This window comes from Amblyraja radiata, chromosome 15 (genome assembly GCF_010909765.2).
Source record: "Amblyraja radiata isolate CabotCenter1 chromosome 15, sAmbRad1.1.pri, whole genome shotgun sequence".
Lineage (NCBI taxonomy): Eukaryota > Metazoa > Chordata > Chondrichthyes > Rajiformes > Rajidae > Amblyraja > Amblyraja radiata.
Window position 1 is genome coordinate 2,949,674 of NC_045970.1, and position 72,089 is coordinate 3,021,762.

Consider the following 72,089-nt stretch of genomic DNA (forward strand, 5'->3'; position numbering starts at 1 on the left):
CGCCAGGTCCAGACAGGATATTCCCTAGGACATTGAGGGAAGTTAGTGTAGAAATAGCCGGGGCTATGACAGAAATATTTCAAATGTCATTAGAAATGGGAATAGTCCCCGAGGATTGGCGGACTGCGCATGTTGTTCCATTGTTTAAAAAGGGTTCTAAGAGTAAACCTAGCAATTATAGACCTGTTAGTTTGACCAGTGATGGACAAATTAATGGAAAAGGTACTTAGAGATAATATATATAAGCATCTGGATAAACAGGGTCTGATTAGGAACAGTCAACATGGATTTGTGCCTGGAAGGTCATGTTCATGAATTTCTTGAAGAGGTTACTAGGGAAATTCACGAGGGTAAAGCAGTGGATGTTGTCTATATGGACTTTAGTAAGGCCTTTGACAAGGTTCCTCATGGAAGGTTGGTTAAGAAGGTTCAACTGTTGGGTATAAATGCAGGAATAGAAAGATGGATTCAACAGTGGCTGAATGGGAGAAGCCAGAGGGTAATGGTGGGTGGCTGTTTATCGGGTTGGAGGCAGGTGACTAGTGGGGTGCCTCGGGGATCTGTGTTGGGTCCTTTGTTGTTTGTCATGTACATCAATGATCTGGATGAAGGGGTGGTAAATTGGATTAGTAAGTATGCAGATGATACCAAGATAGGGGGTGTTGTGGATAATGAAGAGGATTTCCAAAGTCTACAGAGTGATTTAGGCCATTTGGAAAAATGGGCTGAAAGATGGCAGATGGAGTTTAATGTTGATAAATGTGAGGTGCTACACCTTGGCAGGACAAATCAAAATAGAACGTACATGGTAAATGGTAGGGAATTGAAGAATACAGTTGAACAGAGGGATCTGGGAATAACCGTGCATAGTTCCTTGAAGGTGGAATCTCATATAGATAGGGTGGTAAAGAAAGCTTTTGGCATGCTAGCCTTTATAAATCAGAGCATTGAGTATAGAAGCTGGGATGTAATGTTAAATTTGTACAAGGCATTGGTGAGACCCAATCTGGAGTATGGTGTACAATTTTGGTCGCCCAATTATAGGAAGGATGTCAACAAAATAGAGAGAGTACAGAGGAAATTTACTAGAATGTTGCCTGGGTTTCAACAACTAAGTTACAGAGATAGGTTGAATAAGTTAGGTCTTTATTCTCTGGAGCGCAGAAGGTTAAGGGGGGACTTGACAGAGGTCTTTAAAATGATGAGAGGGATAGACAGAGTTGACGTGATCAAGCTTTTCCCTTTGAGAATAGGGAAGATTCAAACAAGAGGACATGGCTTCAGAATTAAGGGACAGAAGTTTAGGGGTAACATGAGGGGGAACTTCTTTACTCATAGAGTGGTAGCGGTGTGGAATGAGCTTCCAGTGGATGTGGTTCCGGCAGGTTCGTTGGTATCATTTAAAAATAAATTGGATAGGCATATGGATGAGAAGGGAATGGAGGGTTATGGTATGAGTGCAGGCAGGTGGGACTAAGGGAAAAAAAGTTGTTCGGCATGGACTTGTAGGGCCGAGATGGCCTGTTTCCGTGCTGTAATTGTTATATGGTTATATGGTTATAATTTGGTCGCATGGACACAGAGAGTTGCTGGGTCTGTTTCTTTGCCATGTTACTAAGACTTGGTCCAGTCTCTGCATGTTTCTCCACATGTGGCATCACCGTCAGTAGATATAGCAGGACTGTACTGCCATTTCATTGTGTGTCCCAGCTGTAGGGAAAGGCGAGGACTTTGTTCACTGGAGCGGAGGAAGCTGCAGGGTGATGATATAAAGTGTGGAAAATCATGAGACGAATAATTAGGATGAATGCAGTCTTTTATCCAGGATGGAGAATCAAAAATCAGATATCATAGGTTTAAGGTGAGAGGGGCAAGATTTACAAGGAACCTGAAGGGAAGACTTGACACAAAGATGGTGCTGGGTATAAGGGACAAACATAGGTAAGATAATTTACTTCTGACATTACATATGAGTTTTCTGAGTCTGCTGAGTATATTATGTTTTATGTTGTATTTCAAATGTCTGGCAATTAATACGGTCCACGATATGGTATCGGGTGTTTGACTGTGTTCTTCCAGCCGCGCCCACTCGTCACCTTGTCTTCAAATTTGTCCAACAGTTCATTTGTGGTTAACCGCCATTCAACACCTTCGCTAGTTTAATCAAAACTGTTTCCGTTACATGGACATTCTTAAAGCCATCGTAGTACGAACATCCCGCTCTGTTCATGGTTGTAACTTATATCAGATTATTAGATCAGGTACGGTGAGGATGGTCTATTATTGCCACATGTTCCTAGATGCAGTGGAAAGCGTGGCTTTGCACGCTATCTATTCAGTCCAGATATGCCACACATCGATACAATCAATTAAAATTCTGTAGTTGGAGCGTGGAGTAAGATACAGAATGCAGAGTATAGTGTATTATATAGCATATCGTGCTGAATATTGTTGGTTATTCCCGCCAAACCCTGAATTATCCGTGTATTAATGAGAATCAATAACCTTAGATCAAGTCACATTGTGTCATTCAGTTCTCCGTCCAACTGGACAAGTGCAGTTGGACAATTCGAGTTCTGGAAAAAAACACAAAACAAAGAATGTGTGTAAAAATATTATTTAATTGTGCATGTTTATATCTGGAACAATGGAACAATAAGCCGTGAAAGATCCCTATGGGGACGCGATGTTGTAGACAATTAAAATGAGAGGCGTTTTAGGTTTGAGTTTCAGGTTTAAGTTTGATATTGTTACACGAGTATCTGTGAAAGGCGATATGTTGCATACTATCCAAACACATCAGCTATCTCATATATAGACAGTACCAGTTCAAACTCGAGGACAACGAGTGGTGGGCTAATGAATTCACATGGAGAATGAGCTACCAGAGGAGGTCGTTGAGGGAGTCATTGTTACAACCTTGCAATGGGAGTTAGACTGCTTGGTGGATAGGAACTATTTGGGGTTATGTGGGCGAAAGATGGGTTGAAGTGATTCGTGCAGATGGGGCACATCGGTCGGCAGCTGGGCCGAAAGGTCTATTACCGCGTTCTCTGACAATATATAGAGCCATGTGGAAGATACAGAGTGCAGCATATAGTTCGCATCATTGAGCGTGTTGTAGTGCATCCGTTACTTGGAGGAACATGCACTATAGGACATCCACTATAAACCCACTGACTCCCATGGCTATCTAGTCTATTCTTCTTCCCACCCTGTTTCCTGTAAGGACTCCATCCCCTACTCCCAATACCTCCGTCTACACCACATCTGCTCCCAGTGTGCATGGGCTGCAAGAACAAGAAAACCTCCTGGAAATGGTGTCCACATTTGTACAACCAGAGCAGACTGGACTGCAATTAGAACTCAAATTAGCATCCAGTATTGACTATCTCTGATTTAAACAACTACAGGAACCGGCTGTAATGGACACTACTGCCAAATATTTGGCACCGGTAAATTGTGTATCTCTCAACGTTCCCGTGGTGATCAGTTGCATCTGGAAACATATTGGAGCGGGAGTCAGAAGCCAGGATGTTAAGCTTCAAAACATCCTAAAACTATTGACTGCAGGGATCACAGCATTTGCCCGGACAGTGGATGGAAAAGAGATGTCAGAACCACAGCAAGACGCTCTGGCATTATTCTGCAATACGCGGTACGAGATTAATAGTCTCATGAAGAACGCCATCCGCCCAGCCTTAAACCCTAAGTTTGCAGAGCTGTGCAGACCTGGAGATACTAAACCACCAATATTACTATTTGGGGGCAACCTGTCAAAACAGGTAAAAGAGCTCGATGAGGAGGCTAAAACCTTGGGACTCATAAAGGCGGCAACGGGTAGGCCCTCCTACACACGACGACAGCACCCCTACGCACCCACCAGCAGAGCAAGACACACAGAAGCTGGTGAAAGCTCAAAGGCCGGGCAAACAGGACAGAGGTATTTTTTAGGCCATGGCCCAGACCGGCCTTCGTGGAAGATGCGCAAACCCCACACTCCGGCGCCTCAACCTCTACGGCGACTACACAGGAAGAAATAAACTTTCCACTGGTAACCATGGAGGTAGGTGGGTCTGGTCCCTTCCAAAAAACAGAAAGTGCAAATAATACACTAATTGGTGGTCGATTACACTTTTTTTTGGGAGGCATGGAGTGCAATAACTACTGACACTTATATCCTACATAGTATTCAGGGATATACAATTGAATTTGTGCACAAAAACTATCCTCCGGTTCAGCATGTACCGAACCGAACGTTCGTGCTTTCACGACAAGAAAAACTGGAAGCGCATGCTGTACTGGAGATGCTATATGCTAAGGGGGTCATTTGAAAAACCCAACACGACTCTCTGGAATTCGTGTCAAATCTCTTTACAAAAAACAAAAAAGATGGTGGTTGCCGCATCATTATAGATTTGACCAAACTGAATACATTTGTGCAGTATATTCATTTCAAAATGGAAACCTTTGTTACTGCCAAACAATTGATTTCCAAAGGCTACTTCATGGCTTGCATCGATTTAAAAGATGCTTACTATTCGGTACCTATACGGAAGGATCACAGACGTTATTTAAAATGTAACTGGATGGGGCAGCCGTGGCAGTATAGAGCACTGCCTAATGGTTTAACATTCGCCCCCAGACTATTTACCTACATTTTGAAACCAGCCCTAGCGTTTCTTCGGAAACAAAAACATATGGTCATGGCTTACCTAGATGACATATTAATTGTGGGGAAAACTTTGGAATTAGCCAAAATAGCTGTATCAGCCACCAAACAATTGTTTGAGAAACTGGGGTTTATCATCCATCCAGTTAAATCTAAGCTAACGCCTTCCACCACTATGAATTACTTGGGGTTCATCATTGACTCAGTTCACATGTCGGTGCCTTTACCTAAGGACAAGGCAACAGACTTAACTGAGGCCTGCAACAACCTCATTGACATCAGTGAACCATCTATTCGACTGGTAGCAAGGGTAATTGGCAAAATTGTGGCTGCTTTTCCAGCACACAATTTGGACCTTTGTATTACCAAAATTTACAAAGGGCAAAGGTACAAGCACTCAAAATCAATACTGGTCATTTCGATAGGCCAATGCAGCTACCAATCAAAGCAATTACGGAAATACAATGGTGGAGGGAAAACATTCGGCATTGTTCCAGCCCTATCATTGTCAGCAACCCTTCAGTGGTGCTACAAACTGATGCCAGTGCTCATGGTTGGGGTGCTACTAATTCCATCTCTAGTTGTGGAGGTAGATGGGATGCACAAGAGGCATCATTACTTCAGACACATGGCATAAACTACTTGGAAATGTTGGGTGCGTTCTATGGTCTAAAATCATACTGTTCAGAAATGCATCACCTGCATGTTAGACTACAGATTGATAACACCACCGTGGTGGCATATATTAACTATATGGGTGGAATCAAATCGGTATCATGTGATAATCTGGCTAACACAATTTGGCAATGGTGTATTGAGAAAAATATTTGGATATCAGCTAGTAACCTACCAGGTAACCTCAATTCAGTGGCAGACACCAGGTCACGAAAATTCAATGACAACATCGAATGGATGTTGGACCGCAAAGTGTTTGCTGATATTGTAGCACGATATGGAACACCAGATATCGATCTATTTGCATCTCGGCTTAATCACCAGTTGCCAAACTATGTTTCTTGGGAACCAGACCCTGGGGCATCAGCGATGGATGCCTTCTCGCTGCATTGGGTGAAATTGCTTTTCTATGCACCCCCCCCCCCCCCTTTCTGCCTCATCAGTCGGGTATTACGCAAAATACAACAAGACTCGGCGTCTGGTATTTTGGTAGTGCCCGATTGGTCAACTCAACCATGGCTCCCCGTGATTCTTGATATGGTTTTAGAACCATGCATCTCCGTTCCGAAACGACCAGATTTGTTGGTTCATCCCGTAACGGGGGAAAGCCATCCATGCCATAATAGGACAAATTTGTTGATTTGTAGAATCTAAATAAATCACTTCTGGACCTGGGGCTGACGGACCGAACAATGAACATAATCACAGCGGCTCACAGGCAATCCACCAAGAAACATCTGGTCTACATCAGGACGTGAGAGATGGTCTGGTCTACATCAGGACGTGAGAGATATATTGTTCTAGGAACAACATCAATTACTGTACGACGAACATAACTTCTGTTCTGGAATTCCTGGCTAGCCTCCACTATGATGAGGGGCTCTGTTACAGTGCCAGAAACTGCGCCAGACGTCCCCTTTCAGCGTATCTATGGCAAGGATCAGAGCGTCATTCTGTCGGGACTCACCCCCTGGTAACTAAACTTATGAGGGGAATTTTTAATATTAATCCCCCAAGGACAAGGTGTTCCCAAATATGGGATGTGAGTGTAGTCCTTACGTTACTGAGGAATTGGTCACCAGTAACAGCTCTGTCCCTGCAAAGACTAACACATAAAATATTCATGCAGATGGCATTGGTCTCAGCACAAAGAGTTCAGTCATTACATAAATTAAGGCTGGATAGTATGACCACTTCAACGAGTAAAATAACCTTTTACATCCACGAATTAGTTAAACAGAACCGACCGGGATCGTCAGGCCACAAAATAGAATTCAGAGCATACCCAATAGATGATCGTCTATGCATTATGAGGCATTTATTATTATACATAGAGAACACTAAACAGCTCAGAGGCAAAGAGATGGCATTACTGATCAGCCACAAAGAGCCCCATAATAGGGTATCTGTACAAACAATTTCCAGTTGGCTGAAACAGGTTTTAACGGCTGCTGGGGTGGATACTAACATATTCAAATCACATTCTACCAGCTACATCGGCAGCAATGGAATTGGACGTACCTATGGACCAAATCCTGGGGACAGCAGGATGGTCAAAAGAGAAAACTTCTCAACTATATTACAATAAACCAGTGGTTAAACATGTGACATTTGCAGAATCAATTTTAAGTTCAGTATCACGATTTACCCAATAAGATAAGGGCTATAATTTTGTTTGTTAATAAATTCATCATGGGTTTTCAATGTCTGATTCATGTTTGAATACGTTAACACAATTCCTCCCTTAGTCAATTAAGGCAGACGTGAGGCATGGACTCGTTCCACGGCATGAAATCACAGAGCTTTAAAATCTTCACGTAGTCACTCACGTGACTCCGAAGTAAAATAGTAAGATTAAACGAGAATTTACCAATTTGAAGTTTGATCTTTATTTTATGAGGAGTAACGTTGAGGGATTACGTGCCCTCCGCTCCCACCCTCGATCATAAAGTTAAACTGGTATCCTATTTCTCTAATCTTACTATGTTCAGTTCATTACTGTTATCTGTGATTTCACACCGCTGCTTTGAAGTTTAACACGCATGCGTCCTGGCGGGTTCTTCACGTAATCCCTCAACGTTACTGCTCATAAAATAAAGATCAAACTTCAAACTGGTAAATTCTCGTTTAATCTTACTATTTAAAACTGCAATTTCTCGCGGTCTTGGCAGACCAGTTACCACACCAATCTGTGGTGCAACCCGACAATATGCTTTCCACGATATATCCCGAGAAGCTTGTCAGAGTCACTGGAGGCAAGCCACATTTCCTCAGACTCCTGCTGAAGTAGAGGCGTTGATGTGCCTTCTTGGAAGTCGCATGAATTGATTACCCCGCGACAGATCGTTGGTAATCTAACACCATGCAACATAAGCTCTCGACCATTTTCAATTCCATACCATTGATGCAGCTGTGGGCTGTACTCCACCATGCTTCATGAAGTCAATAACTACCTCCTTCAACTTGCTGACATTGAAAGAGGGGTTATTGTCCTGACATCGTGTCACTAAGTTCACTATCTTCGTCTTCTATTCTATCTCCACGTAGCACATTATTTGACCCATCCCATTTGTATCATCGGCAAACTCGTAAATACAATAAGAGCCGTATTTAGCCGCACTGTGGCGAGTGTAAATGAGGTATAGTAGCGGGCTGAAAACCAATATTTGCAGGCTCTGATGTTATTCTGGAGGAAGTGTAATCTGTAATCACTGACTGAGGACTGTTGGTGCTAAAATCGAGCATTCATTGGCAGAGTGGGAAAAGATACCCCGGTCCCGGAGTTTGGAACAGCTAACCATCCCTTCCTTTTGCCCATACATGTACACATTGCTAAACGCATACAGTAAAGTTCGAGACTGTTATTACTTTCAATATTATCCGCGAACTGACCTCGGTACCAGTAGTGGCTACCTCGCCAACAGGCTGTCGGTCCTTTCTTATTTTTTCTTATTTTTTCTGTATTAAAAAGTATGTTTATAGTGTTCCTTGGTTTGTTTTATGTGGGGGTGTGTGTGTGTGTGTGGGGGGGGGGGGGTGAACTTTTATTCAATCTCTTTCTTCGACGGAGATGCGATTTTCTTCCGCATCGTATCTCCGTCCGCACTGTGCCCTAACACCGTGGAGTTGGGGGCCTTTCCTGGAGACCGATCAAGGCGCTCCAAGCCGCGGGAGTCGGCTGGTCTTTAACATCGCGGAGCTTGCGATGCCTTTGCCGGGGATCGAAGCTCCAACCGCGGGACCTGTGAACTTTAACATCGTGGATCCCGCTGTCTCTGGTAAGAAGAGGCCGAGTTGGGAGCTCCATGCCGCGGAGGGAGTTTCAACCGCCCCGACGCGGGGGTTATGATCACCCCGACGGAGGCTTCGATCGTCGGCTGCGGGGCTTTGATCGCTCCGACAGCGGGTGGTTTGATAGACCCGACCGCGGGAATATAAAGAGGAAGAAGCTTGGACTTTTTGCCTTCTTCCACAGTGAGGAATGTGGGGAATCCGCTGTGGTGGATGTTAACTTTTATGTAATTGTGTGTCTTGTTGCTTTTGTTTCGTATGGCTGTGTGGTAATTCGCATATCACTGCACCTTAATTGGTACATGGGGCAATAAAGTTCTGTTCTTGGCAACTCAAACAATGAAGCTCAGATCCAATATTTATCGGGTGTTGAGCAATTTCCAGCTTTTCAATGATGTGGACATCAGGTGGACGGCAAGAGAACTGCATGCGAACGGGCACGGATCCATCAATGTCATTTGTGGAAAACTTGCAGGTTCCGCGTGTATGTTGGGTAATTCGCTGCGTAAGATCACCAATAATCCGCTTCCCAGATCTGAAGAAATAAGTGCTACTTTTTGTCTCCTTTCTTCAGTAGACGATGGGGCAAATCAGCTGCCTCCCAACATGTCGGCCGCAATTCGATTCCCGGTCTCCTCAGTCGACCCGATCAACGCGAACCCCGCCTCCCGAGAGCTTTGGAGATTTCGTTCAGATTCCAATTAATAACCAAATGAATAAGAATAATCAGGTATGATGAATTGCGGTAAAATGGATTCCATGACAAATTATTATTGACTGACCCACAATAGTCGCTGGGTCAGGGATGGAACTCCCGCCCCTCTCATTTTCCCGGTAAACCTCCGAGTGCACCTTCCTGGCCCCTTTATTGCCGAATCCTACAGAAATCGAGGGAAGATCCCGACATGTCTCGACGATAAATTCACACGGAGTGACGCCTGCTTCTTCAACATATAATTTTCTCGCCGCTGCAGTTATTCGTTTGTACCCGCTCTGTGATGATTAGATTAGATTAGATTTGATTTGATTAGATTATATTAGATTAGATTAGATTAGATTCCTTTAATTTTCTGAACGAAATTTCGTTGCCTGCGGTCATACATATAATAATAAACAACAAAACACACAATAAACACAAATTTACATCCACCACAGGTGTTCACCAGGCACCTCCTCACTGTGATGGAGGCAAAAGTCTTAAAGTCACTGTCTCTTCCCTCCTTATTCTCCCTCTGCAATGAGGCGATCCAGGCCTCCGATGTTGTTACCCCACCGGGCGATGGTAGTCAGTCGAGCGGCTCAACCGAGCTCCGCGAACGGGCCGGTTCAAGCTCCGCGGACCGGGGTGGTCAAAGCTGCGGGAGCTGCGCCCTCCAGTCCAGCGGACGCAGCTGTTGCCGCGGGTGCTACCGAAAAACAGGCACCAGCCTGTGATCTGCAAGCTCCCGACAATGTCGTCCACTGGCCCGCGGATGAGCCCCGGATTCAGGTCGCTGCCGCCGGAACGCCGCCTCAGCCACCGGAGCACCGTCTCATCCCGAGTCGGGCCGCTGCCACCGGAGCACCGTCTCAGCCCCGAGTCGGGCCGCTGCCACCGGAGCACCGTCTCAGCCCCGAGTCGGGCCGCTGCCACCGGCGCACCGACTCAGCCCCGAGTCGGGCCGCCCTCACCGGAGCACCGTCTCAGTCCCGAGCCGGGCCGCTGCCACCGGAGCACCGTCTCAGCCCCGAGTCGGGCCGCTGCCACCGGAGCACCGTCTCAGCCCCGAGTAGGGCCGCTGCCACCGGAGCACCGTCTCAGTCCCGAGCCGGGCCGCTGCCACCGGAGCACCGTCTCAGCCCCGAGTCGTGCCGCCCTCACCGGAGCACCGTCTCATTCCCGAGTCGGACCGCTGCCACCGGAGCACCGTCTCAGCCCCGAGTCGGACCGCCCTCACCGGAGCACCGTCTCAGCCCCGAGTCGGGCCGCCCTCACCGGAGCACCGTCTCAGTCCCGAGTCGGGCCGCCCTCACCGGAGCACCGTCTCAGTCCCGAGCCGGGCCGCTGCCACCGGAGCACCGTCTCAGCCCCGAGTCGGACCGCCCTCACCGGAGCACCGTCTCAGCCCCGAGTCGGGCCGTCCTCACCGGAGCACCGTCTGAGTCCCGAGCCGGGCCGCTGCCACCGGAACGCCGGAACGCCGCCACAGCCCCGAGCTCGGCCAGCCTTGTGTTGTAAGTCCTGGCTGGCTCTGCATGCGGAACCTCGAGGTCGGTCGCAGTTGGAGGCCGCCAGCTCCGCCATTAGGCCTCAGCGCAGGCGGAGGCAGAGAAGGGGGGATACGACAGAAAGAGTCGCATTCCCCGGAAGGGAGAGACAGAAAACCATATTTCACCGCCCCCTCCACCTCTACACACAATACAACCTAATAACTACAACTTGACTAAAAAAAGAAAAAAAAACAACATTTTACATGCTGAAATGTGGCGCCCCGTTTGAACACAATACTCCAACATATACAGAAAATAATGGAGACAAGTCAGGCAGCGCCAAGAGTCATAACGTCATAGAGTAATGAAACGCCCTATGGCCCAACTTGACCACACCATCTAAAATAGTAAGATTAAACGAGAACCTACCAGTTTGAAGTTTGATCTGTATTTTATGAGGAGTTACGATGAGGGATTACGTGAAGAACCCCGCCAGGACGCATGCGTCCCATTCTTCAAAGCAGCGGTGTGAAATCACAGATAACTGTAATGACTAAACATAGTAAGATTAGAGAAGAGATACCAGTTAAGTATATGATCAGGGTGGAAGCGGAGGGCACGTAATCCCTCATCGTAACTCCTCATAAAATACAGATCAAACTTCAAACTGGTAAATTCTCGTTTAATCTTACTATTTTACTTCGGAGTCACGTGAGTGACTACGTGAAGATTTTAAAGCTCTGTGATTTCATGCCGTGGAAACGAGTCCATGCATCACGTCTGCCTTGAATGTGGGAGGAATTGTGTTAACATAATTTGGACATGAATTCGACATTGAAATCATAAAATTTGTTAACACAAATTTATAACCCCTTTTTATGGGTTTAAATTAATTTACAGAACTTAAAATTGTTTCTGCAAACGTTCCAGGTTTCATTACTGGTTTATTATAAAATAATTGGAATGTTTTCCCCTCCAGACCATCCTGCTGACTTGAGGATTTGGTCCATTGGTACATCCAACTACATTGCTGCCGATGTAGCTACAGCCCTGGTGGAAAGAGATTTTAAAATATTAGTATCCTCCCCAGCCTGTGTTAGCACCTGTTTCAGCCATCTTGAGATGGTCTGCACCGTCACTCTTGGTGTGGTTGCTAGTGGCTGACCAAAATGTGCCTTTTCATTGCCTCTTAGGATATTCGTTTTCTCCATGTATAACGACAGATGTCTTACTATACACAGACGGTCATCTTTGGGTATGACCTAATTGTATATTGAGGCCTGCTGATCCCTTTCTGTTCTGCTTACTAACTCATAAAATATGAAACGTAATATTTTCTGTTGCGGAAGTCATGTTGTCCAGTCTAGTTTTTGCAGTGACTGTATCCTCTGTGCCGTGACCAATACCATTAGCATGACTGTTTTAATGTCAGTCTGTGTAGGGACAGAACTGTTGCTGGAGACCAATTCCTGAGCATCTTCAGGATTATTCTTACATCCCATATTTGGGAGTATCTGGTTCTTGGGGATAGTATTAAAAATTCCCCTCATATGTTTTGTACCAGTGGGTGAGTCCCAACAGTGTAATGCTCTGTCCCCTGCCATAGGTAAGTCGATAGGGCACTTCTGGCGCAGTTGATGGCACGATAACTGAGCCCCTCATCATAGTGGAGGCCTGCCAGATATTCCAGAACAGACGGGATGTTCATGTCTCTGATACCATGTTTGATACCACTGGGAACCATGGTTGTGTAGGCCAATCGGGTACTACCAATACCAGATGCAGAGTCGTGTTGTATTTCCTTAATACCCGACTGACGAGGCAGGAAAAGGAGGGAATGCGTAAATAAACAACCCCCCCCCCCCCCCCCCCCCAATGCAGCGAAAATGCATCTGTCGCCGCTGCCCCAGGGTCTGGTTCCCTGGAAACATAATTTGATAACTGGTGGTTAAGTCTGGATGCGAATAAATCGATATCTGGTGTTCCATATTTGCTGTGATATCAGCAAATACTATTTTATTCAACATCCATTTGGTGTTTTCAATAAATGTGCGTGACCTGGTGTCTGCCACTGAATTTAGTCTTCCTGGTAGGTAAGTGGCTGATATCCAAATATCTCTCTGGATACACCATTGCCAAATTGTATAGCCAGATTGTCACATGATGTCGATTTGTTTCCTCCCTGTGGTCAATGTATGCTACCATTAGATTTAATTTGTTGCTCTGGTGCTCCAACGTCTATTTTAAGTATATTCTAACTCGCCTAAATTCCCACTGTACATATTCTGTTTTATACTAAACCTAGTTCATCTTATTCTATTTCTGACAGGATAAAATATAGCAGAACAGAATGGCTTCAAAATAGTTTTAGCTGTTTGTATAGTCGATTCTGATTTATTTGTAAGATCAGTATAGATCTTACAAAGGGACGACAGATGGCGCAATGGGCTAAGTGTTCGGCTGGCGACCGGAAGGTAGCCGGTTCGAATCCCGCTTGGAGTGCATACTGTCGGCGTGTCCTTGGGCAAGACACTTCACCCACCTTTGCCTGTGTGTGAATGTGTGTGAGTGATTGGTGGTGGTCGGAGGGGCCGTAGGCGCAGATTAGCAGCCACGCTTCCGTCAGTCTGCCCCAGGGCAGCTGTGGCTACAAGAGTAGCTCACCACCACCGAGTGTGACTGAGGAGTGTATGAATAATGCGATGTAAAGCGCCTTGAGTATTCTAGAAAGGCGCTATATAAATCCCATCCATTATTATTATTATTATTATTACCACAGTGGTATTGGTATTGGTGGCACCCCAACCAAGTGCACTGGCATCAGTTTGCAGTACCATGGAAGGGTTACTGACAATGATTGGATTGGAACAAAGCCAGATGTTATCTATCCACCATTTTAGTTCCATTGTAGATTGTTGGTAGTTTCACAGATCTGTCAAAGTGACCTGCATAATTTAGAGTGCTTGTATTTTGCTCTCTGTAAGTTTTGGTAATGTAGAGGTCTAAATTGTGTGGCTGGAAAGGCAGCCATCATTATGCCAATTACTTTTTCTACCAATCTGATGGATGGTTTGCTGATGTCAGTGAGGTTATTGCAAGCCTCTATTAAATCTCTAGCCTTTCCCTTAGGCAGAGTCACCGACATGTGAACTGAATCAATGGTGAAACCCCATATAGTCCATAGTAGTGGAAGGCGTTAGTTTAGATTTAACTGGATGAAAAATGAATCCCAGTTTTCCAAATAACTTTTTTGTGGCTGTTACTGTTTGTTTGGCAATTCCAAAGTTTTGCCCACAATGAGTATGTCATCTAAATATGCCATGACCATGTGTGTACGTTTCCGTAGAAACGCTAGGGCTGGTTTCAATTTTTTTGTGAAACAGCCTGGGGCTGATGATAATCCATTTGGCAGTGCTTTATACTGTCAGTTGTCCCATCCAGTTGAATTTTAAGTAACATCTGTGGTCACCTCGTATAGGCACTGAATAGTAAGCATCTTTTAAATCGATGCTGGCCATTGAAGTAACCGTTGGAAATTAATTGTTAAGCAGTAACAAAGATATCTATTTTGTCAGGTCTATGATGATGCGATAACCATCATCTTTTTTGTTTTTGATAAATATATTGGACACGAATTCTAATGGTTCGTGTTGAGTTTTCTCAATTACACCTTTTATGTAAAGCCGCTTCAGTTCAGCTTGCGCTTTTGATTTTCCTTTATCAGAAGGCACGAACATTCGGTTCAGTATATGTTGAACTGGAGGGCTGTACTTGTGTATAAACTCTATTGTATATCACTGGATACTACTTTAGATGTAAGTATCGGTTGTTATCATGCTCCATGCATTCAGAAAAGAGTGTAATCTCCACCCAATCTCCGTGCTCCCTGTATATTGTAGGGAACCAGACCCACCTACCTCCATAGTTACCAGTGGCAGGTTTACTTTTTGTAGGTTCTTCGCTGCTGTTGTCGCGCTGGGTCTGGATTTTCGGTTTGGTTGGCGTTGGAGGTCCCCGCATCTTCCAAGAAGGCCAGCCTGGGCCATGGCCTAAAAAGACTCATGTTTTGGGTACCGGACCTTCGAGCTTTCACCAGTTCTGCTGGTGGGTGCGTGGGGGTGCTGTCTTTGGCCGTAGTGGGTTCCAGTAGGTTCTCTTGTTCCTGCACCCCCTGCACACTTGTCTTTCCTTCTGCGGACCCCTCTTCCAGGTCAGCCCAGAACTGACCCGCAGTGCTCCCCTCTGATGAGGTAGAAGCACTGTGCAGCCCTTCAAGAGGTACTGCTGTGGGTTTATCATAGGGCCGACAGTGACCCGCTCCGTCCGGCTACAGCGCTCTCGGGCGCTGGCCGCCCGCGGTTGTTCAAAGTCGGACTCCTCTGAGTCCACAACCTTGTTTGTTTTGTGTCTAGCCTTTCCGCCCGGCCGCGTGGATCTGGCCGGTGCGGAGCCGACATCGGGCACAGCTGATCCCACTATCGGTGATCCGAGTGCCGCTGGCTGCTGCTAGCTGCCCGCTGCTCCGCGGTCCTCCTTCTCCAGCTTTGTCCTTACTGCCCTTCCGTGGAGTGGATATGGCCGGTGTGGAGGCGACATCGGCCACAGCTGATCCCATCTAGCCCACCAGCTTTGTCGCTGCCCGTTGGTTTCTCCACCTGCAATCAGCATGGTAAAAACACAAAAAGACCGCAGCACTTACCTGCAGGTCCAGGTTTAAATTGTCGCTACGGGTGAACGTCGTTCCACCCCGTCTGCTGCCGTTATTGACTTGTCCTAAAGTCAACGGTCCCATTTAAATAGTCTCCCGCCCGGCCGTGGTGTTCTGGCCGGCGCGGGACCAAACGTCGGCACAGCTGATCCCTTACGGGGCTTGTGCCTTCAGCTGCTGGTGGTTCCCGCAACTTCGCGGTCTTCCCCAGCCAGCTTCCTAGCAGCACTTGTGGACACTCTTTTGTCCAGCTTCCCCCCCTGTGAAACCAGCGCGGGGAACATTAGTTTTGCTTCCCTCTCCCGCCCGGCCCGGTGCGGGAGTGAGTCGGGAGCGAAAGTCGGGCACAGCTGTTCCCATTACGGGAGGACAGCGTACCTTTGGCTGCTGCTGCCGGCTGCCCGCAACTCCGCGGTCCTCCCCAGCCAGCTTCACTAGCAGCACTTGTGGACACTACTTTGTCCAGCTTCCCCTCCTGTGAAAAAACCAGCGCGGGGAACATTAGTTTTTGCTTCCCTCTCTCGCCCGGCCGGGCCCGGTGCGGGAGTGAGTCGGGAGCGAAAGTCGGGCACAGCTGTTCCAATTACCGGAGATTAGCGTGCCTTTGGCTGCTGCTGCCGGCTGCCCGCAACTCCGCGGTTCTCCCCCGCCAGCTCTCCCGCAGCCTTCATGGATCCGGTCCATGTCTCCACCTAAAAGGTAAGTGGAAGGAACGCAGAGTCTTCTTACCTGCTGTTCCCGACTTTCAAATTCTGGAACGCAGAGTCTACTTACCTGCTGTTCCTGGCTTTCAAATTTTGCCGCTAGGGGAACGTTGTGACTTCTTACTCTAAGCCTCCCCTATCTACGTCCAAAGGTTTATTTGAAATTGTGTTTTTGTTCTTCCTCAACTACCTCATTTGGCACTCGTTCAGTATATACAACATCCACAGTGTTAAAAAAAAACGTTGATTTTAAACTAGACTAAGTGGGGCCCGTTGGGTCCCAGCTTCACACGGGAGGGCTGGTCCCCCAACGCTGGTCTCTCCAGCAATTCGAAAATTGCTGGCCAGGGGGGGGGGGGGGGGGGGTTCTGGGAAGCTAGCTTGGGTTTTGTAGGCCGAAGGGATTGGTTTACAGAGGGCTAGTATGGACATTGTGGGCCGAATGGATTCTTGGGTTGGCAGCTCAGTCACTGAGGCCTGCGGCTTTTGCAACTGTCCTTTCGCAACTGTGGCTTTGGCAACTGTGGCTGAGAGGAATAACCGCTTTATTAGATCCGACCGTTTACTGCAAAAGTCCAGCTCATTTCGTGATTTCCGCTTAGTGGACAGGTCACGCTGATTGCGTCTCCTCCGGTGAGTGCTGAATGCGGAAGTGTTGCTGACTGCGGAATGCCTAAAGTGTAGACACTGCGTTCTTCCGTTTGAGTATTCAGAAAGGTTTACAGCCATATTTATGGTGTGTGATTATTTGTATCTTTCTGTTTGTCTGTATGTATGTGTGAGTGTGTCTTTGGGTGTGTGTGAGTGTATGTGCGTGTGTCTGTGTCTGTATGTGTGTCTCTCTGTGAGTGTGTCTGTCTGTGTGTGTTCTGTCTGCGTGTGTGTCTGTCTGTCTGTTTGTGATTGCCTGTCTATGTGTCAGTGTCTGTGTGTGAGTGTGTTAATGCGAGTGTGTGTGTGTGTGAGTGTGTGTTTTTGAGTGTCTGCCTGTATGTCTGTCTGTGTGTCTGACTGTGACCGCGTTTGTGTAAGTGTGCGTGTGTTTGTCTGTGTGAGTGTGTGAGTGTGTGTGTGCGAGTGTGTGAGTGTGTGAGTGTGTGTCTATGTGTTTGTGTGTATCTGTCTGTGAACGTGTCTTTGTTGTGCGAGTGTGTGTGAGAGAGAGTGTTTGTGTGTATGTATTTGTGTCTGTGTGTGTGTCTGTGTGTGTCTGTGTGTGTGTGTGTGTGTGTGTCTGTGTGTGTCTGTGTGTGTGAGTGTCTGTGTATGTGTGTGTACGAGTGTGAGCGTCTGTGTGTGTGTGTGTGTGAATGCATGTGTGTGCCCTCTGTTTGAAATGCTTTAAATTGGATTTGCTGGCTTGGAGTGCTGTGAGATTGGACTTGCAGGCCTCCACTGAATTATGACTTTTGAGGTAAATTCTCAGATTTCTTTGTTAAAATTTAACCACTCAATCTCTCTATATTAAAATTGCATTTTTTATATCACCAGCAAAGCGACATCATGAGGCAGTGGGTAGAAGACCACAACAAGAAAGAACTTAAGAAATCTCATCTCATTTAAATTGTTCATATTTTTTAAGTCATTCACATTTTAAGGTTTAATAAATCCTTTTTTGCACTTGCCATGCCTGCGTGTTCTTTCTCACAATGGGAACCTAATAGGCAGGAATGGCTGCGCTGTCGGAGAGCCACCAAGAATGCATTGAGGGTGGTTGAGGGTAGATGGACTGAATGCGTGGGGGAGAGGGGAATGGCAATGAGCAGTGGGGGTGGGTGAAGGAAAGAAGCGTGACTGAGTGAACTGCCATCACACCAGCCGTCAGTGATTGGATCGACAGCACACCAGCCATGAGTAAGTGAACTGCCAGCCCACCAGCTGTAAGTAACTGAAGTGCCAGCGCACCAGCCGTGACTTAGTGAACTGCCATCCCACCAGCCATGACTCACTGAACTGCTAGTCCAAGAATCAATTCAGTCAACAATGTCCATACTAGCCCTCTGAAAACCAGTCCATTCAGTGCACAACACCCATACTAGCGCTCCAGAGATTTACACAAGGACTTTCCTCCTTCATTGCTGTGATCTGTAAAAAAGTTGAAAATGGCTAAAATTGACTGTCCACCCTCTACCCCTTCTCTCTCACAGAGGCTGTCACCTGCTTTCGGTAGAATGTCTGGCAGTTTCTCATCTGCCAGCCCGCCAGGCCTCAGTTACCGAGCTGCCAGCCTGCTATGCCTGAGTGACTGAACTGTCAGGCCAGAGTGAATGAGCTGCCTGGCCTCACTGACTGAGCTGCCAGGATTCAGTGATTGCGCTGCCAGGCTTCAGTGCCTGAGCTGCAAGCCCAAAAATCAATTTGGCCCACAATGTCTATACTAGCCATCTGGAAGCCAGCCCATTCAGCCCACAACAACCATGCTAGCGCTCCAGAAATTCAGCCCCCACTGGTCAGCAATATTGGAATTGGTGGAGAAGTGGGATATTGCGTTGGGGGGCCAGCCCTCCATGTGAAGCTGGGACCCAACAGTTCCCACTCAGTCTAGTATATTTTATAAATAGCTGCGGTCCTATATTCTATCCATGTCAATATCCATCCCCAATACCATGTGCTATAATTGTAGCCACTAATCTCCTGTGTGAGATCTTAACAAATGCTTTATGAAAATCCAGGTACACTACATCCACTGGCTCTCCCGTCCATTTTACTTGTTGCATCCTCAAAATGGATGATGCAATGTTTCTGCAACCTATGAGACATTCCGCTGGTTTCATGGTGTTGTAAACAATGGAGATGACAGGCGCTTTAGGTTTTAGGTTCAGGTTTAGGACATTATTGGGACATGTACCGATGTACAGTGAAAAAACATTGTTCTGCATGCTATCCAAACATATTCCATATATCATTTATAGATTTTACCAGTTCAAACGCGATGATACAGGTCACTGGGCATAAGGATCCACCTTATGCGGTCGCTACATGGATTCGCACAGCGGGTGGCGCAAATATCGAATTAGCTGCCAAAGCTGAGGTAGAAACTACACAGGATCTAAAACGCCAAAAAAAATAGGAACTGACATGCGCCAAAAAAACGGCAGGTGGGACTAATGTGAATGGTGTACATTTATCGGCGTTGACAGATTAGGCCTGTTCCTGCGTTGTGTGACCCATGAGAATAGATAGAGCAAAGTGGAAAATAGAGAGAGAAGAATGCATTTATCAGCATTGTAGCGCTATTTTATACATCATTACCTCAGACAAAGTTCAATGTTCATAATGGTGTATATTGAATGGAGCCCTAACCTCTGGGGGGACCGTTCATATACCCGATAGCGGAGGAAATGAACCAGGTTTTGGGATGCGCGCTCACAAACATCTCTACCTGTTGCCAGATAGGTGTAGGGGAAAGAAAAAAACTGACCGGGATTTCCCAAGTCTTTGATTTTGTTGGGTGCTTGGATAATGTTATGCAGCGTGAAGTGCAGATAAAGACTATGACTAGTCTGGGCTATATTTACAACCCTCTGCAATATCTCGCGGTCTTGGCATGGTTGTTCCCAAAACAAGCTAATGTAGCGGCACCAAACGTGGGAAATAAAGGTGAGACGTCAGGCCGGTTCAAACAGTCGTTTCTTCAGTGGTGACACGTTAGGTTGGTGCGCTAACTATAATAACAGTGTTGCTGTAGCTGAGCGAGGTGGTTCACTCGGGCTCTGCTACCGGTTGACTACTTAAGGTCTCCAGGTGAGATGACCATATAACCATATAACCATATAACAATTACAGCACGGAAACAGGCCATCTCGACCCTTCTAGTCCGTGCCGAACACGTATTCTCCCCTAGTCCCATATACCTGCGCTCAGACCATAACCCTCCATTCCTTTCCCGTCCATATAACTATCCAATTTATTTTTAAATGATAAAAACGAATCTGCCTCCACCACCTTCCCTGGAAGCTCATTCCACACAGCCACCACTCTCTGAGTAAAGACTGAGTAAAATGACCTTAGGTACCAGGACCGTGCCCGCCCTCGTACATCCTGACGAGCGTTCGAGCACAAGTGGCCTGTGTGTAGGCTGACGCCACACTACGATGCAACGTGACAAGCTTTTTAACATATTTTTGCAAGAGTAACGGGAGACATGACAAATGTATTTTTATTTTCGATTGTATGTCCTCTTGGGTGTCGCATCATTGTGATTGCAGCACGTCAGAGTGGCAATATTGACAGGAAACTGAAGGAAATACTTTACACTCCAACGTTGGTGGGTATATGAAACAAGCGGTCCGAGGAGTTTTGAGAAGTTTTCTGCAGCAAGAGTGTTTGGAAATATCGGTGCCAATTCACCAGTAGTAAGAAACAGATAGGTAGTTGTTGACCAATAAATGTTGAGCAGGAAATGATTCTGGAATCATGTTCAGATGCGCCCTCGAGCAACACCGATGTTTGCCTGCTTGTGATTTCAAAAATGATACCACACCGCATGCGTTTACTCAATATCCGAGTTCTGATGAGATCATTAACTTCTGACAACAGATTTTCCCTTTCACCGCCGATGTCTTCTGTCATCTGAGTATATCATGTATTCCTCTTGTATTTCAAATGCCAGAGAATTACTACGGTCCGCAGTACATTCTCAGCATGATTATTGTGTTCTTACATCCGTCCCCACACTTCACATTCTCTTCGCATTTGCCCACAGTCCATTTGTGGTTAACAGCCATTCGTCACCTTCTGCTTAACATTATCACCGTTTGTGTCTCGTCTGTAATCTCAGTCAGCGTCATAGTACGAACATTCCCGCTCTGATCAGAATTATTTCATATCTCACGGGTCATTTGGTCAGGTTAGATCGATTATTATCACATGTACCGAGCTGCAGTGGAAAGAGTTGTTTTGCAATCTATTCACTTGGATCAAATATCCCAGACACAAAAGCAATCAATGTAAAGACAGATGCAATAGATCGGGTAAATGGGAAGATACAGAATGTATAATATAGTTCATGATACAGAATAACTTGCTGAATGTGGTTCTTTATTTCCACCCAACCCCGATTTGTCCGGGCATTTGGAACAATGAACAATCGTTGCTCAAGCTACATTGCAACGAGTTCTCCTACGTTCTCCTACGAGTTGCACCTTTGCATTTGGAGGACTAGAGTACAAACACAAAATCTGTTCAAACACAAAACCATCATTGAACCTGATGTAAAATTCGTATTGAACCGTGCCGGGTGCATAGCTAGAAAGAATGATGATGCAATGCTTCTACTAACTATGGGTCTTGGTTTGTGAAGGTGTAAACAATTAAGTTGCAAGGGGCATTAATATTTATGCTTCATGTTTAGGTTTATAATAATATATCTTTTATTGTCATTGCACGTCAGTGCAACGAGATTTAGTGTGCAGCTCCACTGATGTACAAGAAAGGTAAATAAATACAATACATAAATAAGCAAGCTGAATTGATTGACGTGACCATCTGAGGGAGACTGTCCAAAGGGAGTGGGGGGGGGGGGGCACTCATTAGGGCCGGTTCAGAGCCGCTATAGCTCTTGGGATAAAACTGTTCCTGAGTCTAGAGGTTCGGGCGTAGAAGGCCTTGTAACGTCTGCCGGAGGGAAGTAGTTGAAATAGACCGTGGCAGGGGTGTGATGAGTCCTTATGGATGCTGAGGGCCTTCCTGAGGCACCACGTGTGGTAGATGCCCTCCAAGGCTGGTAGCTCTGTCCCGATGATCCGCTGCGCTCTGTTGACGACGCGCTGAAGAGCTCTCCTCTCCGCCTCCGTGCAGCTGAGATACCACACAGAGATGCCATACGTTAGTATGCTCTCTGTGGTGCAGCGGTAGAACGTTGTCAGCAGCTGTTGGGGCAGACCAGTCTTTTTTAATTTATTCTTTTTGCCATGTGTTTATTATTGGCGTTTATTATTGCCATGTGTATTGAGGCGCGTGATAAAGCAAAGGGGTAGATACGGAATGCAGAACATAGTTCGCAGCATGATAGCGCATATGTTCCATGGACATATATCCACTAAAGTGTCAGGATGTTTCGAACAGTACTCTGATAATTGAAGAGAAGAAACTATTCCATTGTGTAGTAGTGCGCTTTCGAGCGCTTGTAATTTCTGCTGGACGGAAGAAAGGAATGATCGTGTTGGGACCGGATTGTATTATGTTTGTTGCTTTTGCGACGCAGCGTGGTAGAGATGTAGTCAATTGTGCGAGGTCTGGTCTGTGTGATGGACTGTGCCACATCTAAAATGTCTCTACAACTTCTAGCCGTCTTTGGCAGAACATTTCCCAAACTGAGCTGCGATTAATCGCGACACTATGCTTTCTATGGTCCATCCGTAGAGGGTTGTATAAGTTCTTTCTGTCTCCACCGAACGTTGAGTTTGCCTTCTTGTCTACCTCATCTATGTGGTTGATGCTGGGCTGATCGGTGGTTAGATTAACGTCAAGCAACTCGACGCTCAACAATTTCAACTTCTGCACCATTTGTGCTGATTTGGCGCGTGTACTACGCCACGCTGTTTCGGCTTGTTTACATCGGGGAAGTTGTTATTTTCAACACACGATTCCAGTCAGTACTCTCTCTCTCCTGCCTGTATTACGCATCATCATTTTTGTGATCCGACACACCACAGTGGTGTTGTCTACGAGCAGGTTGACGCAATTGGGGCCGTACTCGACCTTGAGTCGCGAGTGTAAACGGAGAATATTAAAGAACTGAATGCATCATTGCCGGGCAGCGGCGATGAGTGTCATTGTGAGGAAGTTGTTGTCACGTAACCTGACTGTGGGCCAGAAAGTTACGGATCCAGTGGCAGAGGAAGGATGTGATTCCGAGATGCCAACATTTGAAGATAACCGCCACCCCTGCACCAGCAGACACAGCTACACATGTCCTTATGCACAATGCCAAACTCGAGTCTGTTCCTACATTCAATATCTCAATTAAAGACGTGACCTTAGTTTTCACGGAGATACATTAGTCTCCATTTCCTTAATGTCCACAAATATATTTGTTCCAACCCTGTTTGTACTTAACAAACGAGCATCGCTACTGCCTGGGATAGAGTGTACTCTCGGCTCAGATATATTTTCGAGAGTATTTTACACCTAACTCAGTCACTCCATGGTGAAATATTATTCTGAAACATTGATCCAAACGTAATGATTCACAAACCGTTCGGTAATTCTCTCAACATCTATCCTGTCAGGGCCACGTAAAATTCTACAGTGTGAAAAATGAACTTTGCATTGATCAAGAATGGTTCTTAATCTTTTTTATGTGTGGGAGGTGGGGAGTGGAAGGGGGAAACCGTTTACCAGTCACTTCCTGGTCGGTATGCGTCAATTCTCCGAGCCACATCTTCACCCTCCCCCACCCCCCCCCCCCCCCCTCCCCCTCGTTGCCAGCCATCTGGATTGGTGCGGCCATTCCTGCCGTAGAACGGCCAGAGCTTCAGCGGCGGCACAACACTGAATTACCATCGGGGAGCGGGGCGATGCCTTACTGGGAATCTCCGGAGTGTTGGACCTGCTGATTAACACCGTGGAGCTGTGGTTTGCGGGGCTTCCACCGCGGGCGGCGCTGACTTTTAACCTCGCTGGGCCTGGGCTCTTTGCCCGGGATCGCCAGCGTTGGAGCTCCGCCCAGCTCGGCCTGTGGACGTCTGGAGTCGCTCTCTCCGGTAGGAAGTGGCCGATTCGGAATCCCCAAGCCGCTGAGAGTGTTCTTCCGTTCTGACGCCGGAGTTCCGATCATCCCGGCGAGATGGCCCGAAACATCGGGCCGCCGTAGCGGCGACTGCGGGGGCAGAAAGGCCTCGACCACAGGTGAACAAAGAGGTAAAGGACTGAAATTTATTTCCTTCACCCGCAGTGGGAAACGTTGCTTCTGCTGTGTGGGGATGTTCATGTTAATTTTACTGCGGAGTCACATGAGTGATTAGGTGAAGAAGGCCGTCAGGCCGCATGCGCGTCATTACGTCTAACGCATGGCGCGCGACTGGCTGGCAGGCGCGCAGCTCCTCCAGCGGTAAGTTTCAAACCTGAAGGTAAGTTTCAAACTTATATTTCAGGTTGTGTTTTTACCTTGCAGGAAGCTCACTACAGAGATCCTGCTGGATGTTGTTCCGCGGAATAACCTGGCTGTGGAGACCGCGGGAAATCCCGGCTCCGCGAGGGGAACCCAGCTCGGGGAAAACCCCGGCTGCGGAGTCCGCGGGTAATCCCGGCTCCGCGAAGGAAAACTCGGCTCGGGGGCAAACCCGGCCATGCTGACCGCCGGCTGCGGAAACCGCCGGAAATCCCGGCTCCGTGGGAAATACCGGATCGCGAGGCCGGTTAAACTTCAAAGACCATTTCATGGGGAGATGCTCCACCTGATACTCCAAAGAACCGAATAATATCAGCACGGGTCTCGGGGGCCCGCGGCAGCGCCTGGTACAGGGCTGCATTATATCTCCCTCTCTGAGGAGGGGAGCTCGGCAGTCGCAGTTTGGTGGTATGTCGTGAGGGAATTTTCCACGACACGCCAGCTGCGTGACACCTGCAGCATCACCTGTTGCAGGGCTGCATTATATTTCCTTCTCTAAGGAGAGGAGCGTAGGCAGTTAGTGTATGTCTGACTCTAAATTCAGAGGTATGTCCGTGAAACATACGGGAGTGCATGCGTGAGGTCAGAATTCTGGCATGACATTAAGGATTGCGATATCCACGCAAACGGAGGAGTCGCTGAAAGGAAAAGTTGGCTTCCAACCTATGGCAGAAAACCTGGAGCTTGGGAAGCATTTATGACCTCACGCACATCGTTACAGAGTGCCGGCAATGAACAGCGTTATCTGGGGAGCGCGAGGCCAGCAATTACCAGCCGCCGAAACTTCTCCTTGGAGAATACCTAGCCAGGCAAGAAACCCGGATGAGGTAGTGAAACTGTCAGACCAGTCAAGGTACCTACGACGAGTAAAAGCCTCACCGTTTACGGCGACTACACCCCGACGCCTCCATCGGCAGTAAGTGGTTCATTGAAGCTGGTGGCAGCTTGAAAGCTGATCCTCTGGGCAGAGGTCTTTTCGGCCAATGCCCAAGCCGGCCCCAGCCGTCCTATCCTCCATATTCAAGGATGGAATCAAAACCTGAGGACGGAAACAGAACTCACACGGGTTGTGTGGACTGGTTACGTGTGGACTAGTTACGTAATAAAAATATTACACTATTTTGCACGAATGTCGAGATATTGGGTCACCCTTGATTAACTCACATTCACATGTGCCCGAAGCAACGACTGGTTCAGGGTTGCCTTTCCTCCCACTCGTTTGAACGCTGTGATGGTGATGGTGCTAAAATACATGCACACAGGCCTGAGGCAGCTCTTGGTTCAGGTTGCATAAGTCCTCGCATTCGGATGTATGAAGGATGAAGATGGAGCCAGTCGAAGGTACTGTAAGTGGCGTATTCCTTAAATTAGATAGTTCGAAGGCATAATACTCTGCTGACCAAGTGCTAGTAAATGGGATTTAGTAATTGGATACTATTGACATAGACCGTTATTGAGACTGCTTCTCTGCTCTGTGACTCTGTGACACACAACCCAGTCTTGCACAATTCTCCACAGGTGATATCAGGGTTTCGCTACCTTGCCTGTGAATAGGTCGAGTTATAATGAGAAGTGCGGACGTTATTCTTTCGCGTGCCGGAGGGTGAGGGATGATCTTATGATTATGTATAAAATCATGAGGAAGATATTTCGCTTGGGCAGTTTACACCCTAGCGGCATAAACATTGACTTCTCCAATTTCCGGTACCGCTTGATGTCTCCTGCTCTTCTCAGCTCTCCATCAGCAATTGGGCTCCTCCTCTTCCTTTCTCCTCCGAAGGGCATTAGGTTTTAACCGTACGTTTATTATTATCACATGTATCAAGGTACAGTCTAAAACTTGGTTGTGCAAACTGTTCAAGCTGACCAAACTGATCAGATAGAACATATACAGATTCAATCAGTTCAAACACGAAGACACAGAGTGGCGAGTCTTTGTATAAACACAGAGGGTGGTCAGTGTGTGGATTCGCACAGGGGTTAGTGGGTATATAGAACGAGCTGCCAGAGGAGGTAGTTGGGGTGAAAATTATCACACAATTGAAAGACATTTGGACAGGAAGATGTACAGGAAAGGTTCAAAATGATAAGGGCCAAACATAGCAGATGGGACTAGTGTAGATGGGGCACATTAGTCGGTTAGGGCAAGCTGGGCCGATGGTCTATGACTATGTAAATAGATAAACAAAGTGGACGATACAGAGTGTAGAACAACGTTTTCACCATTGTATCGCATCGTTGTTCATCAGCTTGTGAGACACCGCCCAATGCCACAATGGGTTAGAGGCTGTTGTGAGACAACGCCCAATGCCATAATAGGTTAGAGGCTGTTGTGGGACAATGCCCAATGCCACAATTGGTTAGAGGCTGTTGTGGGACAACGCCCAATGCCACAATGGGTTAGAGGTTGTTGTGAGACAATGCCCAATGCCACAATTGGTTAGAGGCTGTTGTGGGACAATGCCCAATGCCACAATGGGTTAGAGGCTGTTGTGGGACAATGCCCAATGCCACAATGGGTTAGAGGCTGTTGTGAGACAATGCCCAATGCCACAATGGGTTAGAGGCTGTTGTCAGACAATGCCCAAAGCCGCAATGTGCCCGTCGGAAACCAGCATCACTTCGTCACTAATGTTTTCAAGGATGATGAATGAATGAATGATGTCAGAGTCAAATTGAACAGTACCCCAACTCTGGAGGGACTGTTCAGAGGCCTGATAACGGAGGATAATAAGCTATTCGTCTGTCCCGTGGTGCGTAGTTACAGAACTGACCTCAGACTCAATCATTTCATATCTGATTACATTACTCTTCATTTCCTTATCGTCCAAAACACATGTTCGCCCAGCCATATTTGTACTTGATAAATGAGCATCACTATTTTATGGGCAGGAGGTACAGTGTATTCAGATATGTTAGCCAGGATAAATTCCATCTTATCTCAATCATCCAATTTGTATTCTGAAACATTTATTCTATCAAAATTATCCAGCAACTCTTTGTGTATTTCGGTGAATATCCATCCTGTCAATGCCTCTCGGAAGCCTACATTTATTGTGTCAATAAAATTACTTGTTGTTGTTCCAAACTGCACAGAGTAGACGATCTGTGGATGTCATGGTACACCAGTCATTGAAAGTGGGCATGCAGGTGCAGCAGGCAGTGAAGAAAGCGAATGGTATGTTAGCTTTCATAGCAAAAGGATTTGAGTATAGGAGCAGGGAGGTTCTACTGCAGTTGTACAGGGTCTTGGTGAGACCACACCTGGAATATTGCGTACAGTTTTGGTCTCCAAATCTGAGGAATGACATTATTGCCATAGAGGGAGTGCAGAGAAGGTTCACCAGACTGATTCCTGGGATGTCAGGACTGTCTTATGAAGAAAGACTGGATAGACTTGGTTTATACTCTCTAGAATTTAGGAGATTGAGAGGGGATCTTATAGAAACTTACAAAATTCTTAAGGGGTTGGACAGGCTAGATGCAGGAAGATTGCTCCCGATGTTGGGGAAGTCCAGGACAAGGGGTCACAGCTTAAGGATAAGGGGGAAATCCTTTAAAACCGAGATGAGAAGAACTTTTTTCACACAGAGAGTGGTGAATCTCTGGAACTCCCTGCCACAGAGGGTAGTCGAGGCCAGTTCATTGGCTATATTTAAGAGGGAGTTAGATGTGGCCCTTGTGGCTAAGGGGATCAGAGGGTATGGAGAGAAGGCAGGTACGGGATACTGAGTTGGATGATCAGCCATGATCATATTGAATGGCGGTGCAGGCTCGAAGGGCCGAATGGCCTACTCCTGCACCTAATTTCTATGTTTCTATGTTTCTATCTGATAAACTGTTGGTCCTTTGACGGCCATTTTCTCAGAGGGATAAATCTCGACTTCAGTCTCTGCACCGAGTTGAAGATGCGCATCGTGTTCCTTGAAAGAAATAACGTCAACGCATAACAGTCTGCGGCTAAGGGGAAAAGTATCTCTCCTCTGTATTTATCGAGGATCAAAACAGTCGGACGGAGGATCCTGGGGCAGTCAATGATCTTGAGAGCAGTCAGTGTTACCGTCGAAGAAGTACTGATGGTACTATCGTGTATCAAGGTAGACAATCTCCAGGGCCTAATCAGACATATCCGAGGGCATTGTATGAAACTAGAGTGGGAATTGCGGGAGCCCTCGTTGAAATTTACGAGTCAATGGAAAATAGACAATAGGTGCGGAAGTAGGCCATTCGACCCCTCGAGCCAGCACTGCCATTCACTGCGATCATGGCTGATCATCCACAATCAGTACCCCGTTCCTGCGTTCTCCCTACATCCCTTGAATCTGCTATATTTAAGTGCTCTATCTAACACTCTCTTGAAAACATCCAGAGAATAGGCCCCCACTGCCTTGTGGGGCAGAGGATTCCACAGATTCACTACTCTCTGGGTGAGAAAGTGTTTCCTCATCTCCGTTCTAAATGGCCGACCCCTTATTATTAAGCTGTAGCCCCTGGTTCTAGACTCCTCCAACACCGGGAACATGTTTCCTGCCTCTAACGTGTCCAATCCCTTAATAATCCCATACTTTACAATAAGATATCCTCTCATCCTTCTAAATTCCAGTGTATACAAATCAGTCGCTCCATTCTTTCGACATATGACAGTCCCGCCATCCCAGGAATTAGCATAGCAAGAACTTCCTTTCTCAAAATCATAGAACAAAACTGTACACAATACTCCAGGTGTGGTCTATCCAGGGCCCTGTCCAATTGCAGAAGGACCTCTTGCTCCTACACTCCTGATGTTATGAAGGCCAACATGCCATTAGCTTTTGTGACAATATCCATGTAATTTATGCATATGAGCTGTACTCATTCTCGCACATGCTCAGACTTGCGCATATAATTATGTAAATCAGTCAGTGACTTTTACCTTGGAAATAAATCATTCATGCTTTTGATTCCTACACGAGTGTGTATGGGGTCATCTTTCTCCGTCTAATATATGCTAGTTTTACCTACATCGTAAGCAGACACATATCAAAACATGGTGGCAGCGGTGAAAGTGAAGATTTGTGGATAAAATGGACGCTATGATGATTAGCAAAAATGCTTTGAAAAGCTTTCAGGAATCAGTGTTTCAATGCTCAGCGACCGACTAGCTGCATGCATGGGTGGAATGATATGCAGACCAGTGAGCACACAAGGATTATACGCAGTGTGTAAATCAGTCCTGTGTGAAATTGGTCAAATATAGCACACGCTGTATGGAAACAGATAAAACAAGTTTTGTTTCGGAAATGTTTTCGATAGTAGTAGAAGATATTAGAGAATCTTACGCAAATTACGCAGTCGCGAGTTGCGCTTATAGCTAAACCTTACGTAAGCCGTTAAGAACGACGGGATACGCTGATATTTGAATTGAATTGAATTGGATTTCCTTTATTGTCATTCAAGCATTAGTTTGAACGAAATTGCGTACATGGCAGTAAACAAAACAAAACAAGCAATGAACACAATTTAACACAAACATCCATCACAGTGGATCTCCAGGCACCTCCTCACAGTGATGGAAGGCAAAAAGTCTTACCTCTTCCTTGCTTGTTCTCCCGCTGCGTCGAGGCGATCGACGCTCTCGATGTTCAAGCCCCGGCCGGGTGATGGTAAACCACGCGGCCGATTCCAAGCTCCGCGAACGGGCCGACTCAAACTCCGCGACCCGGGGCGGGCGAAGCGGCTGTTGTGGGAGCTCCCGAAAATCAGTCACCAAGCAGGGACCTGCGAGCTCCCGATGTTACCGTCCACAGGGCCCGCGGCCGAAGCCTCCGAAGTTGGGTCGCAGCCACAGCGCCACCACAGCGTCCAAAGTCAGCCAGCTCCGCAATGGTAAGTCCACAGGCTCTGCCACCGGAGCCCCCAAAGTCGAATTGAGGCCGCCAGCTCCATGATATTAGACATCAGCGTAGACGCAGACGGGGATATGACAACGAAAATAATGGGAACAAGAATTGTCTATTGAAATCTCCAAGGACAGATGGGAAGATTATTTGTTATATATGCATAAATGTTCGACCAACGTTAGACACATATTGATCTAATTTAAAATTGTACACAGATTATATCACTCAAAAACAAATTTAAATAAACGTTTTCCAAATGTCTCTCCCATCTGTGATAAGTGCCTAACTAAAGAGGCAACAATAGCACACTCATTTGTTTCCTGTGCAAAACTTCAGAAATTTTGGAAGGCAATTTTTGAAAGTTTTTCAAAAATATTTAAATTAAGACTGGACCCAAAGTAGTTATTAAACTACGATTTTATAATGGCAAAAAAACATATACTTAAATTTTGGAAAGACGCGCCTATCCCAACGTTTAAAATGTGGATTACAAATATGTCGGAAATACTACATCTTGAGGAAATTAGACTTGTTCTAGCAGGAAAACAAGAGCAATTCTTAAGAATATGGCCACCTTTCATTGTTTTGTTACGCGTGTAATATGGTGCAACACAACCCTGGAAAATAATTATTTTAGAACTAGGCGATGGGTGTGAAGCGTCAGGAATTAGGCACATTCCCTTTCCTTCTTGCTTAGCCTTACCTTTTTTTAGATCCCTTACTTATTTTCTTTTTCTTTTCTTAAGGCCCCCTTTTCTGTGGGGCTTTTTTTCTTCTTCTTTTCTTTTCACATTTTCAAGCACGCAGTCTACTTAACCATTATCATTCATTTAACGCCCACTACTACGGACTACACTGCACTACTGTCCTCACTCTTTTCTTCTTTATCTTTTTCCTTTTCTCTTTTTCTATTATAGGTTAAAGTTTAAAAAAAGGAGTTGTACAAGAAATATAATATGTTGCATATTATGATTAAGATGTATGTACATTGCTTCTAATAATTTAAAAAACAAAACAAAGAAAATGTGGCATTCCCGTTAAAACATCTTTCTCCCACTCCCCACATATACACACCTAAAAATAAACTAAAACATACGTATAACAAGACAAAAGAAAACAAAAAGACAGGCAACAGCAGGCGAGCCGCTGCTGTTTGGCAGCGCCGGCCCTTCTGGATGGAAGTGGCGGCGCAGGTCAGTTCTTCTTTCCACGTGGCTCCACCACCCAATCTAAAGCTCAAAGAGAAGCGGGTGGAAGAGTGGGAAATGTTTTAATAAATGTATGAAAATTATCATTACATGACTACTGCCCCATAGAGTATCTCTATATCAGTACTGCAACACAGTGTGTCATTACATCAGTACAACCCCACACTGTCACTCCGTCAGTACAACCCCACAGTGTGTCATTACATCAGTACTACCCCACAGCGTACCACTCCGTCAGTAGTATTTCACAGTGTCATTTCATCAGTACTACTGCACAGTGTGTCTCACCATCACCACGTCCACACCTTGTTTAACGCCATCAGTACCTCCCCATCGCGTGTCACTCCATCAGTATTATCCCACAGTGTATCACGTCAATCGTACTATCCTATAAATTGTCACTCCAACGTTACTACCCCACAGTGTGTCTCTCCATCCGTACTATCGCACGGTGTGTCCATAACATTAGTGCTACACCACAATGTTTCACTCCATCAGTACTATCCAACAGTGTGTCGTTCTACCAGTACTATACACGGGTGCCACTCCATCCGTTATATCCCACAGTGTGTCACTGTATCAGTACTACCCCACAGTGTGTCACTCTATCAGTACTCCCCCACAGTGTGTCAGTCTATCAGTAATACCCCATGGTGCTTTACTACATGTAAGACACCACAGTGTATAAGTCCATCTGTACCATCTATTAGTGTGTCTCTCCATCATTACTACCCCATAGTGTGTCAGTCTATCAAAGTTTCACTTCAACAGTACGACCCCACAGTGTGTTATTCCATCAGTATTATCCAATAGTGTGTCTCTCCAACATTATTACCCATAGTGATTCACTCCATCAGTACTACCCCACAGTATTTCACTTCTTCAGAAAAACCCACATTGTGTCATTCATCAGTACAAACCCGCAGCATGTCAGTAATACACCACAGAGCGTCATTCCATCAGTACTATCACACAGTGCGTCACTCCATTAGTATAGCACCACATTGTGCCAGTCCATCAGTAACATACAACAGTGGGCCAATCCATCAGTACTATTCCACAGTGTGCTTCCCATCAATGCCACTCCGTTGGGTGCCACTCAACCTGTACTACACCACAGTGTCAATCCAGCTTAACTATCCCCACAGTGCCAATCCACCAGTACTACACCACAGTATCAATCCAGCTTAACTATACCCACAGTGTCAATCCAGCTTAACTATACCCACAATGTCAATCCAGCTTAACTATCACTTCATCAGTACTACACAGTGTGGCATTCCATCTGAACTATCCCACTTTGTGTCAGTCCATCAGTATTTCCCCACTGTGTGTCACGTTCTCAGTCTCCCCCACAGTGTGTAACTCCATCAATAAATCCAACAGCGTGTCACTCAATTAGTGCTTTCCCCAAACCGCGCCATTGCATATTCCACACAAACGCACCCTCACAGGCACTCACAATCTCACACAGTTCACACAGTTCACACAATTACCCACCCTTACGCACGGCAATGCACTCTTACACATACACCAACATTACTAATACAACGCTACGCACTCAAAGTCACGGACACTGACACATCGAAACACAGACCCGTGGACATACCCACTCACGGAGGCACTTACATATTCACGTATCCCTATTCCCTGAAGAAGGGTCTTCATATTCCTTGAAGAAGGGTCCCGACCCAAAACGTTGCCTATTCATTCTCTACATAGATGCTGCCTCACCCGCTGAGTTTCTCCAGCAGTTTTTGTTTACTTACATATTCACTACCCACACTCGTTCACACATTCCCGTATACTTACGAAAACGCACACATTCTTACACAGTTCGTCGCAACGTCATATACTTTTGCAATCACCAGCACACACTCACGCCACACACACAAATATTTTCACACACCCACTCATACCCATGAAAACGTTCACACCACCAACACTAAAATACACACTCTCACACACTGACATTGTTGTACACTCACATTCATCGTATACACACTCATGCTATCATAAAAGCGTTCACGCACACTCAAATGCAGTCATAAGGTCGTAGCCGATTGGGGAATATTTATGCTGTTAGGTCCATGAAATCTACCCCGCCGTTCAATCAAGGCTCATCTATCTACCCCTCCTGACCCCATGGATGTGTCAAACACACGCACATACACACGCACACACGCGGAAACACACAACCTCACACATGCACACACACACAAACACACACACAAACTCACACGAACACACACACAGACACACACACACGCACACACACAAACTCACACACACACACACACACACACACACACACACACACACACAGACACACACACATACACGCACACACACATACACACACACACACACACACACACACGCGCGCGCGCGCGCATATACACGGGTCATATCTCTCCCTCTCTCTCTCTCTCTCTCACACACACACGCACACACACACGGGACATATATATGACAGCAAACCTCTCTTGATTCCACTCACGAGGCTGAGCGCGGCCTTTGGACTGGGCGGGACTTCCATAATGAGCGCGACCGCTTGACTGCGCGGGACTTCCTGAATGAGCGGGACTTCCGGGATCAGCGCGACGTCTGCACTCAGCTGAACTTCCGGAATGAGCGCGAGCTTTGTACTCAGCACGGCGTAGACTCACTGGTCAGCTACTCACGGCGTAGACTCGCAGATATATCAGCACAGTGCAGGTTCACATTTCAATCAGCACGGTGCAGACTCACAGTTCAGTTCACACACGGTGTGTGCGTGTGTGTGTGTGTGTGTGTCTGTGTGTATGTGTGTGCGTGCGTGCGTGTGTGTATGTGTGTGTATGTGTATGTGTGTGTGTATGTGTGTTTGTGCGCGTGCGTGTGTGTATGTGTGTGTGTGTGTGATTGTGCGCGTGTGTGTGTGTGTGTGTATGTGTGCGTGCGTGTGTGTGTATGTGTGCGTGCGTGTGTGTGTGTGTGCGTGTACGTGTATGTGCGCGCGCGCGTGTGTGTGTGTGTGTGTGTGTGTGTGTGTGTGTGTGTGTGTTTTTTTTTGTTTGTGTGTGTGTGTGTTTGTGTGTGTGTGTGAGAGAGAGAGAGAGAGAGAGAGAGAGAGAGAGAGAGAGAGAGAGAGAGTAAGCGTGAGTGTGTGCGTATGTGTGTGAGGGTGTGAGGGTGTGAATGTGTATGCGTGAGTGATGGAGGGTTTGAGTGATGAATGGTGTGAGTGATGGAGGGTGTGTGTGTGTGTGTGTGGTGGAGGGTGTGTGCGTGTTATGTAGTGTATGTTTGTGATGGAGTGTGTGTTTGTGAGATAGATAATAGACAATATGTGCAATAGGCCATTCGGCCCTTCGGGCCAGCATGGCCATTCAATGTGATCATGGCTGATCATCCACAATCAGTACCCCGTTCGTGCCTTCTCCCCATATCCCCTGATTCCGCTATTTTAAGAGCCCTGTCTAGCTCTCTCTTGAAAGCATCCAGAGAACCTGCCCCCACCGCAGAGAATTCCACAGACTCGCCATTCTCTGTGAGAAAAAGTGTTTCCTCCCCTTCGTTCTAAATGGCTTACTCCTTAATCTTAAACCGTGGCCCCTGGTTCTGGACACCCCCAACATCGGGAACATGTTTCCTGCCTCTAGCGGGTCCAAACCCGTATATGTTTAATATGCGTGTATGTGTGTGTGAGAGAGAGATGGAGGGTGTGTGTGTGCGATTGAGGTTGTGTGTGTGTGAAGGAGGGTGTGTGTGTGTGACGGAGGGAGTGTGTGTGTGATGGAGGGTGGTGTGTGTGTGACGTCGTGTGTGTATGTGATGGAGGGCGTGTGCGTGTGATGGAGGGTGGTGTGCATGTGTGACATCGTGTGTGTGTGCGATGGAGGGTATATGTGTGGGCCCACCAGACGTGAGTGTGTGAGCTGCCAGCCCAACAGCCGTGAGTGAGTGAAATGTCAGCCCACCAGCCGTGACTGACTGAACTGCCAGCCTACCAGCCGTGTCTGACTGAACTGCCATCCCACCAGCGGTGAGTGACTGAACTGCCAGCCCACCAGTCGTGAGTGACTGAACTGCCAGCCCACCAGCCATGACTGAACTGCCAGCCTACCAGACATGAATGACTGAAATGCCAGCCAATCAGCCCTGTTAGTGAACTGCCAGCCCACCAGCCCTGAGAGTGAACTGCCAGCCCACCAGCCGTGAGTGAGTGAACTGCCAGCCCGCCAGCCGTGAGTGAGTGAGTGAACTGCCAGCCCGCCAGCCGTGAGTGAGTGAACTGCCAGCCCACCAGCCGTGAGTGAGTGAACTGCCAGTCCACCAAGCGTGACAGCTTGAACTGCGAGTACAATAATCTTTTCGGCTCAAAATGTCCATACTAGCGCTCCAGAAAGCTCCCCCCCCCCCCCCCCCCCCCCCCCCCTGGCCGCCAATATTGGAATTGGTGGAGAGAGGAATAATGCGTTGGGGACCAGCCCTCCTGTGTGAACATGGTACCCAACGGGTCCCATTTAGTCTAGTATGTTCTGACATTGTCTCTCAAACAAAAAACACACACGCAAACACTCTCACCCACAGTTACTAATGCCCACACACTCACAAGCAAGCAAATAAAGTCGCTTTTAGAAACGCTGCCGCGCTCACACACGTAGACGCGCCTGCACACTTGCACATGTTGTGATTCAGAAGGATTCCAGGGTGTTCACGGCGAGCTGCGCAACGCAGCGCAGACCGGAATATCCCCGGTGAGGAGGGCCGCCCTTCCTTCGGCCCGTTTGGCACGGCTCGCCCACCGCGGACGGCTATGGGAGCCGCGCCTCGGTAGTGATGATGGAGCCGCGAGCAATGGCAGCGAGCGAGGTGGACCATCGGAGAGCGAGGAAGGCCGCCGAGAACGAAGGGGATCCCCCGGTGCGGCGGCAGGCAGGAGATAGAATTATTCGGCCAACGTTTATAACTGTGTCGGCGTCAAAATGTGGCGAGACTTGTGTACTGTCTAAGTGAGGTCTGCTACATGATTTTACCGGGTTGTATGCAAAACTAAATATTCACTCTACCTGGGTACACGTGGCAATAAAGCACTATCGAATCATTGAAATTCTTGCAAAATTCAACATTTACACGCATACTCCGACGTGATGGACATTTACAATTCCCGCTGCCTCAGCAGGGCGAAGAATATCATCAAGGACAGCTCCCATCCTGCATTTGGCCTGTTCGACCTGCTGCCCTCAGGGAGGCGCTATAGGTGCATCAGAACAAGGACCAATAGACTCAAGAACAGTTGCTTTCCAAAAGCCATAACCTCTATGAACTCACACATGCACTGACTTCACAGCCTAACCCCCGGACATCTAGAGTCAGTTATTAAAGATGGGATAGCAGCACATTTGGAAAGTGGTGAAATCATTGGACAAAGTCAGCATGGATTTACAAAAGGTAAATCATGTCTGACGAATCTTATAGAATTTTTCGAGGATGTAACTAGTAGCGTGGATAGGGGAGAACCAGTGGATGTGGTGTATCTGGACTTCCCGAAGGCTTTCGACAAGGTCCCACATAAGAGATTAGTATACAAACTTAAAGCACACGGCATTGGGGGTTCAGTATTGATGTGGGTAGAGAACTGGCTGGCAAACAGGAAGCAAAGAGTAGGAGTAAACGGGTCCTTTTCACAATGGCAGGCAGTGACTAGTGGGGTACCGCAAGGCTCAGTGCTGGGACCCCAGCTATTTACAATACATATTAATGATCTGGATGAGGGAATTGAAGGCAATATCTCCAAGTTTGCGGATGACACTAAGCTGGGGGGCAGTGTTGGCTGTGAGGAGGATGCTAGGAGACTGCAAGGTGACTTGGATAGGCTGGGTGAGTGGGCAAATGTTTGGCAGATGCAGTATAATGTGGATAAATGTGAGGTTATCCATTTTGGTGGCAAAAACAGGAACGCAGACTATTATCTAAATGGTGGCCGACTAGGAAAAGGGTAGATGCAGCGAGACCTGGATGTCATGGTACACCAGTCATTGAAAGTAGGCATGCAGGTGCAGCAGGCAGTGAAGAAAGCGAATGGTATGTTAGCTTTCATAGCAAAAGGATTTGAGTATAGGAGCAGGGAGGTTCTACTGCAGTTGTACAGGGTCTTGGTGAGACCACACCTGGAGTATTGCGCACAGTTTTGGTCTCCAAATCTGAGGAAGGACATTATTGCCATAGAGGGAGTGCAGAGAAGGTTCACCAGACTGATTCCTGGGATGTCAGGACTGTCTTATGAAGAAAGACTGGGTAGACTTATACTCTCTAGAATTTAGGAGATTGAGAGGGGATCTTATAGAAACTTATAAAATTCTTAAGGGGTTGGACAGGCTAGATGCAGGAAGATTGCTCCCGATGTTGGGGAAGTCCAGGACAAAGGGTCAAAGCTTAACGATAAGGGGGAAATCCTTTAAAACCGAGATGAGAAGAACTTTTTTCACACTGAGAGTGGTGAATCTCTGGAACTCTCTGCCACAGAGGGTAGTCGAGGCCAGTTCATTGGCTATATTTAAGAGGGAGTTAAATGTGGCCCTTGTGGCTAAGGGGATCAGAGGGTATGGAGAGAAGGCAGGTACGGGATACTGAGTTGGATGATCAGCCATGATCATATTGAATGGCGGTGCAGGCTCGAAGGGCCGAATGGCCTACTCCTGCACCTAATTTCTATGTTTCTCTGTTTCTATGTTTCCATCTATCCACCTACTGTAATTTGTACTGTAACTGTAAATGTTAATATGTGCAATAACCCATACTGTATATAGGAATCCTATTTATTCACTCTATTCACCCATTGTCTTTTTATAGATATGTATATAGCGCCGCAGAACTGTGCACCTTATCCCCTCCCCCTTTTGTTTTGTTTTCTGTTTTTTGAACTAATTACATGTCTGCACTGAGTACGAGCTGCTTTTAATCTCGTTGTACATGTGTATAGTGACAATAAAATGGCATTCTATTATATTCTATTTGCACAATCTCACACAATCACACTTAAATACACGAGCTAACACACTCATGCATGGACTCACACGCTCATACTGTCACACACACAATAATCAATGCGAGTTAGGATGCATCTCTGGAGAAGTTTAGTTTAGTTTTTTCAGTTAATTTAGTTTATTGTGGCGTGTGCCGAGGTACAATGAATTGCTTTTGTTGCGGAAAGAACACAACTGGAATGCTTTTGCTGCGTATAGATGCCGTTTACAGTGTATAGGTACATGATAAGGGGATACAGTTCAGTGCAAGGTAATGCCAGGAACGTCCCATCGAGGATCGGCCGAGGGTCACCAAAGAGGTAGGTAATAATTCAACACTATTTGTGGTAGAAAAGATGGCGGCGCGCACAGTCGCAGCGGCTCGGAGCTCTCCCTCTAGTTGCCGGTTTTTAGTGTTTTTCGTGTTTTTTTTAATGTTTACTTTCTGCACTGTGAGCCTTTCCCTTCAAATGGGAACGAACATAACTTATAACCGACTGCACATCTTGAATATTCGGAGTACAAACTACATTCCACCCCCTCCACCTGCTATAGTGGAGGAGCTGCTCCGCACAGCGGTGCCTGCCTGGATAACGAGCCGAAGCAGCAAGTGGGGCAGACGGGGACGGAGACGGGAGAGGAAGCAAAAGCGGGGCAAGCGGGCCGGCATCCACGCTAGGCTGAGGAGCTCACCGGACCGACCAGCTTTGCCCAGCCTGTTTATAGCGAACGCCCAGTCCATTGTCAACAAGATCGACGAACTCAGACTGAGGCTTCACTCAAACAGGATAAGTAGCTGTGCTTTCTTCTTCACCGAAACCTGGCTGAATCCGAACATCCCTGACGCTGCTATTGAGCTAGCAGGCCGGACTGTTTATCGAGCAGACCGAACAGCTGACTCCGGTAAGGATAAAGGCGGTGGTGTGTGCATATATGTGTGTAACTCATGGTGCACCACCACTGACATTGTTGAGACTTTTTGCTCCCCGGACTTAGAGTTTATTACAGTGAAATGCAGACCGTTTTATCTGCCAAGGGAGTTTACAGTGGTGTTCCTCACTGCTGTTTACATACCACCGCAAGCTAACGCTAAACTAGCACTGGCTAGTCTGCATGATGCTATCCACCAGCTGAAAAACAACCACCCAGACGGCGTGTTTTTAATAGCAGGAGACTTCAATCACGCCAAGCTGAAGACTGTAATGCCAACATTTCACCAGTTTATTGATTTTCCGACCAGAGGAAACAATATCTTGGACCAGGTCTACTGCAACATTGCCAAGAGCTACAAAGCGGCCCCCTGCCCCTATCTTGGCCGATCCGATCACATCAGTCTGTACTTAACACCTGCATACAGACCCCTCATTGCAAGGACAAAGCCAACAGTTCGCACCATCATGGTCTGGCCAGAAGGAGCCATGGACAGGCTACAGACTGCTTTGAGTACACTGATTGGGACATCTTTAAACAGGCTGCCACTCACAACAACCACACAGACCTCAACACCTACACCTCATCAGTATTGGATTACATCACCTTCTGTATGAACAGTGTCACCACACAGAGGACAATACAGACACTCCCCAACCATAAGCCATGGATGAATGGCACTGTAACTGGTCTACTGAAGGCCCGGGATGCAGCTTTCCACTCAGGTGATGCAGAGGCCTACAGAACAGCAAGGTCCAGTCTGAGGAAGGGCATCAGGGAAGCAAAGCACCGCTACACGAAGCGTATCGAGGAGCATTTTAACAGCTCAGACTCTCGACGCGTGTGGCAGGGCATCAGAACCATCACCGGCTACAACAGCTCCACACACGCACAAAGCTCATCCCTCCCTGACGACCTGAACTGTTTTTTTTGCCAGGTTTGATTGCGCCGACAGCAGTGACAACATACGGGCACAGCAGGGACCCTCACCACCGGTGCTGACTCTGAGCCCCCACGACGTGAGACGGACCCTGCAGCACATCAACCCCAACAAGGCCACCGGACCTGACGGAGTACCAGGGCGGGTTCTGAAGCACTGCGCAGGGGAGCTGACTGCGGTGCTCATGGACCTGTTTAACACCTCCCTGCTGCAGGCCTCCGTCCCCACATGCCTCAAGACAGCCACGATCATCCCTGTGCCAAAACAATCAGCCATCAGGTCCCTCAACGACTCACGGCCAGTGGCGCTGACACCGGTAGTCATGAAGTGCTTCGAACGTCTGGTACTGGGACACTTGAAGAACAGCATCCCCCCCTCCTTAGACCACCACCAATTTGCCTATAGGGCAAACAGGTCGACGGAGGACGCAGTGTCACTGGCCCTCCACTCCACCCTGACACACCTTGACCAGCGGGACAGTTATGTGCGGATGCTATTCATAGATTATAGCTCCGCCTTTAACACCATCCCCCCCCCCCCCCCCATAAACTAGTCACTAAGCTGGACCACCTGGGCCTCAACACACACCTGAGCAGCTGGGTCCTGGACTTTCTCACCGGCCGACCACAGACTGTGCGCATGGCGAGGCAGGTCTCCTCCAGCATCACCCTGAACATCGGTGCACCACAGGGCTGTGTGTTGAGCCCCTTCCTCTTCTCCCTCTACACTCTCGACTGCAAACCCACCCACGAGGCCAACACCATATTAAAGTTTGCAGATGACGCCATCGTGGTAGGCAGGATCACGAGTAACAACGAGGCCGCCTACAGGACAGAGGTAGAGAACCTGGTGAGCTGGAGCCGTGAGAACAACCTGATCCTCAACGCAGCAAAAACAAAGGAGATGATCCTGGACTTCAGGAGGAGACCAAAGACCTTCGTCCATCAGCCCATCACCATTAACGGCGAGACAGTGGAGGCTGTGCAGAACATCAGGTACCTCGGGGTCAACATCAGCCACGACCTGACCTGGACCGTCAACATCACGGCGACGGCCAAGAAAGGACTTCAAAGGCTTCACTTCCTGAGGTGCTTGAAGAGGGCACGTCTCCCACAACAGCTGCTGGTGAGCTTCTACAGGTCAGCCATCGAGTCAGTTCTCATATACTGCATCACAGTATGGTACTCTGGCTGCACCGCAGAGAACAGGAAAGCTCTCCAACGCGTCATTAAAACTGCTGAGAGGATCACTGGCACCCAGCTCCCCAGACTGGAGGACATCTACCGGACCCGCTGCATCCGGAGGGTCAATGGCATCATTAGAGACAGCACACACCCTGGACACTGCCTCTTCACCCTCCTGCCCTCAGGAAGACGACACAGGACACTGAGTGCCCGCACGACAAGACTGAAAAACAGCTTCTACCATAGAGCTGTGACACTACTGAACTCTATCCCTCTCCCACACTGATTCCCCCCCTCTCTCTCACACACCCGCCCATACCCCTGTATGTTTATAGTCAAATTTTTTAATAGTTCTTTTTTTTTAAACGTATTTTTATACTCATATTCCTGTGCAGCTGGAGGACTGCTCCAACAGAATTTCGTTGTCTTGTACAATGACAATAAAGATTATTATTATTATTATTATTATTATTATTATTATTAGGATGACTCAATTGCCTGATAACAGCAAGGAAGGAAATGTCCTTGAATCTGGAGGTGAGCGTTTTTACACTTCTCTATCTTTTGCCTGATGGGAGCGGGGAGAAGAAGAAATGACCAGCGTGAGAATCGTCGAATTTGCAGCTGGCCTTGCCGAGGCTGCGTGAGGTATAAATTGAGTCAATAGGAGGGAGATTCGTTTGTGCATCGTCTGGGTTGCGTCCACAATTTGCTGCAATTACTTCCTGTCTTGGAAGAGCTTCTTCTTCTTGCGATTGAAACATAAACCAAAGGAATAGTTAGATCTCAAGCCGGGTGTTGAGCAGCCAGGTTGTTGCCTCTGTTGGCGTCAATGTCTGCCAGGCCCTGACAGAGCTCCATTTGGTGGGTGGTAGAGCGGGCACCCAGAGAGGACTTGGCTGTCTGTCTGTTGTCTGCTACAGATTCACAGGCTGGGCTCTGGCGGAGCCCCCATCTCCACACGCTGGCATTGAAAAGCCCAACTCCAGTACCACGTTTGTTGAGCTTCACCCATGCTCCTCTGGGGAGCTCAGACCACGGACAGCTTTTATCTGGTGAAGCGATGTAGCTGTGTAATGGAGATGAGGTTGTCTTCCACTCCTGTGACCACTTGGTGGCTATCCAGTGTACTTTTGTCTCAGTTGGCTGGATGGATGCTAGGAATAGTTTTCCATGTGGAGCAAAGGGGTGACGAGACTTCAGTCGGGGGTATCCTCTGCTCTCTGCTGATAGCCTGATGGAGGAGGTGATCTGGGTCCATGGCACAACGAGATATTGCCAGAGTCGCGGTTTGGCTTCGGATCCCTGCAGGCGGAATGCCTGCAAGTAGAGGGAGCTGCTCGACTGGAGTAGGTTGAAGGCACCCAGTGATGGTTCGCAAGGTGCTGTTCAGGCTCGTGTCTACCAGGCTAGTGTGTCTACTACTACTCCATACGGGTGCGCAGTACTCAGCTGGGGCATACACAAGAGCTAAGGCAGAGGTGTGAAGAGATGGATTTGCTCCCCAACTTGTTCCTGCCAGGCATCGGATGAGGCCGCTACGTGCCAGGACCTTGTCACGGAGACCAGCCAGGTGTTGACGAAATGTAAGCGACCTATCCAGCTTTAAGGAGCTGGCATGATGGAGATGTTCCCAAACCAAGCTGCGATGGTTTTTGATAAAATACCTTCTCTGGTGCAACTGTAGATGTTGGTGAGAGTTGTAGGCGACATGCCGATCTACCTATGCCTTCTCAGAACATGAATAGGTGACGTTTCTGTTCGGGACCCTTCTTCAGACTGATTGTGGTAGGAAGGAGCGAAGGTTGGAACAGAGGGAGACAGGAAAATGTGAGTTGAATGATGTGCGGATGCAGAATGATAGGGTTTTTATAGTCATGTGGTTGATACCTGAGATTGAACTATATAAGGAGTGAGATAAACATTGAAGTGGAGGGAATAATCAAGAGAGGGGAAGGAATGACGGTGGAAAGGGGGGGGGGTAGAGGAGGAGTGGGTGGGAGTCTGTTTGAGACACGAGGAAGAGCGAGGGGAAAGCGGGAATTTTCACACTAGCTACCTAACATTGGAGAATTCAATGTTCATACCATTAGGTCGCAAGGTACCAAAGTGGAATATGAAGTGGCGGTCTTTCAGTTTGCATGTAGCCTCACTCTGGAGATGGAGGAGGCCCAGGGCAGAAAGATCAGTGTGGGAAGGGGAGTAACAATTTTGAGCAACGGGGAGATCCGGCAGGCCTTGGCGGAACGAGGGTAAGTGTTCGACGTAACGCTCGCCGGGGGGGAGGGGGGCGTTTTAGTCCGAGGTGATGTGTTGAACTAATTCCTCAACCAGTGGGCAAAGGTCGCCCAGTCCAGTCCACCTACAAACTGGGCACCAGAAGCCCTGAGAGGGTCCCTGGAATTTGGCATTGCCTTGCTGAGTGAAACGGATTGAAGGAAATCAGCCTAACAACATGAGGTGGAGAGTTGGATCTGATGGAGTTTGAAACAATATCCCCTTTGCTGCAACAATGCCGCCGCTCCCAATTTCCATCCCTCAGCATCTATCGTCACAATTCCCAGTCTTTGGAGTTTCTCAATCAATTCCCTGAATAAATCATAACCTGTCTCAGCAGAAATTTCACTTGGCTGATGTCATCTGTTTGCGAATCATTGCAAAATCTCTATTTTTGAACTCTGTTGAAACTTCACTGTCCCGGTGGAGACGGAAAATGGTATAAAAGCTGAGGGAATGTTCTGCCTCAGCATTTCACACCGAGACATTACCGGTAGCTCACGGGGACACGTCGTTGGGCAGAGAAATGTGGGAAAAGCTTTTTGAATATTTGGACGTACAGAAAATCCTGTACGTGATCATTGCTGCCGTTGGAGTCCCTGGTAAGTGAGCAGAACAATTCAAGTTGTATAACTCCGTGTGTTAACTGGTGTTGGCCTGATTCTGATCATGTTACAAGTTCCCAGCTGATGATCTATTTGCACGAATATGTGAAGAATATCAAACCTCGCAGTGAAATATTTTTAAATGAATGCTGTGATTTTACTTATTTTCAGACAGCTGAAACTAATCCTCTTTTTCTCTCACTGCCGGGATCCACTAGAATGTTTACGAAGGAACTGCAGATGCTGTAAAATCGAAGGTACACAAAAAAGCTGGAGAAACTCAGCGGGTGCGACAGCATCTATGGAGCGAAGGAAAAAGGCAACGTTTCGGGCCGAAACCCTTCTTCAGACTTCTGAAGAAGGGTTTCGGGCCGAAACGTTGCATTTTTCCTTCGCTCCATAGATGCTGCTGCACCCGCTGAGTTTCTCCAGCCTTTTTTGTGTACTCACTAAATGTTGTTCTTGCCTTCAGTTGCACTTTGCCCAGAGTTGTCCCAGTGCTCGGGACAGGCAGACAGGCAGCTCTCCGGGACGGTGTGACTGGGAGAGAGGGGTTCACATTGTGAAGTTCACTATGACTGAGTTATTGATCAGAGTGAACACCCGCACCTGTGACCACTGTGTCTCACTGTGGAGTCTGTCTGTCACAGTCGGATTCCACCCACAGGCCAATAATTGGATCGATCTCCTGGACCAGTGGCCGCGGATCTACCAGTGTGTGTGTGTGTGTGTGTGTGTGTGTGTGTGTGTGTGTGTGTGTGTGTGTGTGTGTGTGTGTGTGTGTGTGTGTGTGTGTGTGTGTGTGTGTGTGTGTGTGTGTGTGTGTGTTGTTACCGAACTGAACTCACTGTGGAATGAATCCATTAACGGAGCCACTCTGCTGTCGGATTCTAAGTTGTCCCTGCCTTCCCTCTGGAAGCCTCCTCGTCCCCATCAGATGCCGAGTTCCCAGAGCCCTGGTTAAACGCGACCGGTCACGGTTAAATATGTGAAACCGGCCCCCCAGAGACTGTGAGCAGCAGGGTTAACTATAGAAAGGACCAGAGGGCGGTGGAGGAAGGTTCTCTGGATGCTTTCAAGAGAGAGCTAGATAGGGCTCTTAAAAGTAGCGGAGTCAGGGGATATGGGGAGAAGGCAGGAACGCGGTACTGATTGGGGATGATCAGCCATGATCACATTGTATGGCGGCGCTGGCTCGAAGGGCCTAATGGCCTACTTCTGCACCTATTGCCGATTGTCTATTGACCATTGAGACTATTGTAGCGTTGGCTGCTCGTTCCCTCCCCGCTCTTCACCCCTCCCGTCGCCTTATCTCTCCTCGCATGAAGCATGCAGGTCGGGCACAGTCGGAGCCAGCTTTGAAATAGTTAAACTTGCACCAGCCGCCCACCGACTCCAACACTCTCGATCTTTAGATGAAAGTCGAGCCAGTGTTCAGCCCCGGAGAACGTGGTTAGTAATGCCCAGTGTCCGTTTCTTTCACTTCCCGCAGTGAATTTAGTGGCGATTGTGATCCTGTCCCGGAGAAAGTGCGGCCTCTCCACCTGCACCACTCGCTACCTGGTGGCCATGGCAGCGGCCGATCTACTGGCCGTCATCACCGAGGTCATTATGCATTGGATCCGATTACATTACTTGTATTGGAGTTTCTTGACAATCACCCCTGTGTGCCGTGTTAACGGTGTACTGAAGTATGCAGCTACTGACTGTTCTGTCTGGTTCACCGTCACTTTCACCTTTGATCGCTTTGTCGCCATTTGTTGCCAGAAGCTGAAAACTAAATATTGCAGCGGGAAAACTGCGGCTGTGGTTCTGGCAACAGCCGGCGTTCTGCTCTGTCTGAAAAACATTCCCCGCTACTTCATGATGGAACCCCGGACAATCATCGACAATGTTCCGTGGGGCTGTGTCGTGGTGGACAGTTTTCACACTGACCCCGGGTGGGTGGTATTTGACTGGATCGACACGGTTTTAAATCCGCTCCTCCCTTTCGCTGTAATCCTGCTGCTTAACGCTCTGACAGTCCGCCACATTTTAGTGGCTAGTCGCGTCCGTAAGGGGCTGAGGGGTCAGAGCAAGAGGGAGAACTGCAGTGACCCGGGAATGGAGAGCAGGAGGAGGTCTGTGGTTTTACTCTTCACCATCTCCGGCAGCTTCATCCTCCTGTGGCTGACGATGGTTGTAAACTTCGTCTATTATCAGATCACAGGAACTGGAACTGATCAGAATGATTCTCAACTGATCTTTCACTACGTCGGATTTTTGCTGAGGAATCTCAGCTGTTGCACCAACACATTTATTTACGCAGTGACCCAGTCCAAGTTCAGGGAGCAGTTGAAGAGCGCGGTGAAATATCCGCTCACCTCTGTGCTTCGGCTCATTAATAAATCCCCGCCTTGAGCGCATCCCAGAGGCGGCCGCAGCCTCTCCGCGCCGGGATCCGGCTCCTGACATTCACCGCCGGAGCCATGTTGGAGGAGCTGGCCAATGTTGACTGGAAAGATACATTGGCAGGGATGACAGTGGAATAAAAATGGCAGGTTGTTCATTCCAAAGAGGAAATAAGATTCCAAGGGGAGTGAGTAAGGGGCGACCGTGGCTGACAAGGGAAGTCAGGGACAGTATAATGCCATTCACATCATGGACGTCATGCCTCATAGGCATCTCGATCCGCATGGGTGAATCTGGTCGAAGGGCCTGTTTCCTGTTGTTCTCATGAACATTTGCACAGCACTGGACTCACCTGTTCTAAAATCACTGGAGCTGATAAGGACCCGTTAATTCCTACACTTTGCTTCCTGTCTACCAATCAGCTTTGTATCCATGTCAATACCCTTGTCCCAATACCATGTGTTCTAGTTTTGCGCACTAATATCTTGTGTGGGACCTTGTCAAAGGCTTTTTAAAAGTCTAGATCCACCACATCCACTGGCTCTCCCTTATTCATTCTACTTGTTACATCCTCAAAAAATCAAGAAGATTAGTCAAACATGATTTCCCCTTCATAAATCCATGCTGACTTTGACCAATCATGTTACTACTTTCCAAATGCTTTTGCATCTTTAACAATCGACTCAAGCATCTTCCACACTACCAACGTCAGGCTAACTGGTCTACAATTCCCTGTTTTATCTTTCCCTCCTTTATTAAAAAGTGGGTTTAAATTCCCTCCCCTTCTGTCCACCGGAACTGATCCAGAGTCTATAAAACATTGGAAAATAATCTCCGATGCATCCACGATTTCTTGGACCACTCCTTGAGTACTCTGGGATGCAGACTCTCAGGCCCTGGGGATTTTTCTGCCTTCACTCTAAACAGTTTGCATAACACTATTTCCTGACTAATGTGGATTTTCTTCAGTCCCTCCTTCACGCAAGATCCTTGGTCCCCTAGTTTTTATGGTAGATTGCTTGTGTGTCCCTTGGTGATGACAGAACTAAATGTATATGTTTTACATCTGGGGTTGTAGAATGCGAGGGAGGCTCTCAGTATACACTGGCATATAGTTCAGGTTCAGAAATAAGGATCAATAATATGTTAATAATTCTGATACAAGATAGCAACTGGATCGCAACTATTCGGCCGATCGACCCAGCACCGCCATTCAATATGATCATGGCTGATCCTCCAAAATCAGTCCACCATTCCGGGTTTCCCCCCATCTCCCTTGATTCCCTTAGCCCAAAGGGCAAAATCTAATTCTGTCTTAAAAAACATCCAGTGAATTGGCCTCCACTGCCTTCTGTGGCAGAGAATTCCACAGATTCACAACTCTCTTGGTGATAATGTTTTTCCTCATCACTAAATGGCCTACCCCTTATTTCTAAACAGTGATCCCTGGCTCTGCAATCCCCAAACATCAGAACCTTTTTCCTGAATGTAGCCTGACCAGTCCTCTAACAATTTTATACGTTTACAGTGTAAGATCCCCTCTCATCGTTCTAAATTCCAGCGAATGCAAGACCAGTCGACCCATTATTTCATCATATGACAGTCCCGCCATCCCGAGAATTAACCTGGTGAACCCATGCTGCACTCCCTTAATAGAAGAATGTCCTTCCTCAAATTAGGAGACCAAAATTGCACACATTTCTCCAGGTGCGGTCTCACCGGGACATGTACAACTGCGTAGGACCATCTTGCTCCTAAACTCCAGTCCTCTCGCAATGAAGGCTTTATTCCCTAGTGAAGATAGAACTAAAGTACTTGTTTACTGGGGTCGTGGATATTACTAAAGCAGAGATAGATCGATTGTTGACTTATACAAGTGCAATGGTTAAGGGGAGAGGCAGCAGAATGGGACAAGGAGGGAGAGATAGATCAGCCATAATTGAATGGCGGAGTAAACTTGATGGGCCGAATGGCTTAATTCTACTGCTATCACTGAAGACCTTATGACATATCCTTCCTGTACTCCATCCCGTTATTGGTCGTGATTCATCCCACCACAGTGTTGTCGTTTGCAGACTTGTAGATGGAATTAGAGCCACATTTGGCCTTGCTGTCATGTGTATAGGGAGTGTATTGGAAGACGGAGAACGCATCCTTGCGGGACACCAGTGTTGATGATTATTGCCGATGAGATGCTGTCACCTATCTTCACCGATTGGAAGGGTCAGAAAGTTGCAGGTCCAGTGGCAGAGCGTGGAGCTGATTCCAAGGTCCAGCTGCTTGGAGATCAGTTTGGATGGGATCATGTTGTTGAAGTCGGAGCTATATCGGATAGATAGGAGACTAGCGTACGACAATTCCTAACGTAACAATTCTTGCTATTGAGAGAGTGCAGCGGAGGGTCGCCAGGTTAATTCCCTGGGAGGCGAGACTGACAAATGATGAAACAATGGATCGACTGGGCTTATATTCACTGGAATTTAGGACGAGAGGGGATCTTATAGATACATATAACATTGTTAAGGGATTGGACAGGCTTTTTTCCTGCATCTAGCCTGTCCAATCCATTAAGAAGTGTGTATGTTTCTATAATATCCCCTCTCATTCGTCTAAATTCCAGTGAACATAAACTCAGTCGATCCATTATTTCATCATTTGTCAGTCCCGCCATACCGGGAATTAACCTGGTGAACCTACACTGCACTCTCTCAATAGCAAGAATTGTCAAGCGAGTGAGAAAGTTGGCAATCCTCAAGAAATTGGGGGGAGAGAGAAAGGGTTAAGAAAGAGAGAGAGGAAATAAATAGAGAGGGGAGAAAGACAGAGGGGGAGAGAGGGGGGGGGGTAGAGATAGAGGGAAGTGAGAGATGGGGAGAGTGAGGGGGAAAGAGAGAGGGGAGAGAGAGTGGAGAGGGAGTAGAGACAGAGAGGAAGAGATATAATGATATGGGGAGAGATAGTGGGGGGGGGGGGGTAGAGAGAGGGAAGAGAGAAAGGGTGGGTGAGAGACGGCGGAGAGAGAGAGAGAGACGGAGAGAGAGAGGAGAAAGTTGTGAGATAGAGTAAGGGGGTAGAGAGAGGGGAGAAAGAGAGAGGGGAGAGAGAGGTGGGAGGAGAGAGAGAGGAGAGAAAGAGAGGGCGGAGAGAGAGAGGAGAGAGCGGGGGGAGAGGGAAGGGTGGAGAGGGGAGGGGAGAGTGAGGGGGCAGGGAGAGGGGAGAGAGAAGGGGGCAGGGAGCGAGGGGGGAGAGAGACAGGAGTAGAGGAGGTAGAGGAGAGGGGAGAGAAGGTGGAAAGAGAGGGAGAGAGAGAGGGAGGGGTGGAGAGAGAGGGAGAGAGAGAGAGGGAGAGAGAGAGAGTGAAGAGAGAGGGGGAGATAGAGAGAAAGAGAAATTAGTTAGTGGAGAGGAGAGAGAGGGGAGAGAGAGAGAGAGGGAGAGAGAGAGGGGAAGAGTGTGGGGGCAGAGAGAGAGGAGAGAGAGAGGGGAGAGAGTGGAGGGGCGAGAGAGAGAGAGAGGGGAGAGAGAGGGGGAAGAGAGAGAGAGAGGAGGGAGAGAGAGGGGGTAGAGGAAGGAGCGGGGAGGGAGAGAGGGGAGAGAGGGGTAGAGAGCTCTGACACGGGTGAATACGAGAAAAGCTGCAGGCCCCGGTGGCATCTCGGGGCGAGTACTCAAGTCCTGTGCTACGCAGCTAGCTCCAGTGCTCACTACATTATTCAACCTCTCCCTGGACAAGTCCGTGGTCCCTGCATGCTTCAAAAAATCCATCATTGTACCGGTACCAAAAAATGCCTCCCCAGCCTGTAAGAATGACTACCGTCCGGTGGCCCTTACCTCGGTAGTCTATGAACGGGAGGACATTCTGGTGCTCGGCGTTGACTTTGTCCCCACTAAGCAGCTTCAGTGTTCAAAAGGGAACTGCAGATGCTGGAATATCGAAGGTACACACAATTGCTGGGGAAACTTAGCGGGTGCAGCAGCATCTATGGAGCGAAGGAAATAGGCGACGTTTCGGGCCGAAACCCTTCTTCAGACTGGTCAGTGCCTAGCCGAGCATGCTGCCGCCGACGCCGCTTTGCAGCGGCTTTCTTTAGTGATAAAAGGGGGTTGGCCGAGCAAGCGCGCCAGCGCACCTGCAGAGACACAGCCTTTTTTCCTGGTTCGCGACGAACTGGTCATCCAAGACGGCGTTATTGTTAAGGGCCACAAGGTCGTGATCCCCTCCTCCCTGTATGACAAGTACTACAGCGTGGCCCACAGCGGTAACCCGGGTGTTGATGCCACGATCACCCACGCACAGTGCCAATTCTACTGGCCTGGAATGGCTAAGTACATTCGGGACCGTGTCTTGTCTTGCTCAACCTGCAACAGCCTTGCGCCCCACCAGCAAAGGCAGTCACTTTTGCAACAGCCCGCGCCAGCCCTGGCCTGGACCTCGGTGGCCGCTGACATTTTCGAGTGGCGCGGTAAACACTACCTTGTCCTGGCTGACTCGTACTCGAACTGATTCGAAGTTGACCTTCTGACCTCCCTCACGTCCGAGGTGGTCATCCGCAAGCTGAAGAAACACTTTTCCACTTTCGGCTCGCCTGTCCGTCTGCAGACCGACAACGGCAGGCAGTTTACCAGCCGGGAGTTCAAGCTCTTTGCGAACAAATTGAACTTCGGGCTTGCTGAGCGGGCTGTCCGGAGTGCCAAACTGCTAATGGAGCAAACGCGCCTGGCGAATTCCGACTTTTACCTCGACCTCCTGAACCTGAGGAACAATTCCAGGTACCAACCCTTGGGTCACCTGCCCAGCGGCTGATGTCCAGAACGACGAGACCACCGATTCCGATTGCTCAACACCAGCTGCTACCTCGAGTGCTGGAGCCTGCATCCGTCCACACGCGCATTCAGGAAAAGCACGACATCCAACGACAGTCACATGATAGATCGTGCAAACCACTCAAGCCTCTGCTGCCTGGACTGGCCGTTCGTCTACAGACTGCTAGTGGATATTCCCGTCTGGCCACCGTGGTTGGCGTTGCCGACGCGCCTCGTTCGTACCTTGTGGACTTTGAAGGGACTGTTTACCGCAGGAGTTGCCACCACCTGATTGGAGTACAGGAGCCGCTCCCACAGGCAGCGGGACCCTACGCTCCGCCGCTGCGGTTCCAGCCGTCCGCTGCTGTTCCCGTTACCGGCCCCTGCGTGCCCCAGACCCCTCGTGTGTTTTGTTCACCTCTGCGTGGGATGCCTATTTCTAACCATTATTCCCCTCCAGCACGTTTGTCCCCCCTGCCGTTCTCTGTTTCCCCTGCGGCTTCGTCGCCTCCGGGGTTGCCGACGTCCTCTGGTCTTTCTGGTGAGAGGGGGAGGGTTGGTCCGTACGCGCTCGGGCCGTGTCAGCAAGCCGCCTGTTCGGTATGGTGATTTTGATTAATTTTGTTGCCATGGTTATCCTCCATATTTAATCTTCTAAGGGGAAGGATGTAGATGGTTTATGCATGCAACCAATCATATAGCTACCTCAGCACTACTAACCCCGCCTTAGGTATCAGTTATAATAACGCCTGCTACTCCTTCTGTGCAGTACAGTAGCAGACTGCAGTCAGTGACTACTCGTGTATCGTTTAACTCTGTATCCTTATTAAAGACTATTAGAAAGTTACACGTGTGTAATGTCTCATTTACACTTTCCATGTTTAAACATTGGACAAACTGCTGTAATAATAATGTTAAAAAATGTGATCAACCGGGTTTGTCTTAAAATGAATCTGTTCCACGATCCCAGCACAGAGATCCATGGCCAAGTGAGTAATATTTTACTGCACTATTTGTGCACACACACACCCTCCAGTTATAGAGCAGTAGAGACATAGAGTCTCACAGCGTCTTCCGCCCAGCCTGCCTGCCTGCCTGCCCACACCGGCCAACATATCCCATCCACATATCCATATAAATGGCCTGTCTGTCTGTCCATGCACATGTCTAAATGTTCCTTAAAGTTTGCCGTAGTACTTTTTAGTTCGTACCTTTATATGGTTACCAGGAGAGATAGCTGAATTGATTGAAATTTGGCTTCAGGGGAGGAAGCAGATGGTGATGGTGGAAGGAAGGTTGCATCTCAAACTGGAGGCCTGTGACTAGTGGTGTGCCTCAATGTTCAGTACTGGGCCCATTACTGTTTGTCATCTACATCAATGATTTGGATTAGAACTTACAGAGTAAGTTTAACATGTTTGCAGATGACACAAAAGTGGGTGGTTTTGCAGATAGTGAAGATGGTTGTGACTAATTGCAGTAGGATCTTGATCGATTGGCCAAGTGTGCTGGGGAATGGTTGATGGAATTTAATGCAGAGAATTGTGAGGTATTGCATTTTGGGAAGTCTAACATGGGGGAAGGTCTATACAGTGAATGGTCGGGCTCAATATACAATTGTAGAGCAGAGGGATCTTGCAGTGCAGGTGCACAGTTCCTGGAAGATGGAATCACAGTTGCTGTAGATCGGGTGGTCAAAAAGGCTTTTGGCACATTGGCCTTTACCTGGTATTGAGTATAGAGGTTGGGAGGTCATGTTGCAGTTGTATCAGACCTTCGTGAGGCCACATTTGGAGTATTGTGTTTTCTGTTCAGGGCACTGTATTTTTGGAAAGATTTTGCCAAACTAGTAACTTTACAGATAATTGTTACAAGGATGCAGCAGCCAGAGTCTGGCCTGTGGGGAGTGGTTGAGTTGGCAGGGACCCTATTCATTGAAGCACAGGCAGGAGGAAGAAGGTGATCTTATAGAGGTGTATAAGATGATGAGAGGGATCTCACGGGGAGAATATTAGGGAATTCTGATGTACGATTACTCTCAGCAGAACCACCTTGCCGTGTGGTCTGTGGGTTTGAATTCACATCTACCTGTCGACCGGTCTTAAGTAGTTGACTACAAAATAAACTTCAGATTGAACAGAGCCACAGCTAGTGTTCACCCACCGGCTGGAACTAATATTCCCACTGGGGGTGAAGGGCACAGCATCACAGTACCCCAACTCCCCCTTTCTCACATATGAAGCTACATTTTAATTTTCAGCATTACTTTTTTTTTTTTTTTTTTTTTTTAAATTAGAAGTACAGTAAATTACAGTAATACACATCACATATATATTATTACATTTGTTGTACCACTTCGTTTTTCGAGCTTTAAAAAAAGGTAGAAATAAAAGAAGTAATGAAAGTGAGCAAGAATCGTGAAGGTGCAGGAAAGTGTTGAAAGAAGAAAGCCCCTTAGGGAAGAAGTTAGAGAAGGAAGTAAAGAAAGAAAATAGACCCTAGAAAAAAAAGAAAAAAAAGGAAAAACAATCGCTCTATTATAACACAAAACTCCACAAAAAAGGATATACCAACCGTGTTTTTTTATTATTTTTTTATTTTATACCCCCCGTTACCAGATCCTGGCACCATTTATATTTTAAATTACTATTGCACCTTATGCTTGTAATAGTTCCATAAATGCAGACCACGTCTTTTGGAAGTGGTCTGCTTTGCCTGCTAGGAGGAGTCTCATCTCTTCCAGGTGTAGTGTTTCGAACATGTTTGAAATCCACGTTTTTATTGTTGATATAGGAGCATTTTTCCAAAATTTGAGTATAAGCTTTTTCCCCATTATTTGCCCGTAATTAAGTAAGTTATTTTGAAACACGTTTAATTCGGGGTTACCTTCCGATATTCCAAAAATGATCCATTCTGCTTTGGTACAAGTTTTATTTTAATTAATTTTGTGAAGATCTCAAATATTTCATAGAAACATAGAAATTAGGTGCAGGAGTAGGCCATTCGGCCCTTCGAGCCTGCACCGCCATTCAATATGATCATGGCTGATCAAATTTCGTTCCAGAACTTTTGGATTTTTATACAAAAAAACAAAAGAGTGCGCTATGGTAGCTTCTTGTGACTGACATTTATCACAAATGGGTGAGACATTGGGGAAAAGTTTATTTACTTTAGTTTTTGTATAATATAGTCTATGTAATGTTTTATATTGGATTAGAGTATGTCGTACGTTGATCGAGCATTTATGCACATGTAGTAAGTGTTTATCCCAGCTCTCTTTTGACATTTTTATAGCTAGTTCTTGTTCCCAGTCTCTTCTAATATTATCGGTTATAGGTATTTCTATATTTAAAATAATGTTGTATAAGTATGATATTAGATTTGCTGATTCAGCCTTTGTCTTCATGGCTTCATCCAATAAGTCTGGGGATATGTTATGATAGTCTTTTGTGTATTTTTTCAGATAGTCACGGATTTGAAGATATTTAAAATATTGATAATTTCTCAAATTATATTTCAGTTGTAATTGTTGAAATGATAATAATTTTCCTAATTCATACAAGCCTCCGAGCGTTTTGATTCCCATTCTTTCCCATTGTGTAAATGATTTATCTATAATTGAAGGTTTAAACGACGGGTTATTGACTATTGGCATTAAAAGAGATAGATTTCTTAATTTCAGATTCTGTTTTATTTGTTTCCAAGTTCTAATTGTGCTATGTATCATTGGATTTTTATTATAATTTTTGTTATTCAGATTCATTGGTGAGAGGAGAGTCGCTCCTGTATTACACGGAGAGCAGTCCTCTCTCTCCATTACAATCCAGTCCACCTGCTAGGCAGAGTTGTCCAGCACGTGAATCATATTTTAATATTTACGGCCCAATTATAGTACATAAAGTTAGGGAGCGCTAAACCACCCATCTCTTTTGGTTTACTAAGATGTGCTCTTTGTATTCTGTGGGATTTATAATCCCATATAAAATTTGTAATGTCTGAGTAGTTTTTTGAAAAACGTTTTTGGAAGATATATTGGAATTGATTGAAATAAATATAGGATTTGTGGTAAAAAGATCATTTTTATAGCATTAATTCGACCTATTAAAGACATCGGGAGCGTTTTCCAGAATTTGATTAGATTATTTAGTTTCTTAAGTAAGGGGCTATAATTGGCGTTAAACATAGTTAATTGGCGTTAAACATAGTTAAACTTGAGTTGAATTCCAAAGCGTCCAAAGGAAATAAGGTGTCTAGACCGGCGCACGTGGAAATGCTCTTCCATTTTAAACTTTTAGAGAATAGTGTTTCTTCCCTTATCTTCGGGTGTTCTCTGTGAAGTAATAAAAGGAAAGAATTTGTCCATATCGTCCAACTGCCTTGATTAATCTTCTGTTTCTGCCACAATCTCTTGGGCATATTTATAAGATGCGTCCGAATTAGTGAACGTTTTCTCTTTTCCCTTGAAAGTAATGCGCATCCTGGCCGGATAAAAAACTCCACATCTGACATCTTTAACTCCATGAAGAATCTGTCTTGTCTGTGCGAACTTTCTTCTCTTTCGCACGATCTCATAGGGATCATCCCGGAGGAGTTTGATAGTGTCGTTTCCAAAGGTCTTCACTCCATATTTAATTTTTTTCATCAGCTCTTCAAGTGCTGAAATGTCCCGAGGTTTGACTATGATCTGTCTTGGGTGGGCTGGATCTGCTTGTGATCTTGGCTTAAATCTAGGTATTCGATGTGCCACTTCAATTTCCGGTTCCACAGGTAAATTGAGTACCTTTTTGATTAAGTTGGCAGTGACCTCACGGGCGTTATTTCCCTCTGCTCCTTCAGTTACTCCCAGTATTCGTAAATTTTGGCGCCTTGCGCGAGCTTGAATTGAATTGAATTGAATCCCTTTATTGTCATTCAGACCTTACGGTCTGAACGAAATTTCGTGCCTGCAGTCATACATACATCATACAATAATAAACAACAGTAAACACAAATTAACGTCCACCACAGTGTATCCACCAAGCACCCCCTCACTGTGGTGGAGGCAAAAAATCTTAGGGTTACTGTCTCTTCCCTCCTCTTCTCCCTCTGCGCTGAGGCGATTCCCCACCGGCCGATGGCACAACAGTCCCGCGGCTCACCGAACCGCGTTACGGGCCGGCTCAAACACCGCAGCCCGGGGGTGGTCGAAGCTGCCGCCCTCCAGTCCAGCATACGCAGCCGCTGGCCCGCGGCTGAACCCAGGACTCAGGTCACCGCCACCAGAACGCCGTCCCAGCCACCGGAGCTCCGTTCCAGCCCCGAGCCGGATCGCCCTCACGTGAGTGCCGTTCCTCCCTCGAGCTGGGCCACTCCGACGGGAGTGCCGTTCCTCCCTCGGGCTGGGCCACTCCGACGGGAGTGCCGTTCTCCCTCGGGGTGGGCCACTCCGACGGGAGTGCCGTTCTCCCTGGGACTGGGCCACTCCGACGGGAGCGCCGTTCTCCCTCGGGCTGGGCCACTCCGACGGGAACGGCACAGCCCCTCGCGGGAGAGTCTCGGCCCCTCGCCAGGCCGTCCTCACGGGAGCCCAGTTCCAGCCCCTCGCCAGGCCGTCCTCACGGGAGCGCAGTTCCAGCCCCGAGCTGGGCCGCCCTCACGGGAGCGAGCCCAGGGCAAGTCCTGACAGGCTGCGTCCAGAGTCCCGAGGTCGCCAGCTCCGCCATTAGGCCTCAGCGCAGACGGAGGCAGAGAGGGGGGATACGACGAAAAAGGCGTATTCCCCCTAAGGGAGAGACAGCAAACCCCGTTTCAACCCCCCCCCCCCACATAAACACAACCTAAAAACCAAAAACGCAACTACACAAAACGAAAAAAAACAACACAAAAAAGTAAAGACAAACGGACTGCAGGCGAGCCGCAGCCGTTCCCAGCGCCGCCACTTCCGGTTCCGGAGATCAAGACATTTATCTGAGACTTTCGCCAGTTGACTCTTGAGGCTGTCTAGCTCTAACTTCATTCCCTGCATATCTTCAGCCATTTGATCAACAACTGTTTCCATGTCTTTCATTTCAGTTACATGTGAAGAAACAATTACATGCACAGCCTCAAACTTCTTCTCAGAATCTACTTCCCCTTTATTAATTCTCCCCATTAGCTCTTCATGCACACCCTCAATTCGTTTTTGTATAATGCCAATGCAGTCGATAACTTTTTGATTACCAGCATTAATGTTCAACATATTTTCCATCAATTTGACATTAATATTTTCCATCATTTTTGAGTTTCCAGCCTCAATATCATTTCTCAGTTCTCTTACCGAGTTCTTTATCTCCTCCATTTCATTTTTCTCATTAGTAGCCACCTCAGTCTTGGCTCTTGTAGCCATTCCAGAATCCACTTCAGAGGTCTGTTCTTCAGCTTTCTGTGTTTTCAGCAGTTTTGAGATGTTTCTCTGAGGGCTCTGAGCTGAAGACGGTTTTTTCATTCAAAAGCCTTTATCCTCCGTTTTAAATCACAGCGCTTACTGATGACGTCATCAGCGCGACGTCCCGGGGCTCCGGGGAGTTTTTGAATTGGTCCCGACCTCCAGACCCGATTTTAACGCGAAAAGTCGCGATCTCACGAACATCTACAACACCTCTCTGAGCCAAGCCATCATACCAGCATGCTTCAAAGCCACCACCATCATACCGCTACCCAAGAAATCCCCAGCCTCAACACTGAACGACTACCGGCCCATAGCACTCACGTCCATCATGATGAAGTACTTTGAAAGGTTGGTCAAGGCCCACGTAACATCCAGTCTCCCCTCTACACTTGACCCATTCCAGTTTGCATACCGTCCCAACCGTTCCACTGATGATGCCATAGCAACAGCACTCCACCTAAGCCTGGCTCATCTGGAAAACAATAACAGTTACGTGCGGATGCTGTTCATCGACTTCAGCTCCGCCTTCAACACAGTCATCCCCCAACACCTGGTGAATAAACTCAGCGAAACAGGCATCAGCACCCCACTATGCAACTGGTTACTGGACTTCCTCACCGACAGACCACAGACAGTAAGAGTTGGCAAAAACTAATCAGAGACCACCATCATGAACACTGGGTCCCACAGGGATGTATGCTGAGCCCTCTGTTGTTCACGCTGATGACACATGACTGTTGTGCCAAACACAATTCGAACCACATCATCAAGTTCGCAGATGACACATCAGTGGTGGGCCTCATCAGCCACGATGACGACTCAGCCTACAGAGAGGAGGTACAACAACTCATCAACTGGTGTGACATCAATAACCTTCAACTCAATGTCAATAAAACAAAATAAATAACTGTGGACTTCAGGAAGAAACAGACAGCACACACCCCACTCACCATAAATGGCAGTGCAGTGGAGTCTGTGAAAAGCACCAAGTTCCTGGGAGTGCACATCACAGATGATCAGACATCCAATCCAATCCAACTTTATTTGTTAAGCACTTTAAAACAACCAATGTTGACCAAAGTACCGTACAGAAGAATAAACAAGACATGGTCCACCAACACCATCTCCCTAGTCAAGAAAGCACAGCAACGCCTCCACTTCCTTCGACAGATGAGGAGAGCCGACCTCCCCCCTTCTGCCCTCACCACTTTTTTCAGGGGTGCCATTGAGAGCATTCTTACCAGCAGTCTCTCAGTCTGGTATGGCAGTTGCTCTGCTGCTGACCAGAAGGCCCTACAGAGAGTGGCGAGGAAAGCGGAGAAGATCACTAGATCACCCCAACCAGCAATCCTGGACTTATACCCATCTCGCTGTCGCAAGAGAGCAACCAATATCATCAAAGACACCACCCACCCAGCACACAAACTGTTCACCCTCCTACCATCCGGCAAGCGCTACCGCAGCATGCGGAGTAAAACCTCCAGATTCAAAAACAGCTTTTTCCCTCAGGCCATCAGACTACTCAACACACTCAAGAAAATACCATGAACATTCCACAAACAAAGACCAACTGACTGTCAAATTAACTTTAACTCAATGTCTGCAGTATGCTATTTGCACTTTTCTATATTGCACCTTTTATTATTGCACCTGAAAAACATACCTCAACATTTTACTACACTCTGGCACACTGTGAATATTTTATATAATGTATATGTCCATTGTCTATCTTTATTGGTATATTGTCTGTCTGTGTTATAAATATTACTTGCACATTGGAGTATGGGGAAACGCAATTTAAATCCTCTGTGTAACTACTTGTTGCATTATTTGAATTGACAATAAAGTTTACTTTGAACTTTGAACTACAGGAGCGGAGCTAAAAGTTGCGACTGCTAGACCAGCATGGCGCCACCGGAAGTCCATATCCAGTCTTTCTTCATATGAAAGTCCTGACATCCCAGGAATCAGTCTGGTGAACCATCTCTGTACTCTCTCTGTGGCAAGAATGTTTTTCCTCAGATTAGGAGACCAAAACTATACGCAATACTCCAGGTGTGGTCTCACCAAGGTCCTGTACAACTGCAGTAGAACCTCCCTGTTCCTACACTCAAATCCTTTTGCTATGAATTATAACATACCATTCGCTTTCTTCACTGCCTGCTGCACCTGCATGCCTACTTTCAATGACTTGTGTACCATGACACCCAGGTCTTGTTGCATCTCCCCTTTTCCTAATCGGCCACCATTCAGATAAAAGTCTACTTTCCTGTTCTTGCCACCAAAGTGGATAACCTCACATTTATCCACATTATACTGCACCTGCCATGCATTTTCCCACTCACCCAACCAATCCCAGTCACCTTGCAGCCTCCTAGCATCCTCATCACAGCTAACACTGCCCCCCAGCTTCGTGTCATCCGCAAACTTGGAGATGTTGCATTCAATTCCCTCATCCAAATCATTAATATATATTGTAAATAGCTGGGGTCCCAGCACTGAGCCTAGCGGTACCCCACTAGCCACTGCCTGCCATTCTGAAAAGGACCCGTTTACTCCTATTATTTGCTTCCTGTCTGCCAGCCAATTCTCTATCCACATCAATACTGAACCACCAATACCGTGTGCTTTAAGTTTGCATACTAATCTCTTATGTGGGACTTTGTCGAAAGCCTTCTGAAAGTCCAGATATAACACATCCACTGGTTCTCCCTTATCCACTCTACTAGTTACATCCTCAAAAAGTTCTATAAGATTCGTCAGACATGATTTACCTTTCATAAATCCATGCTGACTTTGTCCAATGAATTCACCACTTTCCAAATGGGATGATATCCCATCTTTGATAACTGACTCTAGCATTTTCCCCACCACCGACGTTAGACTAACTGGTCTGTAATTACCCGTTTTCTCTCTCCCTCACTTTTTAAAAAGTGGGATTACATTAGCTACCTTCCAATCCTCAGGAACTACTTCAGAATCTAAAGAGTTTTGGAAAATTATCACTAATTATCACTAATATAATTCTGGCGGCACAGTGGCGCAGCGGTACAGCTGCTGCCTCACCGCCAGAGACCCGGGCTCGATCCTAACTACGGGTGCTGTCTGTTTGGAGTTTGTACGTTCTCCCCTTGACCTGCGTGGGTTTTACTCCGGGTGCTCCGGTTTCCTCCAACATTTCAAAGACGTTCAGGGTTGTAGATTAATCGGCCTCCGCAATATTGCTAAATTATACTTAATGTGCGTGGGATAGTTCTAGTCGACGCGGACTCCGCAGACTGAAAGACCTGTTTGCGTGCTGCATCTCTAAACTAAACCAACCCAAAGGGTCTCGAACCAAAATATAATCCATTCATTCTCTCCACAGATGCTGCCTGACCCACCAAGTTACTCCAGCACTTTGTGTCTAACTTCTCCACAGATGCTGCCTGACCTGCTAAGTTACTCCAGCACTTTGTGTCTATCTTCTCCACACAGATGCTGCCTGACCCACTGAATTACTCCAGCACTTTATCATAGATTCATAGATTGATACAGCGTTGGAAAGAGGCCCTTCGGCCAAACTCGTACTTGCATTACTAGATCCCTCGGCTCCACACATTCCCCCAGTGCCCCACCATTCACAGTGAAGACCCTGCCCTGGTTTGACTTCATTTTACTAGAATGTTGCCTGGGTTTCAGCAACTAAGTTACAGAGAAAGGTTGAACAAGTTAGGGCTTTATTCTTTGGAGCGCAGAAGGTTAAGGGGGGACTTGATAGAGGTTTTTAAAATGATGAGAGGGATAGACAGAGTTGACGTGGAAAAGCTTTTCCCACTGAGAGTAGGGAAGATTCAAACAAGGGGACATGATTTGAGAATTAAGGGACTGAAGTTTAGGGGTAACATGAGGGGGAACTTCTTTACTCAGAGAGTGGTAGCTGTGTGGAATGAGCTTCCAGTGAAGGTGGTGGAGGCAGGTTCGTTTTTATCATTTAAAAATAAATTGGATAGTTATATGGATGGGAAAGGAATGGAGGGTTATGGTCTGAGCGCAGGTATATGGGACTAGGGGAGACTATGTGTTCGGCACGGACTAGAGGGGTCGAGATGGCCTGTTTCCGTGCTGTAATTGTTATATGGTTATATGTTATATGGTTATAAACTGCAACATCCTCCCCACCCCCAAACAATGTGCCCTCCTCTGTGTGGCCCCCTGCCCCTTACCGCTGCCACCGCCTCCTGCTCCTTACCCCCCTTTGCTCCCTACCCCCTCCTCCCCACCCCCAAACAATGTGAACCCACCCCCCCCCCCTGGCTCCCTACCCCCTTCCTTGGCGCACTTGACCCCTCTCCCCCCCCCCCATTCATCCCCCTCAGCACCAAACCCACTCCCCCTTGAATCCTCCCCCCTCCCTTTGCTCCCTGTCCCCCCCCCCCCCCCCCCGCTACTCACTTCACCTCCAGCCTCTCACCCCTCTCCTCCCTCACTCCCTCCACACTCTCTCTGTCTCTCTGTCTCTCTCGCTCTCTGACAGAAGCAATTCTGTTCCTCAGACATTATTAATAAATTTTAGGTATGTACGTTTGTAGCAAACTTAACTACCTAGGCATTTACTTTTAATTTCAATTGCACATGAGATTTTTTTTGGTCATAATTTAGCCGTTAAGCTCATACCTTTGGCCTTAGTTTAATACATTTTGGAGTAATGCTTTTATAATTTTTACTTAATTCAATGGAATTTTAATTTTGTCATGGTCCTTTCTGTCATTTTGTTTTCTTTTAGCATAATGAATTATTTTTTTAAAAAGCCACAATAGCACAGCTACAACCGTTAGACTCAAAACATTATGGACAAGGGCTTAAAAGGCAGCCTGATAATTCATGTGGTTCTTATGAAATAACAACATCTGTAATGTCATCACAGCAGATTTAGAATTATTTTACCGAGGAGTCGAGGTCAAAATCTACGAACTTATCTCCAACGACGTATTATAAGTAATTCTTTCCACCTTTTCTCTTTTTTGATATTTATAATTCTTTTTTCTATCTTTCTCTCTCTTTCTATCTATATAAAAAAACACTAGAAGCAGAATTAATCGACAATTGAAAAATTTAATAATGTATGATTGATGTATATGAAATTTTTTTTTTACTATAATATGTAACTATACTTTATAATATGTTTGCTTCTAATACAAATATATGTTTTTAAATAAATAAATAAAAGGCAGCCTGATGATTCATGTGGTTCTTATGAAATACCAACTTGTGTAATGTGATCACAGCAGATTTAGAATTATTTTACAGAGGGGTCGGGAACGACTCCACAGCCCAGTTTATTCCGCTCCCCTGTGTGTTTATAACATTATTTACCTCAGTTTTACCCCAGACCGGGTTTATTCCGCTCCCCTGTGTGTTTATAACATTATTTACCCCAGTTTTACCCCAGACCGGGTTTATTCAAGATTCAAGAGTTTATTGTCACGTGTCCCAGATAGGACAATGCAATTCTTGCTTTTCTTCAGCACAGCAGAATATAGACGGCATGAATACAGAACAGATCAGTGTGTACATATACCATTGTATAAATATATACACACATGATAAATAAAACAGATAAAGTGCAAATAAACTGAAAATGGGCTATTAATGTTCAGAGTTTGGTTTGAGTTGAGTTCAATAGCCTGATAGCACTAAGGGAAAATAATTGTACGGCACGGACTCGTAGGGCCGAGATGGCCTGTTTCCGTGCTGTAATTGTTATATGGTTATATGGTTGATGGGCTGTTTGTGAATTTTGTTCCCCTGTGTGTTTATAACATTATTTACCCCAGTTTTACCCCAGACTGGGTTTATTTTGTTCCCCTGTGGGTTTATAACATTATTTACCCCAGTTTTACACCAGATTTACCGGTTTATTTCCCCAGACGTGTAGTGTAATTGGTGGTTTATTGATTATTTACATAGAGGGGGGGGGGGGGAGCCAGAGAGAAGGAGATGTTTATAACGTGTTTTATCTCAGGACGCTGCTCCAGACGGTGAGTTTATATTATTGACCCCAGTTTTATACCCACAGGCGTGTAGTTTATGTGGAGATTGACCTCACTTCTCCACCATGTTGACCCCACACACACACACGTGTACTGTACTGTACTGTAGATCATGTTGTCATTGACCTCAAGTTGACCCCACACATCCCGCTCAATCTGCTGCAGCTGCTGCTCATTTACAACATTATTTACATCAGCCCCGTCCGCAGCGACGTCACCAACTGCCGCTTCTCCGCCGCCATTTTCATGCGGTCGATGGGGAGACTCGGCTCGGGGCGGGCGGGCGGCCATCTTGGTGAGGGCAAGTGAGGTCGGCGCCGCTGATTGGTCCGATGCCGGCGGCCATCTTTGTGAAGGGTTGATGGCGGCCATCTTGTTAGGGTCCCACCGTTCATAACGCCATCTTCAGATTCAGATTCATATTCAATTTTAATTGTCATTGTCAGTGTACAGTACAGAGACAACGAAATGCATTTAGCATCTCCCTGGAAGAGCAACATAGCAAATGATTTGAATAAATAATAATCCGGGGGGGGGGGGGGGGGGGGGTGGTGATTGGCAGTCACCGAGGTACGTTTTTGTGTTGAGTGACAGCCGCCGGGAAGAAGCTGTTCCTGGACCTGCTGGCTCGGCAACGGAGAGACCTGTAGCGCCTCTCGGATGGTAGTAGGGTAAACAGTCCATGGTTGGGGTCAGAGCAGTCCTTGTCGACGCTGAGCACCCTCCGCGGACAACGCTTGCTTTGGACAGACTCAATGGAGGGGTGCGAGGAACCGGTGATGCGTTGGGCAATTTTCACCACCGTCTGCAATGCCTTCCGGTCGGAGACAGAGCAGTTGCCATACCATACTGTGATGCAGTTGGTAAGGATGCTCTCGATGGTGCAGCGGTAGAAGTTCACCAGGATCTGAGGAGACAGATGGACCTTCTTCAGTCTCCTCAGGAAGAAGAGACGCTGGTGAGCCTTCTTGATCAGAGTTGAGGTATTGTGGGTCCAAGAGAGGTCATCGGAGATGTTGACTCCCAGGAACCTGAAGCTAGAAACACGTTCCACCTCCGTCACGTTAATGTGGATGGGGGTGTGCGTGCCGCCCCTGGACTTCCTGAAGTCTACAATGAGCTCCTTGGTCTTCTTGGAGTTAAGGGCCAGGTTGTTGTCAGCGCACCATGCTGCTAAGTGCTGGACCTCCTCCCTGTAGGCCGACTCATCGTTGTTGCTGATGAGGCCAATCACCGTTGTATCATCTGCATACTTGATTATGGTGTTAGTACCATGTACAGGTGTGCAGTCATAGGTGAAGAGGGAGTAGAGGATGGGGCTCAGCACACAGCCCTGTGGAACGCCGGTGTTCAGGGTGAGGGTTGAAGAGGTGTGCTTGTCTAACCAAACAGACTGCGGTCTGTTGGTTAGAAAGTCCAGTATCCAGTTGCAGAGGGAGGGGTCGATGCCCAGGTTACCGAGTTTGGTGATCAGTTTTGATGGTATAATGGTGTTGAATGCTGAGCTGTAATCGATGAACAGCATTCTCACGTAAGTGTCTCTTGCGAAGGTACCAAAGGCCCACACACTTGTGGTCCATTCTCCCCTCTAAACCTGCCTTGTCCACTCACCTGTGCAAGGGTCTTAGTTTCCAACCTTTCACCCACTAGTGCCTATTTGGCTTACTTTGGCTGGGAAAGGATGGGGAGGAATCGGCCTACAGACGGGGAGTGTCACAGCTGCCATCCTGGTGCCGTAGCAATAGGGAAGTTTCACGGCAGTCGGGTCACGACCCATGACCCGTACTGTTGCGACGCTACCCCAAATGGATTACCCGCGATGAACTGCAGGTAGGCACTTACCATCAAAGATCTTATAGCGAAGAGCTCCGCTATAAGATCTTTGCTTACCATTGTTTCCAGCGTAGCGGCCCCGTTAAAACCCGCTGAAATTGTCAATTTTTGCGCTGTAAATAATTATGGAAATCGGGATAAGCATGTGAGACATTTAGCCTACTTCAGAATTCCAAAAGTGAGGAGAAATTACGGTAGATAGAAACAAGAGCTGAAGGGACAACAACAGCCAGAGTGCTTGGCGAACATTGGCCGTTTGCTCACTGCATTTCATCAACGAAGGCATTATTTGTGTTTTTTCTTGATTCCTTTGGCATATAAAAAGTTTCAGAAGTGATAAATCTGGCTGTAATTTTTTTAAATCGCCTATGTTTCTCGTGGGTTTTTACATACAAAATGAAAACGCATCTGAAGAAAAATTTACAGCCATATTTATCACTTCTGAGAATTTTTAGATGCCAAAGGAATCAAGAAAAACACAAATAATGCCTTACTTGATGAAATGCAGTGAGCAAACGCGATAATTCCCAATCTTTTGCATGTTTACCAAGTATATGTTTATAGTCCCTTCAGTTCTACACCTTCATTTCACTTCACGTTTGGAATTCTGAAGTTGAGTACATGTCTCTCACACTTACCCCGACTCCCACAATTTTTTTCCGCGCAAAGATTCAACATTTTGGCGGTTTTTAACAGGTACGCGTTTCTAGCATTAATAACATATACCGGAAGTGACGGATGTCTTCCAGTTGGATTTAGCGGCTCCGTGCGTCGAGCCCTATGACCCTGTGACATTTTGTACAACCACCCTATAACCTAGAGCTCAATGCTCTTAAGACAGTGGAATTGATTGTAGACTTTAGGAGAGCTCCCCCTCCCCTCCCCCCACTCACCATCAACAACACCACAGTCACATCTGTGGAGTCTTTGAAGTTCCTGGGAACCATCATCTCCAAGGACCTTAAGTGGGGGCTACCATCGACTCCACAGTAAAAAAGGCACAACAGAGGATGTACTTCCTACGGCAGCTGAGGAAGCACAATCTGCCACAGGCAATGATGGTCCAATTCTACACGGCCATCGTAGAGTCTGTTCTCACCTTCTCCATCATAATCTGGTTTGGCTCAACCACCAAGCATGACACCTGGAGGCTGCAGCGAATCGTTATTGGCTGCAACTCTTATCTGTCTGCACATTATCATTATCCCTCCATTCCCTGCCGATCCAAAAACCTGTTAAATGCCACTGTTGTATCTGCCTCCACCACCCCTGGCAACACACTCAATGTGCACTCTAACCTCTTATAACATCTTTAAACTTTGCCCCACTCTCGTTAAAGCTATACCCTCTAGTATCCTAATTCTGTCCTGGGAAAAAGGGGCGGGCATGGTGGTGCAGCAGCAGAGTTCCTGGCTTACACTGCTTGCAGTGCCAGAGACCCGGGTTCGATCCTGACTACGGGTGTTGTCAGTAGAGATTTGTACATTTTCCCCTTGACCCGCGTGGGTTTTTTTCCAAAGACATGCAGGTTTCAGATTCAGATTCAATCTTTATTGTCATTGTGCAGTGTACATTGTGCAGAGACAACGAAATGCAGTTAGCATCTCACCCAGAGGAGCGAACATAGAATAATGGAACAGCAAAATATATATATGTACATACAGTAGCAGTAGTGCAATTTTTCTGGGGGAAGGAGTGTCCGGGGTGGGTGACTGGCACTCACCAAGGTGCAGAGTTAAGTTGTGTAACAGCCACAGGGAAGAAGCTGTTCCTGAACCTGCTGGTCCGGCAATGGAGAGACCGGTGGCGCCTCCCGAATGGGAGGAGGGTAAACAGTCTGTGGCTGGGGTGAGAGCAGTCCTTGACGATGCTGAGCGCCCTTCGCAGACATCGCTTGCTTTCGACAGATTCAATGGAGGGGAGTGAGGAACCGATGATGCCTTGGGCAGTTTTTCTCCACCCTCTGCAGTGCTTTCCGGTCAGAGACAGAGCAGTTGCCATACCATACTGTGATACAGTTGGTAAGGATGCTATCGATGGTGCAGCGGTAGAAGTTCACCAGAATCTGAGGAGACAGATGGACCTTCTTTAGGCTCTTCAGGAAGAAGAGACGTTGGTGAGCCTTCTTGACCAGTGTTGAGGTATTGAGGGTCCAAGAGAGGTCATCTGAGATGTTGACCCCCAGAAACCTGAAGCTGGAAACACGTTCCACCTCCGTCCTGTTAATGTGGATACACCCCCGTGCGTGCCACCCCTAGACCTTCTGTAGTCCACAATGAGCTCCTTGGACTTCTTGGAGTTAAGGGCCAGGTTGTTGTCAGCGCACAATGCTGCTAGGAGCTGGACCTCCTCCCTATAGGCCGACTCATCGTTGTCGCTGATGAGGCCAATCACCGTTGTATCATCTGCATACTTGATGATGGTGTTAGTACCATGTACAGGTGTGCAGTCATAGGTGAAGCGGGAGTAGAGGAGGTGTCATCACACAGCCCTGTGGAACCAGGGTGAGGGTTTGAATAGGTGTGGTTGTCTGACCTAACAGACTGGGGTCTGTTAGTTAGAAAGTCCAGTATCCAGTTGCAGAGGGTGGGGTCGATGCCCAGGTCGCTGAGTTTGATGATCAGTTTTGAGGGGATAATGGTGTTAAATGCTGAGCTATAGTCGAGGAACAGCATTCTCACGTAGGTGTCTCTGTTGTCGAGGTGGGAGAGGGCGGAGTGAAGTGCCGTTGAGATGGCATCCTCCGTACTCCTGTTCTTGCGGTAGGTGAACTGATAGGGTTCAAGTGTGGGAGGTAGGCAGCCTTTGAGGTGTGCCAGGACCAGCCTCTCTTAGCACTTAGTGATGATGGGAGTAAGTGCAACTGGGCGGAAGTCATTAAGGCTCGCCGCAGTGGAGTGTTTTGGCACCGACACGATGGAAGTGGTTTTAAGGCACGTGGGGACAACTGCTTGGGCAAGTGACAGGTTGAAAATGTCAGTCCAGACAGTAGGTTAATTTGGTATAAATGTAAATTGACCCTAGTGTGTGCGGGGTAGTTTAATGCACGGGGATCGCTGCTTGACGTGGACTCGGTGGGCTGAAGGGCCTGATTCTGTGCTGTATCTCAAAACTAAACTAAAAAAGGCTCTGACTGTCTGGTTAAAGATATGAACACATGGGCTCACTGGTCTGAGGGCTATAGAAAGAATCTTGCACTTTGCTGACTTTCACAAGCAATGTTAAACTGAGACCAACGAGGTAACGGCATTAGTTTGTTTTAGAGAGATGGCGTGAAAGCAGGCCCTTCCATCCACCGAGTCCACGCCAACCAACGAATCACGTGTACACTAGTCCTATATCCTTCACACTAGGGGCAATTTACAGACTGTCAATTAACCTGCAAACCGGCACATCTCTAGAGTGTGGGATGAAACCAGAGCACCCGAAGGAAACCCACGCGGGTCACAAGGAGAACGTACAAACTACAAGCACGCGTAGTCAGGATCGAACCCGGGTCTCTGGCACTGTAAGGCAGCAACTCTTAGTCTATCGCTGCGCCACCATGCTGATCAATTCACTTGATGCTAAGGAAGTTGTATGTTAGCCCTCTGCAAACTTTAAAACACAATGAGATGTTCCTTCTCCATTTGGCACATCAACTCCTCTCCGTCATTCATCATATTTGGATTGGCATGGCTTAGAACATCAGAACAACCCTCTGCTGCTTTATAAGTATTTTTCCACAACAAGGTAGTGTGGCTCAGCGGTAGAGTTGCTGCCTCACAGCGCCGGTGACCCAGGTGCTGTCTGTGCAGAGTTTGTATGTTCTACCCGTGACCCGCGTGGGTTTTCTACGGTGCTCCGGTTCCTCCCACACTCCAAAGTCGTGCAGGTTTGTAGGTTAATTGGCTTTGGTAAAAATTCCCCAGTGTGTAGGATAGTGTGGGTGTACAGGTGAATGCTGGTCGGCGTGGCCTCGGTGGGCCAAAGGGCCCGTTGCCACACTGTATCTCGAAAAGAAAACACTTGAGATTTAATATTGTTTGCCTTTGATTTCTTGACAGATCTAAGTAGATCTAAGTAGCGTTTGGCGGCGCGACTCACCCGTTGCAGCGGCCCCTACAGCCCGTCTGTCTTTTTTAAATTTTATGTCTAGTTAAATGTAGTGTTGGTGTTTTTTTAATACTGGGTTTAAATGTGTATATGTGGGGGGCGGGGAAACTGTTTAAAGTCTCTTCCCTGTACGGGAGACCCGACCTTTTCCCTGTCGGGTCTCCGTTGTCGTTGGGGCCTAGCACCGTGGAGCGGCCTCCAACCTGAACGACCCGGGGGCTCGGGAGACTGCGGTGCTGCGGACTACTCACCATCGTGGGGCTGGCCGGTCTCGGAGCGTGGGGAGCGGGTGGTGACTCGCTGCTGCGACTCGACTCCTGGGCTCGGAGGCTCCAGCAACGCAGGCCGCAGGTCCGGTGGACTGGGACATCGGGAGCTCGCGGGTCCGGGGTGGAGAGACCGCTTCCCGAAGCTCCAGCAACGCGACTTCTCCAGCCCGTGTCGCGGGGATGGAACGACCCGGAGCGGGGACGTACATTGTCCGGCACGGCTTCATGGCCGTGGGACATTACAGCGCCCGCCGCGGGCTCCAACACTGTGACTTTTAGACCGGGAGCGGGGCCGTGCATCGCCCGGCACGGCCTAAAATGGCCGTCGGACTTATCATCGCCCGCCTGGGGCTTGGACATCGGGGGAGAAATGGAGAACAGGGAGAGAAAAGACTTTGCCTTCCAATCACAGTGAACCCACTGTTTGTGTGAATTAAATGGTGTGTATGTCTAGGAAATTGTCTTTGTTTGTATGGCTGTGGAAACGGAATTTCGTTTGAGCCTCACTGAGGCTCAAATGACAATAAATGGTATTGTATTGTATTGTATGGTATTGTAGATTAAGACAACCCGTTATCCCCTCTGTTGATCAAATGAAGGGGTGTAATTGCCTTAGACTCTCCCCCACCTGCCCTTCACTTCTGGAGTAATAGAATCAACTCATAACTTTTGGAAACATCTTCCTTTAGTTTAGTTTCTACAGTGGGATTTAATTCAATGCAGATTTAACTTTCTCCTGTGAAGCATTATCTTGTCCATCACTCGGGTTTCATCAACACATTTCATTTCTTGGAATGTTAACAGTTTCATGTTGACAGCAAAGTTGCAGCTTGTGTGCATTGGCAATGTAGCTCTTTCATATAAGCAAGACACAAGCCAGAACATGAAGGAACAGAGTGCTGGAGTAACTCAGCGGGTTGAGCAGCATCTCTGGAAAACATGGGTGGGGTGAAGTTTTGGTTCAGGACCCTTCTTCAGGACCAGACGTCAACGAGTGCTGGACACACCATGATGTAGAAACATAGAAAATAGGTGCAGGAGTAGGCCATTCGGACCTTCAAGCCAGCACCGCCTTTCAATATGATTTTGGCTGATCATCCAAAATCAATAACTTGAGAATTAAGGGACTGAAGTTTAGGGGTAACATGAGGGGGAACTTCTTTACTCAGAGAGTGGTAGCTGTGTGGAATGAGCTTCCAGTGAAGGTGGTGGAGGTAGGTTCGTTTTTATCATTTAAAAATAAATTGGATAGTTATATGGATGGGAAAGGAATGGAGGGTTATGGTCTGAGCGCAGGTATATGGGACTAGGGGAGATTATGTGTTCGGCACGGACTAGAAGGGTCGAGATGGCCTGTTTCCGTGCTGTAATTGTTATATGGTTATATGGTTAATACCCCATTCCTGCTATCTCCCCATATCCCTTGATGCTGTTACCCCTAAGAGCCACATCCAACACTCTCTTGAAAACATCCAGTGAATTGTCCTCCACTGACTTCTGTGGCAGAGAATTCTACAGATATTCTGCGTGAAAACGTTTTTCCCTCTTCTGAGTCCTAAATGGCCTAACCCGTTATTCTTAAACTGTGACCCCTGGTTCTGGACGCCTCCAACATCGGGAACATTGTTCTTGCATCTAGCCTTCACTCCTTTAGAATTTTATATGTTTCTATAAGATCTCCTTTCATCCTTCTCATTTCCAGCGAATTCAAGCCCAGTCGACCCATTCTTTCATCATACGTAAATCCCGCCACCCCAGGTATTAACCTGGTGAACTTACGCTGCACTAGGAGTGCGAAGTGTCGATGCCAGGGTCCAGGGCCCGCTTAAGAGCCCTAGAAGCTCAGGGGTTTTAGATGCTCTCTGATGTATTCT

The 72,089-nt window shown here is 47.2% G+C and overlaps 1 long non-coding RNA gene across 1 annotated transcript; it reads right to left on the reverse strand.

The window, feature by feature from the left end:
• Positions 1-18,178: 18,178 nt before the first annotated feature.
• LOC116980966 lies at positions 18,179-38,944 on the reverse strand. Its single transcript, XR_004414128.1, has 4 exons — positions 38,933-38,944; positions 31,668-31,669; positions 20,262-20,329; positions 18,179-18,188 (listed from the first exon to the last, which is right to left on the reverse strand). It is a non-coding gene; the product is annotated as an uncharacterized LOC116980966 (long non-coding RNA).
• Positions 38,945-72,089: the final 33,145 nt, after the last annotated feature.